Below are 72,089 nucleotides of genomic sequence, written 5' to 3' on the forward strand. Positions count from 1 at the left end.
AAAAAAAATGTTGTTGTTACTACTACCCACCCTTTACCAGGTGAATCACCCCATCCAACAGAAAAAAACTGCCACATGCAATGTAAAACCATGATTATGTTTAACAAATCACAAGTTAACCGTGAGTTGCTCTACAGATAATCAAGCCATGGCTTGTTTCTATGAAGTGTGGTTCGTTTTCATCTGCTTTTGCCCCATGCAGTTTGGTGAGCTTCTGTGGTGGGGTCAAATAAACCATGGTGATATGTAATGCCAAGCCAGCAAAACAAAACAATGTTCTAAGACAACATAACAAAATTTCAGATACTGGTTTGTAAACAAATCAGAGTTGAACTGATGGGCAGGGTTCATACTATACTAAGCTATAGTTTAATAAAACATGGTTTAGCATTATGTGCAAACCAGGCAAGTTGGAGATATCCAACATTTTGCATACTCAGAGTAGGCCCATTCAGTGAGTCTACTCTATGCCTAATTTTGGATATCATCCAAATATATACTAGCTATCCTTAGTTCAGTCACTTCTATTTGCCAGTTAAATCAATTAATCACTATTAAACAAAAAAACCTGCCTTTATCAATTATTTTTTACATTACCATATATTAGCTATGAGTTTTATGTACTTTGTCAAACTAATACAGGTTCGACCAAGTCTAAACAAATGTGCTGCTAAGCCAGGCTTCCTCAGCCTCGGCCCTCCAAATGTTTTTTGGCCTACAACTCCCATGATCCCTAGCTAGCAGAACAAGTGGTCAGGGATGATGGGAATTGTAGTCTCGAAACATCTGAAGGGCCAAGGTTGAAGAAGCCTGCACTAAGCTAAACAGAATCAGAGATAGAAAACAGCCATAATGCATGGACAATGGCACACCTTCACCTTGGTAAGAAATAAATTTTGCAAGCCTAGGTTAGATAAAAGGTAAAGGTACCCCTGCCAGTACAGGCCAGTCGTGTCCGACTCTGGGGTTGTGCGCCCATCTCACTTAAGAGGCCGGGGGCCAGCGCTGTCCGAAGACACTTCCGGGTCACGTGGCCAGCGTGACAAGCTGCATCTGGCGAGCCAGCGCAGCACACGGAAACGCCGTTTACCTTCCCGCTAGTAAGCGGTCCCTATTTATCTACTTGCACCCAGGGGTGCTTTTGAACTGCTAGGTTGGCAGGCGCTGGGACCAAACAACGGGAGCGCACCCCACCGCGGGGATTCGAACCGCCGACCTGACAATCGGCAAGTCCTAGGCACTGAGGTTTTACCCACAGCGCCACCCGCGTCCCCCTAGGTTAGATACATTACTGTATATCTGAAGTTGTTAAAAACTAGAGTACCGTCAGTAATTACTTTCAGCTTGGTATTTGAAGTAGCAGCACATGCCACTGCAAGCCTGTATCTGCAATGGAGTCATGAAATATGCCTATTGATTCTTTTCATAGTGGTGTACAGACTTTAGATTAAAAATGTTTAGTGGTAGTGGATATAGGCCAGTTGTCCCTTGTAGTCCCTTATTTTCACAGTTTCAATGCTGTGGAAAAGATAGAAGAGACAAGTAAAAAAACTACCTTTATTTTTTCTTCTTCATCTGTTACATATTTTTAAACAGGGATGTGTTTTATTATTCAGACATTCAGGCAATGTTGATTTCATTAGTTTAGACAGGGAAAAAGCATATAAATGCAAACATTGTTGGCTTAACCTGAACATAACTGCATAACTTACTACTGACCAGTTGTGTGTTGCGAGGACAAGGTCTTCCTTAGCATTAAAGTGGAGTACTTAAAAATATTGCTAAATAGCCATGACTAGATTCTGGTCTTTGCAGTAAACAAACAGGTTTTATTTTATTTTTTTAATCTTCAAGTCCATAATTGGATTATGTGTAAGGAGTTCAGATCATATAAACACTGTACAGGCCAAAGAAACCCTTGAAGATGAAATCGAACAGGTGTATGATAGGATACTGCATGTATTTACAAATATTATGAAGAAAAATTTGGTCAAATACTGCAAAGAAAGTGTTCACATTAGGATGGCTACCTTCTCAGCTCAAATAAAAATTAAAAACTCTCATTGGGAGTTTAAGACATTATCAATAATACAAACAGGTAGAGTGAAAACTTTCGACCAAATAATATAGTCTATGTTTTAATAGGCCAGGTTCAAGCTTGTATACCAAGGATTTACTAAAGTCATTAACAGCAACAGTGACAAACAATGACCAGATCTGCACAATGTGTTCTTATGTGCACCTAATTTCAAGACAATGCACTGCACTTTTGGCTGTTAAGGGAAAAAAATAAATTACAAAACAATCCCTGTAAATGCAATAATGAATCCAAAGGTGTGCATTTATCGATTTTAATACACATTTTGAATGTTACCACAAGATATTAAAAATAAATAAGTATGCCCAAAGGCATGCACTGATAGACAAAGTTATTAAAAGTTAGCTCTAGGAGGCTCTTTTTAAAAGGAAACAAACCATTGAGTTTTGGTCAACAAATCTGTCTAGCCATTTTACTTCCTTTGCTCCATTCTCCACATGATGCTGGCAGCTAAACATGACAAAAGCACACCTCTGTCATTATGGCTTTAAATGAAACAATTGGGGGGGGGCTGCCTTTTCTACTGAACAGTTCACTTGTTCATAATACAGGCACTTCAAGGAGCTATGAGGAAAGTACCTGACCAAGGCTATTAACTGTTTCTTAGTGTCGCAATATTTCACCAAAGCGTAAGAAAGTTCCAGGAACCCCCGGCTGTGATCAGGAACTAAGGGCTAGCATTCATTAAAGGCAGTATTACATCCAATCCATTTCTTTTCTTAAATCAAATAGCAAAATAATTTACAAACAGACCTAAGTTTTGTTACATGGCATATCCAGACCTTCACCTTGAAACTTGTTATTCAGCACTAGCTTTTGATTCATTTTTGTTGAATGTATTCCCCGATTCATGTTCACAGTTATTTCCTTGTAGTGTGTTTTTTCATAACTCCTAAGCATCTTTCTGTTGAAGTTTCAGCCTTTGTGTCGGACATAACTGGAAGCACAACTTGCATTATACAAACATTATTTCTGTACAAGCACTATTGCCACTTCTACTACACTGCATTTCAATTAGAGGCACAACAAAAGCTGAGTTTGAAATCCAGATTTTACCAACAGTGATTCACCTGCTCCCCTAGAAACCACAGCACAGACTTTTGGCATCAGAGGACTCCTTCTCTTGCTTCTGTCTCAGTACCACTGGGCAGTGACTGTACCATGTTTTCTGATAGGATTTAATGGTAACAATTTTGCAAATGCAGTACCTTCAAAGCAATGGGGGAGGGGAAAATCAATGCAAGTGACAAAAGAAATCTTAAAGCAAGACGTATTTCAAATGTTTGGGTAGTTATGCTTTCATGTCCATTGTTCTCTGAAAAATCACCTGCTTTCGGTATGGCATCAGAAAAACCTCAGCACATGCCAGGTTTATGAAATATCTGGTCTTCAGCTAATCACTGCTAATGTTTTCTATGACAGTTTAGTTTTGCTGGAGGAAAGAGCAGCATTTTTTCCCCATTGGTCCAGTATCTTAGTGGTCAAATATATACTCATGTGGACACAGATTTAAAGCTTCCAGAAGAGATGATCCAAACTAAATATGTTGAACCACCAAATCAAAGCAAGTATGAGGACCTTCTCATTGAAATAGGGGTGCCAGAAAAACGTGTGGTCACTAATCACGATATAGCAGATGAGCAAGTAAGTAATTCCCCATGGTCTGCCTTCTTCCAAAGTCATTTGTGACGCTGAATGGTTTTCCTTTTCCTTCGCTTGAAAAAACAGCAGCACCTGCAATTGTGAAATGAAAATGGTCTTACATGCAGAACAAGGCATCTCTGATATAAATATCATGCTAATCTAAATACAGTTAAGAAAATTAAGCCAGTTCAAAGCAGGTTAAGGACAAATCACATCGACTTATAGGGAAATAAGTGTAATAAAGCAGACTTCTAAAACATTTCATCATCTGATATCTATGCAGATGGTGCAATGAAGGTGGTATAGTTATGTGGAATCAACATCTATGAGGGGGAAAATAAGCACAACACAAGACAACAGATCCCTGTACGTTGGTTTCATTAGCTACTAACAAACAGTATATGAACCAGGCATGGCAATGTTTGAACATAAATCTGTAGTCATCAGTGGGCATATTTTGTGTGGCTTTGGGGGATGGTTTATCTGTTGTTATTCTTTAAGCATGTGATGCCATTGAATCTTTTGCTTTTGACATAAGCAACACGGGTCTGAATCAAGAGAACGGCTTGTAGGAATGGCTTTCACTTTTTAAGGTTTTGTTTATATAGTGAAGAATTACTTATATAGCCTCTTTTACCATTTGATAGTGTTAGTGCCATCAGCAAGTGATAAATGTTGACAGTTGCACTATAGCATTATGGGTAGCCAAACAGGAAAGAGAGGTGGTGGATGTTTGGACCAGTTTATTCACTGGTGTCATAACGTTCCATCCAACTGCTCTCAGGTCTTTACAGTGGTGCCTCGCAAGACGAAATTAATCCGTTCCGCGAGTCTCTTCGTCTTGCGGTTTTTTCGTCTTGCGAAGCACGGCTATTAGCGGCTTAGCGGCTATTCACGGCTTAGCGGCTTTAAGAAAAAGGAAACAAACTTGCAAGAACTCGCAAGACGTTTCGTCTTGCGAAGCAAGCTCATAGGGAAATTCGTCTTGCGGAACGACTCAAAAAACGGAAAACTCTTTCGTCCTGCGTGTTTTTCGTCTTGCGAGGTACCACTGTATACAGGACATGGAGCAGAGTCTTTTTTCCCTCCTCTAGCAAAGGAATAGAGCAAGAATGTGTTCCTGCCTTTGTGTAAGCAACCAAGCGGCTTATGAATTAAAGTGTGAAATGTCAAAAGATGAACATTACAGCAAAATCCTGAATGTCTGAGTAAAACTGACACCACTAACTTCTAAAACATTGCAAAATTGGGGATTTCTGCCCCATGTCTGTTCACTATTCTTTAACATCAACATAGAACTATAACTGCACCCTGTAGTGTGCTGCAAAATAAGTCCCAGGATGACAAGCAAAAATCCCCTTTTCCCCTTTCAACAGCCTATATGGACTATGCTACAGAACATGAGACCCAGTTCTAAGTATTAGAGAAAAGGCCACTGAAGACACAGGATGGTCTTAAAAGACACAGGTCATACAACTGATCACACTCTCCCTTACTGAGTGTGAATTCCCTCTGTTCACTTAAACTTGGCAACACCATTAATCAGGGTTCATGCTAACCCCAGTAAGGCCAGCAGAGGAAAAGTGGGAGGCAAATTCACACTCAAGAAAAGCTGCTACCAGCCAGTGTACTCAGTGATGAACAAGAAGGTTCAAAGGGTAAGACAATGTATGATTTGCATACATTACATGATTTGCATACTGCCCTTCATTCGAGGATCACTGGGTGGCTTACAATATAAAAACACAAAAAAGACATACCATCGTAACAAAGAAAAACACCACCCTTCACAGTTTAAAAGGCCATAGACTGTTTAATTAGCTAAAGGCCAGGAAGAGGAATGTTTTTGCCTGGCACCTAAAGATATGTAACAAGGGTGCCAGGAGAGCATCTTTGGGGAGAGTATCCCCTAAAAGAGGAGCCACCACAGAAAATGCCCATTCTCCTGTTGCTGCCCTCCCGATCTCTTGTGGAGAAGGCGCACAAAGAAGGGCCTTATAATATGATGGTTGCAGGATCCAGGATGGTTCATATGAGGAGAGGCAGTCCTAGAGGTATTGTGTTCCTCAGCGGTTTAAGGCTTTCTAGGTCAAAACCAGCACTTTGAATTGGGCCTGGAAACTAATTGGTAGTGCAGTAGGACCAGCAACCTGGCTGCTGAATTCTGCACCAACTAAAGTTTCTGAACTGTCTTCAGGGGCAGCTCCATGTATAACGCATTGCAGTAATCTAACAGAAGTTAAGCTATCCCTGTGTCCAGATAGGGGCGTAGCTGGGGCACTAGGCAAAGCTGATGGAAGGCACTCTGTGCCACTAAGACCACTTGAGCTTCACACGACAGCAATCGATCCAGTACTCCCAAACTGTGTACCAGCTCATTCAGAGGAAGTGTAATCCCATCCATCCAATCTAGGGAACCACTCATTAACAGTGCCTCAGTCTTGTCATGCTAAGATGACAGTCAATTTTGGAAGGCTTGCTTGAATGAAGATATTATGCAAATCCAAAAGTGATTAACTTTGGATATATTAATAGTAGCCCAATTTCTGATTATAGCCAACTGAAAATAGGCTCAACCCCAATCATATCAAAGGGGCTTAATAAAATCTGGGTGATTCTGAGAAGCATAATTCTAAGTATTGTAAATTCAAACATTGTTTAACCTCAGTGGATTTGACTAATCTCTACTTTAAGTGGTTTAGTACTGTGTATTTTTTTCCTGTTTTTTGTGTTTTGTTCTTCTATTTTATTTGTGACTTTGGGTGCATTTTTATTTTATTTGCTAGACCACCTTTGTTATTTCACTAAAAATAATCTAGTGAAATAAAAAAATATGAGGAACAAGGAGGGCACACCAGGTTTGGGATAAGAGTTGAAGAAATTGATGCTAATACATGCATAACACTATCCTTAACATCACCCTGTTTATTTGGACAAATACATATTTCGTAAAACGTTCTAACTGCTTTGTTTGCATTAAAAAGATATTCACACAACTGTAGAATACCAGTTGCAGCCAATGATATGCTCTTAACTATAAATGGTCACTAGAGGGCCTCGCTTTCCCATGTATAACACACAGTTACTATTCTGAGGCATTCTACAATCTATCCCCTTTGAGGCAGAAATTCCAAGTCTGTGAGAAAAGTAGATACATACTCATGACCTGTAACACAGAAGGCGGCATTTATAGTCTACATGAACTTATACTGCCCTAGTTCTAAAGGCTATAAAATGATTTAGGACTTAATTGCTTTGTGCAAACAGTAGTTAACTATTTTCAGGACCTTTCTCACTTAAGGCAAATGCATGCAAAACTAAGCTGCCCTGTGCAATGTCATGGGTCTATAATATAGTTGATTTAACAACTTGTCTGCTCCCCACCTACAAAGTAAAGTGTCAAATCATGCCCAGGCTGAGAGCCAAGGCATGGGAAATGAAATCTCCTTTTCCCTTAACATCTCTATATGTGACCTTTCCCATCATTTACTTTTAAGATGTGCCTGCACTTCAGGATTTTCCAGGTCTATTTTATAGGCTTTTAATTTCTCGTTGCTTACATCAACTTTGGCTTTGGTTGTCTAATTGTTTTCAGGCACTTTTCCTCCTCTCTTAGGCTTACAGTCATCAAGTTCTGCTGGGGTAACTCATCTGTTTCTTGGAAAGCATACTAACCTTTTAAACAACAACAACTACTGAATTTCTATATGCCTGGAAAACATGATTGTTCCAGCCAAATGATGGGGGTGTGGAGATGCAAATATGCATCAAAGAGCTGCAAAATAAAGCCACAAGCCAGGCTTATCTAGATGAGACAGCCTCAAAGTACTGGAAACCCTTAAGTTTGCTGGAGTACAAAAACAGCTCAGGGAGGACTGTGCAGAACACACTGCCTGTTGTAAAGAAGGTGGTCCTAAAAACATGGGGCAGGGAGAATGAAATATTCTGGAAGAGAGCATGGCTGACTGTAAACATGAATAGGAGCACTGCACACTGCAACATTTTATTGGTTTCCCATGCCCCTTTTGTCTCTGATATTCAATTTGGTATTTCCCACACCATTAAATAGCAGGCAGCAAACATTCCACTCCTATTCCTATGCCTCTAAGGGCTGGTCCAGGCCAATTCCCAACAAGGAGGCAATATTTGTAGAGAGCAACAAAAACAGACAGCATAGCTGAGGCTGAAGGGGGAAGGGGGAAGCAGACCCCAGATGCACTCTTGGTGGCAGCTACTGATGCTCTTTTACCAGGCTTGTTGTCATAGTTGCCAAGGGACCAACCTCCTGACATGAACTCTAAGAAATGCCCAACCAGGCTGAATCCCGTTGCCAGGCCTACAATTGATTTTTTAAAAACCCAAAGGGAATTTCACGAAAAACTCCAAAGTATTTAGAATTCCACCTGCAATATATGTTGTGTTTCAAGGTGACTTCCTTTGCAGGTGAACAGAAGTTTAGATACCGATTGTAAACTATGGTAGCTAAATGTTATTTAGAGCTAAGAAAGCCAGTTAACAATTATTTATATTTTCCAAAGGATTCCAAGTGTGGATATTGAAATACTACAGAGACTATGATAACAGGGATAACAGTAGGTTGTTAGTAAGCTTATTTGTCCACCTACAGCAAATGAAGGACACACACGCATACAGAATACTAGAAGGTAGTCCAAGAAATAAAACAAAGAGAGAAACAGATTTAGGAAGCAGAATTTTAAGAAAGGGCTACCCGGGGGGGGGGGGGGGGACCCTGAGAGGATGAAGTGAGAGCATTTGGTCCTATGCCATTTCCTCCTCCTCACATGCAGAGCCACACACCTACGAATCTCCTATTTCCCACGTTTCCTCCCACTTTATCTCATGTAATTACTAATGGGTGGTGGAAAGGTACGGTGACAGACAGACAGGAGCAGGTGACTCAAATCGGTTACCAATCAAACTGCCAAGAAAAGGTCGGATTGAGCTAACAAATAGATGTAAAGATTGGCCAACATCTCCATCCTAATAGAAAAAGCAGCTAACCCACCTACCCAACTCCCTCCCCGATGTAAAGATTGGCCAACATCTCCATCCTAATAGAAAAAGCAGCTAACCCACCTACCCAACTCCCTCCCCTTCCCCACTCTTCTCAGGACCGAGAAATGAAGCAAAGGATAGTAGCTGTCAGGAAGCCATGCTTCCTAGTTCTGTAATATCATTCACCACTTCAAGGAAAAGGGCTACAACGTGGGGAAGGAATGCAGAACATGTGCATTTCTCCAGCATCTCAAAAGAACTCCACCTCACTGCTCAGCCTCGGGGAGAATAAGGATGAAGGACTATAGCTCAGAGTAGCTGTTTTGCATGCAAAACATGCTGGGTTCAATGCTCTGCAAACACTAGGTAGGGCTGGGAGAGATTCCTGCCTGAAACTCTGAGAAGTCACTGGCAGTCAATGTAGACAATATTGAGTTAGATGGACCAATGGCCTGACTCCTATGCTCCTTTCTGGCCTTCAGTTAATCTCTAAACTGGATCAATGCTTCTATAAGATACAGCGAAATTGCCTGGGAGGAGGGAGCTACTTTCATTAGTGAAAAGGAAACTGGTGGCTTAGGCTGTGAGGCTTTGAATCAGGGTGTCTGAATGAAATCAAGGCAATTTAACTCATGATTTGAATCAGCAAGAAGAAGAAGAAAGTATGAAGATTAAGCTTGCTACTGATTCTGCATCAAAACAATGGTGTAAATCTGACCACTAAACCATGTTATTTTACAGTTAGTACTTTTACACTTTTCATTCTTACCACTAGACTTTGCATCCCTTTGCCACACATTGCATTGAAAAGGTTTTATTTGTTTAGCCTAGAGACGGAATGCTTCTAAAATATTCTTATATAGTCTTTCTTATAACCAGCACTTGTTTAATACATTAATGGTGCAATCCCATGCAGATCCATTCAGATCCATTCAGAAGTAAGTGCCACTGAGTTCAGTGGGCTTACTCCAATGTGGTACCCTCTAGAAGTTGTTCGACTGCAACTCCCATTATCCCTGACCACTGGTCATGCTGGTCAGTGATGATGGGACTTGTAGTCCAACATCTTGAGGGCAATATAGTAACATGCACATTCAACAGTTTCACTTCTTTCCAATGTTGCTTAAATTCTGTTTCAGTGCCTTGGCCCAGTCCTACTCTAAAAAAAATATATAGTAAATTCGAATGAAGTGTTCATGGCTGCTAGGTAGTGTTTCTTTTTTCAATCAAGCAGCATAAAAATATGAAATAAATGAAATAGGTAGTGTGGGCAGGTGAAAAAAGAGAACAGAGTTCTGCAGTTTTAACTAAGAAGAGGAATTTTAGAAAGCATAGTTTGCATGACTCCATCACAAATTGAAGTAATGTAAGATAGCTACTGGATGGACTAGAGCAGGGGTAGGCAACCTAAGGCCCGTGGGCCATACGCAGCCCAATCGCCTTCTCAATCCGGCCCATGGACGGTCCAGGAATCAGCGTGTTTTTACATGAGTAGAATGTGTCCTTTTATTTAAAATGCATCTCTGGGTTATTTGTGGGGCCTGCCTGGTGTTTTTACATGAGATGAATGTGCGCTTTTATTTAAAGTGCATCTCTGGGTTATTTGTGGGGCACAGGAATTCGTTGTTGTTTTTTCCCAAAAAATATAGTCCGGCCCACCACATGGTCTAAGGGACGGTGGACCGGCCCCCTGCTGAAAAAGGTTGCTGACCCCTGGACTAGAGCAATTTATGTTAATCAAGATTAAAATGAAATGGATATGGTGGGTAGGCAGATCATAAATAGTCATCGTTTGAGAAATCATCCAAAGGGTTTTTATTTATGTAGAAATGTCTCTTTTCCCCCTCCAAAATGGGAATTTCTCCCTATTGCACTTAGGCAGTAAATAACCTGTCACTCAAGGAACTACCCTTTGCAGTTTGGGAGGGGGTTTTTTTCTAACTCCTCAGTGTTGGTGGGGGTTTTGGAACAATGTGAGAAATTGATGTCTTCCAATCTAACTCTAGGACATAATCATAAACAATATCCAAGGTTATGGAAGGACTATACCTGCCACTGACTCTGCTGGCATTACACCACCTATTTGCACAGGCATTAAAAAAAATTGCTAGCATTAGTTGTTGTTTTAAGAAGTCCTGCTGACTCCATAATGTATTTTTTATGATTGAGCTACCATTAAGTTTGTTTTATCTGTTCTGCACAGCTCTTAGGTCATCTGTACTTTAATTGATTAGTAACCTGCTCTAAAATCTTGCTTTAGGGCTGAATAAAAGTATATTAAATAAACAAATAAGGTGAAGCAAAAGCTGTGGAATGCACATGAATAATTTCCACATGTACACAATAGTTCACAGAGACTTGACATTACACAGTTCAAGAAGAAATGTTCTGTAGTCATTTGCACTTCCCACTACTGTTGACATCAACATGAGCAAGAGCCAGCATGAAGGAACTTCCCACATTCATCCCAGGTTTGTGCAAAGATAAAGCTAGCTGAGAGATCATTTGTACTGAAAAGGGATGACTGCGATACCATACATGATGCATGTAAGGATGTCATCAGTGATAGGATCTTTTCGGTCAGTGCGGCAATGCTTCTTTTGAAATGCATCTTTGCCTGCTCGTTCTGCACTGCATGAAAATTTTTCCTAGGCAGGTGCAAAACTTTCACTTCAAATTGCAGCCAGGGCACACTATTTTTGTGACAAGATTTTGCACAAAGTCTGATTATCATTCCCAGTTCTAAATAGGATATATTATTGGTCCATCCCTCAAAGCGTTTTCTTCTCTGAATTAGATGAACAAAGCAGTATTTTCACTTTTATGATTTATTTTATTTGTCATGACTATTGTGTACCTGACATCATGCTTGTTCTGTAGCTTTACTGAGGCAGGTTTACACAGCTTTCATCAATGTATTTTGGGCTGTTGACCTCTACCAATATATTTATGTTCGCTTGTATATTATTATAGCCCATGTTTAAACAAATACACTGGATTATGTTGTTTTAACCTTAATATGCCTCTAGAAAATGCCCCTATGTCTCCCAGTTGTCTGGTACAAATACCAAACAACAGAGGTTTGACAAGCTCTTCCACCACTTTAGAAAATCTGCCATTTAGTTACAGGGTTAGTAAATCAGTATGATAAAAATTAGCTTTGTGCACAGATTGCATTCAGCAATGAAGTCAGGGAACACGCAAAAGTATGAATTTGAGAAATGCAAATGTACACAGGTTGAGCTATCAGTTAGAAAATAATTACCAATGACTAAACTTTCATAAATATCTGCTATAACTTAGTGGCAATGGTGCTTTAATTGTTTATGATGTTAGCACCTAAAAAAAATAGTCTGCCCTCTTTTAATGGCATACCAATAGGTAAACTACGGCATATAATCATTGACATTAAAACAAAAATTTAGAAGTATTAGATACAAGTACACCAAGATTTGAAAAACAAGCAGAAACAGAAGCAGGCAAAAGTGCTCCTCGATAAGGTAGTAAGTTTCTCATGTTAAAAAAGACCAATAGCAAAAGCCATTAGAATTCATTTGAAATGGTTTTCCAATTATACTTTGCTCTTGAGAGCTCTTTTGTTTTTAAAATGCTCTGGAGCCTTTTTCTGCCTGCCTGCACTTTAGAACTCACCACATGTTCAACACTTTCTGGCAGCTAATACAAAGAAAATACAAAGGGGAAAGAGAATCAGAATGCTATCCATTGTAAAAGTGCTGCATTTTGCATATATAACATAACACCGAAGTTATCAAGAACTGAAACGATATTTTACAGTACAACAAATGCACAAACTTTGCTTCTTTGCTATGCAATTTGCTTTGCAGAATTTTCAATGAGGGCATAATTATACCCTAAAAGTGTCCCATGCTCACATGCAGAGGGGTTCTTTTAGGTATCAATAAAGCCCTATTCCTTTTACCACCTCCACATCACTGGCGTATGAAGATCTTGAGTTATTTGGAGTCAAGAGAAAAGGGTACTTACATGGGTTTATGAAAAGATGCACCCACCTCCAATTTACTGTACTAATCAGGTGGAGGAGGGAAGAAATATGCTCTCCCTAGAGAATAACTGCACTCATTTGCATTCTTTCGGGTAAGTAGTTTTGAGAACTTTCTAAGTTAAAAAGTGACAAATACAAGCAGCGACTGGATCTGAAGCACCTCAGCTCAACACGCATGGTCACATGTACCTTGGGGGGCCCTGTGATTTGGAAAGCTGCATCTAAAGTGCACCATGAATGCCCCTACTGGGTAGTACTATGACACTGCCCATTTTAAGCAACAAAATCCTTCCCGTGTCAAGTATTTGTTCCCTCCAATCTGTCCTATCTTGAGAACCAGGTACTGAAAAACTAAAAGGCTCCTATGCCTTGGAGGTTTTGCATTGTGTGGAAATAACAAAACCTCAATTTTTAACAAGTTTAAATGCAAAACTATTGAAGCAGTTTGTGATTTGCTAGTTAACGTCATGAACTAAAAATAGTGGAAATTACACTTGAAACGACAGACTAACTCACATATTCAGTACCACAATATGTGGTGGTAACATAGTGATTATTTTGTATAAGACAATACGTACTTTGTTTCATCCATTACTTCCACTTCTGTAGGGGCTGTGATGGGTGCATTTGAACGTCCTGCAGTAGGATCATCTGTGTTGAGCTCTCCATTTGTTGAGCTTACAACCTGCAATTAAAAGCATTTCCAAAAATCAGACACTAGTAAATGCCCATATTTGGTGTAATATTTGTTTCACAGCATAAGGAGCTGAAATTAGTATATTAATGGGTTACTTCTAGGTTATAACTATTTTTCCATTCAAGCCTCGTGCATATTTTTACTAAACTTTCTCCAACTGCTTGTAGAAAAACCCATCTACAAAAAAAATTGACTAGTTAAAGGAGAAAAAAGTGAAGTACTACTGTATTTATTTAGCAATAAAGGATTTGCCATTAATTGCAACAGCTACTATTAAAAAGAGAACTATATTGTAATATGTAAAGACAGGTATTCACAAACAGCACATTTTCAGCTGTATAGTATAATAATGAGTAACAGAGGATTACTATGAAGTATAGCTTTAACTTCAAGCATTGGCAACATTCAGCGGCGCCTCCTGTGGCAACTTGGAAATGCCAGCTGAAAACTTTTCTATTCTGCCAGGCCTACGCAGTCAATGGTTTCCTGGTCTTTTTCCTGAACTTTATTGTTTTTTAACTTGTTTTTACTGTTGTAAACTACTCTGATATACTTTTGTGATATAGAAGTATAGAAATATTTTTATAAATGAAATAAATTCTACAAAAGGGAGAATGAAGGCTTGCCCTATGAATGTCCTGTGAAGGGCCATTTTAATGAAGGTGCATGCCCACAAAAACATAATGAATATGATACCAAACACTCTTCAAGCTTTTTCTGCTTCTGAGTATAAAGGTAAAGGTAAAGGTACCCCTGCCCGTACGGGCCAGTCTTGACAGACTCTGGGGTTGTGCGCCCATCTCACTTAAGAGGCCGGGGGCCAGCGCTGTCCGGAGACACTTCCGGGTCACGTGGCCAGCGTGACATCGCTGCTCTGGCGAGCCAGAGCCGCACACGGAAACGCCGTTTACCTTCCCGCTGGTAAGCGGTCCCTATTTATCTACTTGCACCCGGAGGTGCTTTCGAACTGCTAGGTTGGCAGGCGCTGGGACCGAGCAGCGGGAGCGCACCCTGCCGCAGGGATTCGAACCGCCGACCTTTCGATCGGCAAGTCCTAGGCGCTGAGGCTTTAACCCACAGCACCACCTGCGTCCCACGCTTCTGAGTATACTTTCGCCTAAATAAACAAGTGGTGCAATTTCTACCAAAGGCTGGAATTAAACATCACACCATACCAACTTCCTGTGTGTGCAAGAATTTCGCATGCCAGATGGAATGAACTCTTCTCTCCCTTTCTGTGTGCCATTCTCCCACCCCGCCATAGCCAATTTCTAGGGCGCAGCAATGGGCCCCACTGTGAAAGCAGAAGTCCTTTTGCACAAGGCTTCCACTGGCAGGAAACGTTGTGTTAATCCCATTCATAATATCCAAACATCTGCTTTGCTTGCTACATGCCTCATGGTACTACCAAAGATCAGGAAAAAACTTTGGGGGGGTGTATTTCAAGAAATAAAATTGATATAAACCTGACTTGTTCCTTACAAAAACCACAAAGCAACAGCCAGTTTTCAGTCTTGCTGGCTACAGGGGTCTGTTTCACCAACACATTCTGTTGAGGGAATGCTCTTCATGAAACAGTACCCAACAGGACTGAACCTCACCACCCAGATCATCATTAGACATCACCTAGTTGATGGATAGGGAAATGGCAGGTCCAAGATTGGTCTGTGGACCAGCCCTAAAGCAACAGCAAACTGGGAGCCTATAGTAAAGGTAAAGGGACCCCTGATCATTAGGTCCAGTCGCGGACGACTCTGGGGTTGCGGCGTTCATCTCGCTTTACTGGCCGAGGGAGCCGGCGTACAGCTTCTGGGTCATGACTAAGCAGCTTCTGGCGAACCAGAGCAGCGCACGGAAATGCCGTTTACCTTCCCGCCGGAGCGGTACCTATTTATCTCCTTGCACTTTGACGTGCTTTTGAACTGCTAGGTTGGCAGGAACAGGGACCGAGCAATGGGAGCTCATCCCGTTGCGGGGATTCAAACCGCCGACCTTCTGATCGGCAAGTCCTAGGCTCTGTGGTTTAACCCACAGCGCCACCCGCGTCCCACAAGGAAAGAAAATACAAGAAAAGAAAAGCCTATAGGCATGACTAAAATATTTAGAAAAAAACCCAAGTGAAATCTGCCTCTCACAATAAATAAGATGTCTGGATAATTTGCTGGGGGGGGGGAGAACCATTTTTAAAAAGACCTTTTATAAGTGTTTCAAGTTACTGCAACACAAGAACTGTGAAAGAGACAATTCATCAGAGCTATTCAGCTGACATTTTCAGGAACTAAGGCAAACTTTTGTAAAACAGGAATGTAGGAGGCTAGCTAGTGAAACACTAACAATGAACGGTATGTTTCTTCCAGAAATCAAAGCAAGTGAGAAAAATGGACAGTCAGAAGAATTTTCTTTTTTATGTCTCACATTGACAAGTCAAATAGTGTTAGACAACCAACAAATTTCTCTCCACAACTTGAATCATTCATTCTCTTTAATGGAAGCTAAATAGACAGAATAAAACTGAAGACAGATTTCCCAAAGCACCATAACCACACGTTTGAGACTTTCAAAAAACCCTAATCACTACCAACAGATGCTTTGCTATTCTGTACTTACTAAAATGATAGGTAAATGAGATCAGTGAACTATTTTGAATGCATAAGGTCAAGGCTAAAGCTTTCCATTTTAAGATGCTTTCAGGTGCTTTTATAACCGCCGAAGTTAATAATGTATTTTTGAGGCAACAGTACATACGGTCCACCCATTTACAAGAGTGAACACAAAGAACATTTTGCCACACAAGGCTGACCTGCTAGTGATGACGGCAGGTCCTCAGGGCGTAGGAGAAGGGATGTGTTTTGTTTAGAAGTGTACACTTCCATGAAAGCAGCACTAGGTTCCCATTCATAGTTCAAAGAGACAACCTATCTCATTGCTCTAGTACTGGGACCTGACCCTCTCATGCCAACTCTTGTGTATTTGTTTAGCACTAGTAGCAATCAGTACTGCTGATTTAGCACTAGCAGCAATCAGAATGCTCTCTGCCCGATTCATCTGTGCTGCAAAGGAGATTATAAAGAATGGATTTGCTAACAGCCTCTTATGTAGGATCCTAAAAGTTAGCATGTTGAACAAGCAAAAACACAGCACTATAAAAAGGTTACTGAAATCAAGTGGGATAGAACTGCATAGCTATACTCTATTTGCTGGAATATGCTATTTTTTTAGCTGCAAATGGCACAAGCTTCTCCTGTGCTGAAGTTAAACCAGAAGCACATAGGCTGCATGCTATTGGAAAGTAGTCAAGATTAAAGTTTCAGGTGTCACTACTGAATTAGTTTACTTAAAAGTTTTTCTTCCTTTACAGAAAACTTGTATTTGAGATCTCCCACAGGTTACACATTTTTATTTCAATATTATGATTCATAATAGCTATTCACAACCTTAAACTCCAATTTTGGCTATGAACATTTTATTTGGAAACTCAACCCAACCACTCATTTCAGATGTTACATAACGAAAGATAAATACTCCAAGCTCAAACCTAAAATGGTTCAGTTTGTGTGAAGGTAAATTTATTTATTATCCAGGAACCCAAGAATACCAAAGAAGTTCACAAGGTGAGCTTTTGCAAACATAAGCAGCAAGCCCAACAAGATGTTAAATTTATGGGCTTAATTCTTTGTATGCTTTGTAGAAGGATCCTGTAGCAGTTTCTGGTAGTTGTAGTCAGGAATTGGAAACATCTAAGCCATTCAGGAACCTTCTTCAAAGCTCACAGCAACAGAACAGGACTTAAAATATTTCAATAAGTCATATCCAAGGACATCTCCTTTTGTAATTTACTACCTAATTTGAGATGCTCCGAAAAATACAAACCATCATGATTCAACACGGAATAAGGAGTGAATGGGATATGTTTTTAATTATTTGCTAGATTTATATTCCAGCTTGCCATAAAAAAATGTCCATGGCAGCTAGAACTGAAAACTAAACAAGAACTTAAACCTAGACTTATTGCATTGCACCTACATATTTCAATGATTCTGATGTAGTCACATATCAGTCATGGCACCATGACTGGACTAATTTCTATAGACAACCGCTATAAAACTCCAAGCATGTATGGGAAAACTCACCAATTCACTGCACAAGCACACAAAATCCTGACCAAACGAATATCTTGAAGAATAGTGCTTATAACACATTTATATTACCAAATCACTTATAGGAAGATCTGCCACAAAATATTGCAGAAACTTCAAGATTAGCAACTTGCAATTTGTTCCTTTTCCATTAAAGCAGGTCATGGAGGTGTCAGACGACAGTGACAGTCATCTCATTCCCTATAATCACCATTACAACACTAGCTTAGTTCCCACCTTTGTCACTATGACTATAGCAGAGAACCACTTAACAGACTCTACCGAACAAAAGCAATGAGATCTCTATATAAATGCTAAGTCAAAATGATTCATTTGTACTACTGTGAGGAGTGACAATGCTCTCACCAAAATTAACAGCATAAATAAATGGTGGCATTTGGTGTTTTACAATGTCCTTCATGAAGATCAGCAGTGCCTGACAGTTTACCAGTATCAGAAAAATACTCGTGAGTGCACTTGTAAATTACAACAGGCATCCCTTTTCTTTACACGGATGTTCAACTGAGGTTTTTTTTTTTAAAAAAAACCCAATCCTTCCTCTCAACAAGCCAGCTTTGGGATATTATTATTATAGTATTGGATATGATAGTAGGTATTTTGGATTGATAACTGCAATTCCCTCCTGGCAAGGGAAGTGGATCCATTTGGATGGGCAACCCTTAGGGACTGATGGAAACTATTCCTTCTGAGCTTCTTCTCTGGCGTTGTGCAGCCCTAGTGGCTCCTTGGTATTCTGAAGAGCTATGGGATTTGAAGTAAGCTGGATGACTAGAGTGCAAGAGGTGCAAGTCTCACCATGAAGCCAACCAAACGCCCATAATCATGCATACCATGTGGCAGTGCAAACAGCAAAGAAGTCACACTTCACAGCCTGCATTGCATCATCTAGTGGGCAGCAAGTTGAACTATCTTCCATGGTCTGGAGGTTACAGACACACTGGCTGCTGTTAACAGACTGGTGATCATTTCAGTGACCAGAACTGACACTTTTACAAGCACCAAATAATGTTCACTTTGCACTTGCAAATAATAATTCACTTTGGAGCTCCCTGCCCATTGGTATTAGGCAGGTACCCACACTTTAATGTTTTCAGCAACTGCTGAAACCATTTTTGTTTAACTACCATATTTTTCGCTCTATAAGATGCACCAGACCACAAGACACTCCTAGTTTTTGGAGGAGGAAAACAAGAAAAAAAATATTCTGAATCTCAGAAGCCAGAACAGCAAGAGGGATCGCTGCGCAGCGAAAGCAGCGATCCCTCTTGCTGATTTGGCTTCTGGGATAGCTGCACAGCCTGCATTCCCTCCATAAGACGCACACACGTTTCCCCTTACTTTTTAGGAGGGAAAAAGTGAGTCTTATAGAGCAAAAAATACGGTAAGTCGACCAAACATGTAAATGTAACAAATATTTTAATCTGTTGTTTTGTTTTATAATGTGTATTTTAAAAACTGCTCATTTTATACTGGGGGGAAAAATCAGGCTCTCTAATTTTTAACATCTGCTTTTATCATTCATTTTAATGCATATTTTATATTTTATGCAAACTGCTTGGAGGTTTTGATGATTAGATGACAAATATTTTTTCTTAAATAGTCTCTGCCTGCTCACTGTGAACTATTGAATCCCAGTTCTGTCTCAACACCCATAAAAATCGCTCAGTATGGGAAAAGCATTTCGCTTCTATTGTTGTCTCGTACTTGAGACAACAGCATGCTTTAGCTAATCGTGACTATGGCTGGACAAAAATATGTCAGAAAAGTACCTTCTTTCTGTATCAGTGATTTGTAATTATCACAGTGTCATTGAATAATAAAAAGGAAGACCCTCAATTATCCTTGTATAAGCATTAGTGAAACAAAGTACAAGTGTTGGTAGGATTATGGGAACAGAAGATTAACCAGTGGACCAATATGATTGCAATTAAAGAAGCAAGAGCTACTCAGGTCCTTATTTTAGATGGAAGAAAGGGAGAGCAGAATCTTAGAGAGCTTCCCATCTGCCACTCAATTTTCATGAGGAATTGGAAGCCCATTGAAAAGGGTCAGCGGATTTCAATGATTAGCTTTTATGCATACTCATTCTGTATTTACAGTGGTGCCTCGCTAGACGAAAAGAATTCGTTCCGCGATTCTCTTCGTCTAGCGGTTTTGTCGTCTTGCGAAGCAAGCCCATTGACAGCTTAGCGGATTAGCGCTACAGCTGTCAAGCGGCTTCCAGCGATCAGCTGTTAAGCGGCTTATCAGCGGAACAGCTGATAAGCGGCTTAGCGGCTTAAGAAAAGGGCGAAAAAAGCGAAAAAAAACCCGCGGGGGGATGCAAGATTTTTTTCGTCTTGCGAAGCAACCCCATAGGGAAATTCGTTTTGCGAAGCGCCTCCAAAACAGAAAACCCTTTCGTCTAGCGGGTTTTTCGTCTTGCGAGGCGTTCGTCTTGCGGGGCACCACTGTACTGTGAGAAGATTGCTCAATTTTGTCATCAATACCACTAATACGAATTCAATCCCTCTGATATGATGGAGCGATAGATACACTTGCAATGAGAAAAAGCAAGCAGAGTATGGAATCACAAGCTACTTTTGAACATGCACTCCAATTCAGTGAGAGCCTTCCAAGTGGAAGATGTGAAGGAGATGCATGTGTTCAAACCTCAGCACTGAAATACCTTACATCCAGACCCTGAGATAACAAAGGTCACTCCTGCAGCACCCATGTACCACTTAAGAGTTCATTTGTTCTTGTGGCACTAACATATCAGTTACATGAGGAAATGGAAAATGCAGCAGCCAGGCATCCCATTTCCTGGCTGTTTAACAAGAATCACCACTAAAAGAACCAACAGCACTAATAATCTGTTTGTGGTAGAAGGACATCTGCACAAGCATATTAGATATATAATAGCTTACTATACCAAAACCTATTCTTGGTGGCATAAAGCTTCTTTACATACATTGCAGTAGCACAATATTTTGCAGATATTCTACAGTCCAAATTCATTTGGCCCCAATGTTATTTCTATCACTACCACTGAGTGTCATTCCATCTGTCAACTCAGTCAACTATACCAAACACTCCCCCCCCAAAAAAAAAAATTCCAGATGAGTATTTTTCTACAAGCATTTGTAGAAACGAAGTCAATTTTTGTGTGATCTTTTTCAGTATGGATATTATCACAAAAGGAGCGTGGTTACAAACTTGGTTATGAAGTAGAATTTTCAGCAGAAATCTACACACATGGCATGTGTGTGTCCAAAGATATAAGGATGTGGAAATATTCATGCAAATAACAGAAAATACCTGTACCGAGCCACCATGTCTGTCAGCTGCTAGGTGAGCTCTCAAGTGATGGGGATTGGCCTGATGGGGGTCCCAAGCTGCCCTGTGGTCTGTCGACTGCCAGTTATACAATGCATTAAGCATGCATGGAAGAGGAGGAATAAGAACCCAGAACATATTAAACACATCATGCGGCTAATCAGCTGTATTCTACATTAAAATAAAAAAATCACAGGAACACAAGGGCATCTATGCACATGTAGCATTATGCATACATATGTATTTGAATACAGAAAGACACATGTTTAAAGTTTTTTAATATATACAAGAAGTAAGTAATTGAAAATGTTCAACAAAAACTTCAAACATGAAACCCCATGCAGAACAGGAATACTTGGGGACATCTGGGGCAGGATAAACTGTGCTTTCTAAAAAGCTCACTTGAATGAGGCATTCTTAAAAACTGAGATCTACAGTTCTTCCATAGCATGCACACTCAATACAATTCAGATTGTCATAGATACATTGAATATTTGAAAGCTAAAATTTAAACCTGCCAAAACTGTTTAATCGAAAGTTTAAAGCAGAAGTTAACATGAGAAACTTAATCTGGTGGTGTTTACACTAATGTACTATTTATTTTTTCTATACAAAATGTAAGAATAAAATACAATTATTTTGACATATCCACATTTTTACTTGTGTGCCAAGTCTATTAAGTACACTGAGTCTTGAGTCAGGCTGCACAAACCTACTCATTTTATAGGCACAAATTACTCTCAGTTTACTTTTGAGGAAAAAACTATCTGACCTGCTGAAGGAAATAATAGAATAGATGTAACCAGGCCGAGCTGCTACCACTACCTCTGGTTCAAAAAATACTGACAGCTTTGAGCTACAGTTAATATTTGATAGCATATGTATTCTTAATCAGCCGTTGTTGTAAAGATAATCATATAATTCAAATAAAAATGACAGAACCACTTCAAGAAGTACAAAATATGTGGGACAACCTCAGCGTAAGGTTAAGCAGATTGTTCCGTCAGGCAATCAGAAGTGCTTGCTCTGGTGGAGCAATCTGCCCTCTCTTCCCCACATGCAGTGTTCCAAGATTTCTTTAGGGGGAGGTGGATGCCCCATTGAGTTAGCTAGCATGGGCTTCCCCTAGCACAGTTTGTTAGCTGAATCCCACCCACGAACTCTAGAGAACTCCATGAACTATGGGCAAACACTGAACCAATTGTTTCAGGAACAGCTATAAAATTATACTATACACCTCAACTCTTGGATGCTTTTGGTCACGGCAGCAACTCCAATCTCAATTAGAATTTTTACCAACAAGCAGCAAGTATTATTCCTGAGCTAGAACCATTCCCCATTTGTATGTTTGACTTCTATAGAGCTATTGCTAAGAAAAGATAGCTAGCAATGAGAGCACAGGGAAATCTAGACATTCCAAAACCTTTGCTCACACCTGAAGTTCAAGCTGTGTCTAAACACTTAATATCATTCTTAACAAGAAGCTACATTCTGGAGACTGGCAAGAAAGCAACCTTCAACAACAAAAATGGATCAGGGACAGGTGAAAGGCAATGTGTGCCCTCCTTCCAGGCCCTCTAGACAAAATTCTCCGAGCCCCTGGATTTAAAACATGGTTATCATTACACAGGTAAATAACAGTAAGCACAGAGGACTAACCAGAGTTCCCTCTAAATCAAATTTTAAAACTGAGTTTGATGCTGGCTTCAAATCCTATTTTAATAGGAAGCCTTGTTAACCACAGCAATAGTTTAAGTCAGTGCTGATGTAATGATTAACCATGGTGAAAGCAGGTAAGAAAACTCAGTCTGAAAAGAGGCTGGTGTGGCTGGAGGGATAACGATCCGATATGCACTATCTTTGAAGCAGCTCTTCAATATGCCTCCACTGATCCAGGAAGTCTCTCTCATACTTCCTTTTTCTCTCCCTCCCTCATGCTGACACATAAACCTAACTACATAATAAAGCACTGAACAGTACATACAGAATTACATACAGAGAGTATATTTATTTAAAGAATCAAAAGCCTTGTATGAATAAATACTGTACTAAGAAAACAACATCTGTTTTACTGGAAACATGAACTAAAGCAAAACTATGACAGTACAAATGGCACACGTTGACAGACAGCATACCTGATTTTTCGACTGTTGCATCTTATCTCTGTGAGGATGTGCTTCTCTGTTGGAAGATATTGCAGGATCCGAATGGATTGAACCCACTGGAGTAGGCTACAAACAATACATTATGTTGAATGCTGGCAATATAACATAGTAGGTTTCAAAGTTACCAGCATATATTTTGGAAAACTGATTGAAAGGGCATCTTAAGTTTCCATGATATTAAGTCAGTCACAAGCCTTGAAGCCTTTGGTAAGAAAGAATTACTATCACACAGAGGTCTTGTACGCTAATGACATTAATATATTTGAGTAAGAAGGCTAGTTACTTTGTGGACCCACCTGCAAGACTAACGTGAGGTTAAAGTATCCTTTTTTACCCTTTCAGGACACATATCCTTCCAAGCCAACTTACACAAGCAGCAGAAATGCACACTTGGAGAAGAGGGGACACAACAAGCAACCTCAGCATATCTCAAGGTTCTACCCCATGGGGCAGCTGAGAAGTGGGGGGAAACGGACAGTCCAGCTGGAACAGAAAAAGCTCCTGATGTCTTTTTCTCTTCTCTGGAATCGTTCCCACAGGGCAATTAATGGAAGATGGCAAGGAGCGGGAGAAGGGAGGGCAGTTCAACTAGAGCAAGTTTTCAAAACGTCAGAAGTACACTTCCATTACACAGTTTAAACTTATTACCAGAAAGTAAAACAGATCATTTTACTGGAAGGCTAAATGCAGGCTATCTTGATAGTTGCTTCAGTTAATGTCCTACATCAGAAAATGCAGCAAGTGTAGCAAGAGGCATCTAACAACTAGCAAGTTACATTTGCCATTTAACCCTATCTGAATTTTGTGGATTTAACGTATTGTGAACACTGTGGCTTATGAAAACAAACAAGTTGCCCTGATATGATTAAACATACGTGTTTTATAGGCTACCATACTGTCAAACTTAAAGAACATGGATTTCAGAGCTAGTTTCTGTAAACAAGACCTCATTAGGCTCCTTTGATTAGACCAACCAAACATAACAGAGCGGTAGATATATACAAAGGAATGTGAAACAGGATATAGCTTTTGCAGTTCCTACTGCTAAAGTCCTGCTTACATAGTAAATAGTGTCCTCTACACACTCAAAATGCAAGACAAATATAACCCAAGTATTCTTTTCAAAGAGAGAAAGGTCCTATGAAATATCTGCCTACGGCTTCAGAAAAAAAATTAAGGTAATAGAGGATACAATGGAGTCTCTTCTATGTATTTGCTATATTGCAGAAAAGTAGCTTATATGCTAGCAGATATTCTGTCATGAGTTTCAGGGACATTAGAAGAGTACTTGTTAAACTGTACACTTACCAACTGTTTACCAATCCAGTCATATTCATAATCAAACATATAGCCCTTCCGATCAAACAAGTCTGTAAAGAGCTTTCTTAAGTAGTCATAGTCTGGTTTTTCAAAAAAATCTAGTCTTCTCACGTAACGAAGATATGTAGCCATTTCCTCTACATGAAGAAACAAATAATTTTAAATATCAGTAAAAACAGAGACCTGCTACTCTAATTCTTAATTTACTTTTCAAATACAGAAAAGTATTTTTACAAACTGGAATTTAGTGCACAAAAGGGGACTAAGTTTTGGCAACTGACTGAACAAAACACAATGCACTATATGTGGGAGCTGCCTTTGAAAATGGCCCAGAAACCTCAGCTTGTCCCAAGTAAGTCAGCAAGACTGTTGACCAAGACAGGAATATGTGATCATATTGTTCCAGTGGTTTGTCATTTTCACTACCTTTCAGTCTGTTTCCAGGCACAGTTCAAAGGGCTGGTATTAACTTTTCAGGGAGGTACATTCCCGAAATACCCTATCAAATGCTTATTAAGGTTATCAGCTTTGGAGACACCACAGGTTTTGTAAGATGTTTCATAGCCAAATATTTTGCCAATTGTGAGATCGTTCTCAATATGGGATATTGGACTCTTAGCGATGAAAGCCCTTTTGGCAGCTGCATAGTTGGTTTCTGAGATCTGCCTCATGAATTCACTACATGTCTACCAGCCACCAATTGCATGGTCAGCTTCATAAAATCTATTAGAAACAACAGTTCCTCTTACATAATAGGCAAATGAAAAATGTGGGGAAGCACAAGAAACAATGAAACCTAATTCCTCACCAATATGTTAAACATTAATTAAAGCAAAATGATGAAGGTAAGAGTCAAGAGAAAATATGCACGACTGACATCACAAATATGACCATGGTGTGGCAACTTAATTTAGTGAGCAACTTAAATTTGGCAATGTCAACTCTATACAGACAGTTCTTTTACAGAAGAAATGATTACCTGGAAAGTTCTCACACAGTACTTCTATGGGGGTTGCTCGCTTTGTGTCTCCAATTTTTTGATACCGTTCTTTCAGTGTATCTGCCTAAATTTGAAAAGATATTGAGTTGCTTCAGAAATATTTTATGAAACTATGACAATACTTGAGCAAACAAAATTCAAATAATTGGCACACTACCTTTAAGCCTTGCCATGGAAGACTGCCTCTTAAAAAATACATGAACATATGACCTAAAGCTTCCAAATCATCTCTTCTACTTTGCTCTGGAAAAGTAAAGTTAAAATGTTAAGACTCCAAGTTCTGAACTTGTTGATACGAAAGGAATGATACAAGATGCACAGCTACAAAAATATATTTGCTATGTTCTACAGCTTTTTCTCAAGTATAATTTTTGGTAAAAAAAAATCTTGGTAAGAAAACAAATTATTCTTTACTTAACAAGCCTTTAAAAGTGTGGGAATATGGAGTCTAAATTTAACTGCTACTGCTCTAATTAAATTATATATTTAAGTAAAAAAGAGTTGCTTTGAAAATGGACTGTGTTGTTGCCATGTTATAGCAACAAACAAGATAATGAAGGCTTAAACCTGCAAGAGTTGTGTTCTAGAAAGCCAAGACACACTATTCCAGCTCTCCATATTCCTGAATGCAAAAAAATGAGCTCTGCCTATTGATTTCAGAAACATGTGCTTCTCTTCCCCTGCACCCGCCACCTTTTTTTCTTTTAGGGAAGTGTGGAGAGTTTCCAAAGGCTGCATGCAAAACTGCTCACAGCACCCTTTCAGGACCAGGGAGTGGGAGGAGAATAATAGCTATGAACACCGCTTTTAAGTTCCTCCCAGTTTTATGGCTGTATTATGAAAGGTGCCCACAACACACTGTTCTCCCTTCTGAAAAAGCAGAGAGCTACATACATTGGCTTTTGAAAGCACTTGTGAAACTGCCATGATTCCAGTCTTACACAAATTCTAGATCAAGTCAAAGAGAAAGCCCATCTGCAGTTCTTAAAACACTTTTGAGTTGTTGGGATCCAGGAGGTTTATTCTCTTTCTACAAAAGAATAAAAAGCAAGCCATATCCTCCAGAGCACAACCTTTAAAACAGTGGTACACATTTAACCATATGAGAGGCTGCCTGTTCACTTGAAATCTTCCAAGGTCCTGCTATACGTGTCCCTGCCCTCAGTTTAGGCAATTGACAAGTGGGGATAAGACACTTTTCTGTGGTAGCCCTTCATTTTTGGAACTCATTCCACAGAGCTCTATGAGGTACACTAATTATCCAGGGCTTTTACTTAACTGGATATTTACTGCTGCTTCTTTTTATGTAGCACTGATAGTGGTTTGTTTATTTTGATTGTTTCATTTCTATTGTTATATTTACCGTATCTGTTTTGAATTTTGTAGCGTGAGCTATCTTGGACACAAAGTTACAAAACAGTTGCTATTAGCATTGAGTTGTATGATGAATCACAGCCATCATGGTTGGAATAGGAAAGAAAAAAAGAGATAACTCAAAATGAAAAGGTACAGATGGTATGGTCCAAAGGCCCATGTAGTACAGTATCTGTTCTCACAGTGGCCAACCAGAAGCCAATGGAGAGCCCACAAGCAAGAAACGAGCACAATGCACTCGCTATGCACCCCAGCAACTAGTATTTAGAGACATACTGGACTAGCAGCCATCTATAGCCCATCTATGTGCTCCATCAATCCCCTTTAAAAGCCATCCAAATAGGTGGCTACCACTGCGTCTTATGTCAGTGAATTCCATAGTTTAACAATATGCACTGTGTGAAGAATTACTTTTTTTGCCTCTTCTGAATCTTCCACCATTCAGGTTGATTGCCTGACTCTGGTTTTTAATATGATGCAAGAAAGAAAAATAATATCTCTACTTCTCCACTCAATTTTACACATTTCTATAGGTAAAGGTAAAAAGGTAAAGGACCCCCTGGACAGTTAAGTCCACCTTACTTGTATTTTATTTAAAACGAAAAGCCCCATACATTGTAACATTTCCTCATACGAATGCTGCTCAAGTCCACTACCTAAACACAAAAGCAAGTATTTTTATGCTCAACATGCACTCAAGTACCCTTCGATAAAACAAATAAAGCCTATCTGAACTACAAAAACAAGTCGTTTGCAAAAGTGATTAATATGCACAGAGCTGGTCAGAATTCTAGTGAATTGGTTAAGTTTGTGTTCTAAAAATAAATACATACCTTTTCCTAAATGTGTATTTATACTCATGTATCTAGCAGTTCCTGTAAGGCTTTTGTGTTCTCGGTATGGTATGTGCTTCTTTGTCTCTGGATCTATATATTCTTTTGCCAAACCAAAATCTATAATATGAATAATTTGTTGAGTTTTGTTTCCTGGTCGTCCTATTAAGAAGTTTTCAGGTTTTACATCTCTGTATATTAAGTTCTTTGAATGAACATATTCCATTCGAGAAATCTATTAAACAGAATGAAAGAAAGTTTGTTTGTTTTTTACCACAACTATAGTAGCAGAACAAATAAAAACAAAAAATTGCTATATCTTTTCTGTCTTGAAAGAACCTGTTTCTTCATGTGTCAAAATAAAAATGGAAGCTCTTTTTTCATTGAAACTTCTAGCTTTGGTTGAGGCTCCAACAGCAGGCACTCTTTTATGACTAGTGAGCAGCTAAGTGGCCTAGCACGAACAACAAAACACATGGACTCCCAAGCCGCTTTGCTGCTTCCCAGTCATTTTGCTGCTGCTCTATGCTGAACTTAAGCCATGGTTTGGTTTAATACATCATCTACATCCAGGCTGTCTCCAGACAAGCTACAAACTGTAACAAAACTTTCCCTCATGATCTATGATTGATGGTTTGCCTCGGGAGACCTGAACCATGAGTCAATGTTCTGATAACACATTAAGCCAAACTACAACACAGCAGCAAAACATCTGAGAAGCAAAGCAGCAATGTTCACTTCTTCGGGAGTACACACGTTTGCTTTTTAGTGCTGAGTCACTGTGTGTGTTTCAATTACTCTTTGTTAAACTAAGTAGTGCTTGCATTCTGTCCATTAAGATTATTAGGCAACCACTTTTAAACTTTAATGCACCTAAGGAAAAAATGGCCAAGATGAGTGTGTAACACTTCTCAGAAAAAGGAAACTTGATTTTTAGAAAAAGGCTGCAAAATTTATTGTGCAGAAAATGGATTTTTGATAAGAATTCAAACCTGCTTAATAGAACCCCAGCACTGCCTTGTAAATTAAATGGGTGCTGAATGAACAGACCTCAAAATATTATGAAAATCTGCACCTGAATTACATAATGCAGAAACTGGTACTGAACGTAGCATGCTGAAAATCAGTTTCTAGGTAGTACAACAATTAAAATGAGCCTGAAATATGAAGACAGCCCCAAGTGAAATCTCAGAAACCCAGACAGGATAAGGTCCAAGGAGGACTCCTGTGGAAGAATAGTTTGTAACGGGGGAGGGGGGCAGCGGTTGCATTGCTATTTGGTCCTTTCCATGAATAACAGAGACAGTTCAATATAATTCACAAAGTTCAGATTTTCTACGTTCAAATGTTTTTCATCAGTGAGCATACAGCATCCTCAATTATATTTCATGCTAGGTCTAAAGGTAATGGTTTGTTTATTAATGTGTTTAGTTAAGTATAAAGATGTGGCTTGGATCCAGAGTAGCTCCTCTACAAACAAAAGGGCAGTTTGTGAAAAGCAGAGGTTGTCTCTAGTAAAAGGGGGATGGGAGGCAATATTTGCTGATTCCCCCTCCCGCCTCCAGCTATCTTCCACAATATTTCAGAGGTTCTTCCAACACTTTGAAGCAGGTTTTTAGTGGAATCTCTGCCCTCCTTTCAATGACTAGAACTCTGCTCATAGGACCTCCATAGCCAACCCTTTGTCTTCATGACATCTAACAGTACCATTCACAGAGAAATACAGTGGAAAACAGCCCTAAAAAGTTTTAAGCAACCAGGTGACACATTCTTTCTGCATTTGCTGAAAGAATATCCAGCTAATACTGAATGGACCATTATTTAAAAAAGAAAATAGAAGTATACTCACCAACTGTATGGCTATCATAAGAACAGTTTTTAGAGAAAAAGTCCTATCACACAAGTCAAATAAATCTTCCAAACTAGGTCCCAGTAGTTCCAGCACCATAGCATTATACTTGCCACAAGGGCCAAAATAGTAAACCTGAGGTATTCCATCTGGGAAAATGAAATGAAACAGTCATTTCAACACACTTTTGTTCTAAGAACCATCTCACATTTCAACTGGAGAATAATTAAGACTATCTTACACAAAGATTTCCACAGACTTTAAGCTACTTATCACTATTAAGTTTCTTGTTGCAGGAAATATTTGATTCACTAAATAATTCTTAAGTTCTCCCTTTTCATTGTAGTTTGGGCTGTACCTGAAATATTATACTGAAATACTAGGTTTTGTAATCCTAGGAATGTGCAGACTTAAATGTTGGTATTTAATTATTTGCTATGACAGGTTGCCAGCAATTGTGCACAATAACTTAATTACAAGATAAACATCCACACACAAGGTACACAATGAACTTTATGAAGCCCAATCTTATGGTATCTTGCAAAGTCTAGCACATTGTCTACTTAACGGTTGTCATGCACCACTGCCATCAAGATAAAATATAAAGTTACAACCAATGATTTTTAGTATTTTTACCAGAAGATGCTAGAATTTCTAGCATTTTGCCCATGTCTATACTGAACATTGTCCATCATCTTTTGTTTGCTACAACAGAACCAAGGTTCTGCAAATTTCTAAATCCCACAAACTGTATCTATGGAGCTCAAGAATAAGCACTTCACAGTGCATGAGATCAATCAAGCTAACCTGAATCTAATAATACATTGCTCTTTCAGAACATGTGTAGTTCAGACCTAAAACATTTATCTGGTTTGAGCCAGCGGCTCTGAAAAGTAAACAATCCCAGTGCAATTTTATGAAACATTATCTAGAAGAGCATGCAATGGTGTATGGGCGATAGGCCCGCACTGTTATGCAGCTAACCGTGTCTACTCAGAAATAAGTTCAACTGAATTCAATGGCACTTGCATGGAAGTAAATGGTGTTGCAATTACAGCTTTAGATAATGCTCAGAGCAGACCCACTGAAATAAATGAATCTAAGTTGGCTATCACCATATGGATATAGGCAGATTATTCTATTGTTCATTCTCAGGGATACATCAACAAGATATGCCTGTGCATCTCTTACTATCATCATCATCTATCTGTTATTACTATCAATAGTGGTTCAAAATCTGGACTAAAAGCTGTATGCCTGTGTTTATGTTAAAAAATGCTCTAAGACCCCATATAAACTGTATTTTCCAACAGCAGATATGTAAAGTTATAGTGCTTCCTAATGCTCCTTAACTTAGTGTACCAGTTTTCCTTGGCCAAAGAAAAAGCTACAAATTATTTGTGGTGTATTTTATTCAAAGCATGTTTCAGAGAACATGTTTTCTGTGAAGAGCCTGTGGCCCATGGAAAACAATCAAGTGCCATAATCAAACGTAGGCAGTGCCTTGGGTGGGGGGGGGGGAATCAGTGGGAGTGGTATACTTTACTTGTGACCTCTATTTTCAGCTACCCCTCCCCTTCCTTTCTCTCTGATCCCTGTCAGTGTTGAAAGAAAATATCGAAGCTCAGCAATGGAAACAGCTTGTGCAGAGATACCAGAGATTGCCTGCTTTTCTCCCATTCAACCTTTACCCAGCTAGCTACAGAACATATACAAACTTCTACATCAAGTGGAGCTGAAAAATCAAGAATAAGCCTAAACCTATTGTCATATGGGGCATTTTCATCTATCTTGCTTTAGGTGGAAAGTGTGTGCTGGCTTAACAATGCTCCATTAGTCAGCAAGCAGCAGCAATGTCTTCTGCAGACACAGGACACTTCACAGAAAGGCAGGCCCTGTTGGCAGCAAATCCCTTCCAAATCAGGTGAGCTTCCCCATGCATTAAGGCGGCAGCTGGGAGCCAAGTCACATTTGCTCATGAGAATCCAACACTGCACTTGTTACTGGTGCTGGCCAAAACCTAATGACATCAAGAAATGGATCCTGACAAGATCAGGTACCAGGTACATCAAACAAACAAAAAGGCTTCTGGCCAGTTGGGATGCTGTCTGGGATGCTGTAGTTGTATGCTGCATTGCAGACCTTGCATTGAACAGGGTACTATACTAGATAACCTCCGAGAAGCCTTTCAAATCTAATTCTATAGTTCTAGTAGCTGAAGATAGAGTTTCAGTCACATGCCCTACATTGGATATTTTTGATGCTTTGGGGGGGGGGATCCTCAAAGGTAGCTTACCCATATTGCACCAGTATGACTATGCTGCTTTCATCCCAACACAACAAAGTTGGGGAACTAGCAGGCTGGATGGAGCCTATGGATCCTCCCCTTCCAGCCCACAACACCCACTCTTTGTGCCACCCCCACCAGCAGGTTTTAGGCTGAAAAGAACTTCTTATTGAAACCAATAGCTGGCTTTATTTTAAAGCCCTATTATGGTATGGGGGCTAGACTTGTAGAACAGACCCCCTCAGTAACTCCAAGTAGTTTAGGAAAGTGTCTGAAATCTATCTACATGATACATACAGATAGAGGATGCTGCTAATGACCAACATGCAAAACATTTCTACTGAATAATATATACAAAGTACTTTATCATATTAAGCTGTTTTGTTGTCAAAGTTAACATCCAGTTTCTTGTTCACAGAACTATGAACTAAACATCATCAAAATATAGTAGAAAATACAACAAACAATGCCCTCTGATGCTTCACTACTGTGGTTCAAATTTAGGCGGCCAACAATTCTCCTAACAATGTCAACTAAAAGTCTGACATGAATGCAATCAGTTATAATAGACATCTTCTTTTGTAACAGCAGTATAGAAGATATAATCATAAATAGTTTTGTCATGTACATACGCTAAGCTCTTGTTCTAGATGAAAAATATTAGCAACCTAAGTTGCATTAGTCTGGTTCTCATATCTCATTTAATCAGTTAAAATGAAATGTGGTTTTATGTGAACAAGGACTATGCTGGTGCACGCTGCTAGATCACAGGCATTTTGTTTTTCCCCAGTTCCTGCTGCTGCCACACTGGCAAGGAAAACAGCAAAACAAACCATGAGTAAAGAGCAAGTGAATAAACCATGAAACCAGGTTCTGCCAAAACAACAAGTCAGGCTATGACTTTGTTTCTTATCCAGCACAGCAGGAGTGGAGAGAGAAGTGCCTGCAATTTCAGGATTGTATACCAGCATTCTGCTTGCTCTTGTTAAACCACATTTTATTTTAACTCCAGTTTAATATGATTTGCAAGCCAGGCATTCATCTACTGCAATTTGAGCAACAAAGAAAAACTAGAAACTTTATTTTCAAACACGCTGTGATATATGTTGGTCATCTTGGGTTTTGGAGAACATGCAACATTAGCAAGCAGAACAGGGAATTGATGCAAAACCTGTAAGAAAGCTCTTTGGAAATCATAGCAGCGTCTTGGATTTGCAATATAATTTCAATCTATTCAAACCTACTACCTCAGGGGTTACCGCTATAATTAAGGACAATGAAGACTAAACAGTACTGAAAGAAGTGGCAAGAGATTTGGTGAGGCATAACTAAATAGAAATGAGTGAACAACCAATTCCTACTGCTCCCAGAACACTAGTTTTGACATCTTTATTTCAGTGGATTCCAGGTGGATTTTTAAGAACTTCAGACTCGACAAATGTATGAGGCAAACACTTTCTATTCCCTGCATTTCTGGCTTCTTGGTTCCTGTCATTCCTGGGGGGGGGGGGGTGCATTTTCTTATGATACGCAGGGTAGAAGTTATCCAAAGTGGAGTACTGTCTAAATTTATTATAAGCTACTGTGTAACACCTTATCCTATGACCGATTTCCATAATGATAGGCATAAAATACACACATGGAAGACAGCCAGTAAGGTCTGCACCCAGTTCTGGTCATGGAGAACAGCAGAAACATATTTTCTGAACACAGCTGCCTCACCAAAGTATTTCAGTTTGGTCTCTGAGCTACATTTTCTACTACTCACGTAAGGTCAAACTGAATGTTATATACTATATTGCAATATGGAATTAAAGTTTCTCCAAACTAGCCTTACAAGGATCGAGGTACCTAACTTTCACTGGCAGATGTTTTTCCTCTGAAAAATGTATTTCAATAGGGCAAACACATATGCTGAACACTGGCCAGAGTAAAAGAAATCTGAGCGATTTCAACGGAAAATTGTCATCAGACTAATTCTAGATGTAGCTTCAATGAACTGTGTAGCAAGTACCTGTGACTATTAATATAAACCAATGACATTAAATATACTTGTGTGTGATAAAATGCACAAATATTTACATATCAAATTGTGGGACTTTTATTAACCAATCTATAACCTCATTATTGTAGTAATTCACATTATGCTACAACTTGATAATTATACTTACCACCAGATCCTAACTGCTTGTAGAATCTGTATTCCAAGTGCAGCTGTGGTGCTCTTGACTTCATTGGCTCCTGAAGAGACCAAGATTTTAGATTTTAAAAGTCAAGTTCTCAACGCAACAATGTTAATACGACTGCTATCTGAAGAAGTATCTTTCCAATTTTCTTTCAACCAAAAGAGACTTTGACAATATTTACTTTCTTAAACCCGTTTATCACAGTGCAATACGGATAATACAATATTTACACCTCATTTAATTTGTACTCCATGCTGCATATAGAACTGTCATTTCAACAATGTTTCTTTGGGATTAGGAAGAAACACTGGATGCCAAAGGCAGAATTAAAATATATGCAATGTCTGGAGGTGCTGTTAATTTAGCAATTACAGGAGTAGAAATCTCAGTTTCAAAGGAACACAAACCACTAGCAGCCAGGAAAAGCATATGGGCACAAACATGCACCTACTGCAATAGTAACTTCCCTAAGTGATCCCTCTTCCAAGGCAAGCAACTGTTTTGAGTGCCCCCTAACATAAAAATCTCACGTTAGGTCAATGTACACAGTATTTATTTTCTCTTCCTTGATCCTCTGAAACAGGGAGGACCACTCCACTCCCCTTTTCTAAATATCTTTTAGTCCACCTTTTCACCAGACACCACTTCAGTAAAAGGGTGGAGGAAGAGGGAGACAGAGATGATTTCCTTTCACAGACAAACTCCCCAGATTTTAATCACACAGCTAATGCCAAGGGCGATTGGGACAAATCAAAGCGTCTGTGCTTTCCCTTTGGTTATTAACAATGGCGGGGGGGTGCACAAATACGTGCATGTCCAAATCTCAAGGCATTAGATACAATGTCATGTAGAATAACACTGCTGAAATATAAAGATCAGTAACACTAAATAAAGTATTTAACAGGAGCAAATCATAGGCAACCTAAAAGCTTAGAAAATATGGAACAATACTACAAGGAGCAGAACACAGATCTTCAGTGAAATGCTGGCACTCTTGACCCAATGACAAGATTGACTAGAAAGGGTCAGCAGAAGCATAGGCCAGATTGTCCATTATTATTATTATTATTATTATTATTATTATTATTATTATTATACCCTGCCCATCTGACTGAGTTGCCCCAGCCACTGTGGGTGGCTTCCAGCACATCTAAAAACATAATACTGTAAAACATTACACATTTTAAAAGGTTGCACATGTTTTTCAAAGCACAGAGAGAAACTACCCAGATAATCTGTTTAGGTATGAGCTTTGTAATAGCAAGAAGTTTCTTTTTTTAGTATTTATCACCAGGACATTAAATTAATTGCCATTTTCTGTAGGGCTGTGGCAGAGGGAATGAGCATGTGCTGGTGTTCTATGTTGCCAAAAATTGCTTGGAAAAAATGCTGGGCCCATTGGAGTGCTAAGCCAGTGCTGAGCCAGTCATCTGAGTAGTAACAAGTAGCTTGAAAATATTAAACTATACATATTAGCAAAAAGGTTTGATGAAAAGTATTTTAACCATTGGTATACTGAATAATAAATGACTTGCTGTATCATGGAAAAGTGGAAGTAGCTGGCAACTGTGCGATCTCTGAATAAGGCTTGTAACTCTTTCATTTTGGATACAACTTGTTGAAAGCAAGCATTATTTAGTTAATGAAAATCTAAGAGCTTGTAATTATTAATGAATGTCAACTTACCAGCTTAATTGCCACATATTCATTTGTATACAAATTTTTTCCTTGAAAGATAAGAAACAAGAATGTCAGATTTCATACCTCTGTAATATGTATATATAGATATAGATGGCAAAACATCTACATTGAAATAAAAAGTTGGTGGAACTTGCCCATTTGCTTCAATATGTAAAGTCAGTCAAACTCTTATTGACCATGAAAAATCAACATTTTATTAGTATACTATCTATCTGCACTGGTTATTAAATACAATAAAGCTAGTTAAAGAAAACCAATGTGCAGCAGCTTACAGCTTCAGACACACACTTCTTCCTTGAGCTATTTGTTTATCTCTCAGCACTGAAAATTGTTACTTTAAGAAGTAAAGCCTCTTTTAGTTTGTACAGATGGGAACTAACAATTACACACACATAAAATCACACCACACAGAAAATCACAATGCTTACCTAAACACAGGGTTAGACTCTAGCTTTCATTCAGTGAATGAAACTAAGATCACAGAACGGGGGATCTTTCGCTCCCCACTTGCAGACACTGTGCTGCTATAAAATCTATTTTGGAAATTGGATGAGAATTGGGAATGGTTTACGGGGCTGCACAGGAATCTGTTGCAAGTTGCCCTCCCCCCGCCTTACATAAATGAAGGGGCAATTTAGGATCCAAGGCATAGTAACTGTATAATCGTATCTGCATTTTATTAACACACAATGATGAACTATGCAACCAATGAAATACAATACAGTTTAAAGAACCTTAACTGATTATTCTGAGCATGCAATGTTTATTAATTGTTTAGTCAACCATAAACAATTTCTGAAAATTATTCCAGTACGAACAATAAGCAAACCTAAACAAGTTAATGACCTTATAACCCTTTTAAACTGTAAAGCCTTGATTAAAGTGTTTAATTACAACTCATATCAACACAATTTTCCCTAATAAGTTAGCTGCCCTTTAATTAAAATTATATAGAGATATCACAAAAGGTAGTTAAAGGACTGCAGAGTTCTACCTAAAAAACAGGGGAGGGATTACTTTTTTCCAATGAAGAATGTAAAGTAAAAATATCAGAACATTGCACTTTACTTATTAACATAAAGTTACAAATTCCAACAGAAAGACAGACTTTGCCTGCTTTTCCCAATAATGTTTATGCCACTTAGCTGTTCCATGAGTAGCTTAACTTGAAAGGACAAGACCGTCAATGATCATAAATAGTATTTTTGCTGGATTTACTTTTATATTTCTAGAACTGAAACAAATGTGGATATTTCTAAGTCAATGAGGAGCACTTTTTTATCCCAATAATTTGTATTGTTTCAGTACAGTATAAGGACAACAACAAAACAACTCAAACAGGAAACATTAGTCCAGTTACACAGAGTAGACTCCACAACTTTACAATCACAAGTCCATCCCCACTGTGCAATCTATGAGTACAAAAACAAAAATCCCAGGGACACTACTTATTGACATATCCACAGGAGCATTTAACTTTGATGGGCAATTATTTTAAATAAGTGACCAGTTCAGCATATATTTTAATATTAGATAGAACTTACTGAAGTTCATCCCTTCCAAAATTTAGTTTATTAACTATATGTTCCATTAATCAATGTTTCAGCATATAGTCAAAACCTAAAGCTATTTTGAGGTTTATAGAAAGGCAAGACAACAACAACAAAAATAATAATCAAGCCTTTCACTACCAACAACACTTTGCTATTTTATCTATAAATAACAATTAGTTAGAATAACTATGAAGCTTTTAGCATGAAGCAAGAGGCTAGATGAATGCCGACATCATCAAAAAAGAGTTACTCATTTTTCCTCCTGCCCCATAAACCATAATCTCAGATGATAGTCATATTGGGTTCAGGTAATACAATTTTGTTGCACCATAGTAGCTGCCAAAAAGTACTGCTTGGACTTATTCTTGTGTCAGTAACAGGTGAATATTTTGCTCATAGTTATATCCACCATCAAGAGTCTTTCATCCTTGAGGGCCACTGGCACGGCTGTGGGAGAAATCATGTAACCCTGACTACTGATATGATTGGGACATCCATATGTTATTGATGTGATGTCACGAATCTGCTTTTCTTTTTTGCTAACTGGTGTGTCAACAAAGTATTTTTCAGTTAAAGTGGGAGAAATTTTGTGAACCAGAAAAGAATATTTTATTCTTTAAGAAATGGTAGAAAGTAGCATAGGTGAGCCAGCTGTTTCCTGGCTTCATGAGCAGCTGCTCAATCATAGCCTCAAAGGTTATGAGAAATGTGGAGCTGGAGCTCCTTAAGGAGTTGGAGCAGAGCCCTTTTATTAGCTTTATCATTAATCATACTCTGAAGGAAAAAAATATACTAAAGCTTTTAGTTTCTAAATCTAAACACATTTACTAGGGAGCAAGTCCTACTGAACACAGTGGAATTTGCTTCTTAGTAATATTAATATGCATAGGTTTGTGCTGTACGTCTTACATGAGGAACAAAATTATTTACTAAAATAAAACATATCATAGGCAACATGCAAGTGAATGAATGAGTTGTGGTCTAAAGGAGGAGAAATGAAGCTCTCTGTCCTTTCCTCCCTCCAGCAGCCTCTTCTGTTTCAATTCTAGGCCTAGAGGAGAGTACTTTGCTGCCTCTACATCAAGTGTAGAGTTCAAATGGACTTCCAGACAGAAAAATGGAATGCTCTATCCCAATCACTAGTAGCCCCCTGCATGTGTTCGCATGTGACATGGAATATAAAAAATACCCTTCTCCAAATCCAGTACAGAAACCAAGGGATGTGCTATTCGTCTGATCCTGTAGGATGCACTTCTATGCTGGACGTGGAGGAGGGAACCCCACTGTTCTCTACACCTGGCATGAAAAATAAACCTGTAGTTTTATTTGTATTGTGCTGGCCTATTTCTTATGCATAAAGTGTGACCCTCTGATGTCAGCCCCTTTTATAAGTAGCATGCTAGTAATTTGTGGACTTGCTGGGAAGCCTGCATTTTATATTTGCTGAAATGAGAATCAGTTTGGGAGTATGATGAGGACAGCTTCCGAGATAGATGTTCTTTTAGGCACTATTGCAATGCAGATGGAACTGGCACATGTGCTTAGATAGTATGCCTTGCTCTTATTCATTTCATTACAGAAGACCACTTTATAAAAAGTACTCCTTTTTCCAATCATAAGACATAAATTTAAAGATATATGTGAAACAAATTTGGCAGCCATCTAAAAAAAATAAAAGTGGGATAAGCCTGCTAGCCTGGCGTTAAAATGAAATTTGTTTCAATAAAATGTTTCAGAGCAATAGTGAAGTATATACACTCAACACTTGATGTGCCTAAATTTAAAATCCATACTGAGGAATGGAAGCCACAAAGTGGTCTTTGGCCTGTGACTGTTTCAGCATCACTTCTTTCACAGTTATTGAGAAGAAACAGAAGGGTACAAATATGATCAGTATTCTCTCCTCATACCTCCAGTTTGATAACTGATCACAGCTTATATAAATGAAATTAGTACACAATACTTGTTGGTCTTTTTTTTTTCCTTCTTCTTTTTTGCATAGACTGTATTTGTTGATTGTATATGCTTGTATTTATAATAAAAGCTCGAACAACCAATGTGATGATTATTCTGCTTCTAAAATTTTGAGTTAGTAACTTAGAAATATAGCAATTAACATATATTTAGCACCATGTTATTTGACTAGTCCAGACATAACAATACTGACATAATAAACCACAAGTTAATTAAGGGCACTGGATTACATGCCCCTTCTTCTCCTGTGCTGCTTCTGCCATTTCTTTAAAACAGTTTCTCCATTATGTGAGAAACAGGGAACTGTAATAATGTCACTTTACTAACTAGAATTGAAGGGTGTCCCCAAAGGAAAGTAATCTAGGTCCCAACCTTATAGGTACGAGGACCTGTATGCTAATTGTTCTGGCCTTGCCCCACAGGTCCACCATCTTGGAGATTGCCACATCATGGACACTGAACTGTACCTCTCCGTAGCAGCAGGGTAAAGCAGGAAGTGGGTGAACACTGCCATATGCACTACGGGTAGGGGTGTGATGTGCCTGGCAGGCACAAAGGCCCACATGGTGGACTGCCCCAAGGAGCTTGGGCATAGGGCCTCCCAAAAGGACACAGGTTGCACCACTGCGGGAGGGGGCAGTGATGTCATGTGCAGGGAACTATTAAAAGGAGTTTCTTTCCTTCTTTCAGCAGGCACTGCTAAAATGGTTAAAATACCCTCTTCAGCAGGAGATTCTGAGACACAGCCCTACTTGAATCGTGGAGGGGAGAGTGTCTCAAAACCACCTGCAAAATGGGAGGAATTTTCACCAGTGGAAGATGGAGACTAGCACATGGTGGCACCTGCAAGACTTTCCAGTGCTGAGTTCCAAAAGTTGGGTCAGGGCAAGCAAGTTCAAGACCATCTTGTCACTGGTCTTAAAGACAAAAGTGGTTCCAATGTGTGGTAAGCCAGCACACTCAGGCAAAATTCTTGGAAGTAAGGTTCACATAGGTGTCCATGAACCACCTCATGTGATGCTTTTCTGTTATGCATTCTCACACTCCAGAGGGGCCTGCTGGGAAGGCTCCAGGGGCAGTCTGTTTCAATGAAGAATGCTGGCGGGAGGGGGACGCTGTGGCTGCAATGGTGGCAAGGAGGGATAGAAAGATAATGGGAGGGAAGAAATAGGAGAGACAGAATGAGAAGGGAGGGGAGAAGGAAGGAGTGAGTGAGTGACTAAATAAATAAATAAATAGAGAGGTGTGAACAATGCCCAGTCCCTTACCCAGCACTGCACAGCCACCACTGCAAGGGACCCAGGACTCTAGGTGTTAAAAGTTGCCATGGCTGCAGCAGCAGGGCAGGTGCCAGTACAGCCACCCTCTCTTTCCTCCCCATTTTTGGATGAGAGCCTGATGCTCAGTTTATGCCCAGTCTTCACAGGCTTTTGCAGAGCACTTGTGATTAATTCCATGGCCCACTAGGGGTCCGCAGCCCACAGATTGGAAACCTCAGAGCTACAGTTCCCCTTTTCAAACATAATGGGGAAAGTGATTTAAAGAAACCATAATAGAAATACTAGGGTCAGGCCAGGAAAGCAGTGGGAAGCATACTGCGTCAATGCTCACTCAAGGCTTAAAAAACTTATTATTTAAAATAATGAATGAATGAATGAATGGTTTATTAATCCAATACTGTTAAGTCCAAACCTACCCATTCTTTAAATAAAATGCATAGCAATGAAAATAAGGGCCTACGTGTAAAAAGATAGAATGCCACTTCCACTCCTGGAATTCAACACAAATCAAGACCAACGATGACGGAAGATCCAATGATCCAAAGTTCAATATTCGATAATCTATTGTACCCAAAGAGCCAACCTTCAATCTATGTACTCAAATGAATATTCCTACCACAGCATATGGCATGGATTCATTCAAGGGTCCAAAAATTACATTCCCAAGATATCAGAAATGTACTGCCTTTACACTATGCTGACAAATCTATAGTAACTACCAGCAGTCATAATTTTGTATTATAGTCTAAATAAACAGACCTCATTATTTTGAAATGAAACAAAGTTAACATACAACACAGATTTGAATGTTTCAAAGGCATGTGCATCTAAAATTAAATGAGCAGAATCTTACCTAATCGTAGCTCTCCAAAATTGCCACATCCAATTTTTTTTCCAACTCTAAAGTTAGGTCCAACCATTAACACTCCAGAGTTTGAAGAGCTGCTGCCTCGTGGATTGTGACTTGATCGTCCACTAGGCCTTGCCATTCTATCATCCAGTTTGTCCTTGTCTTTCTTTTTGCTATCCATATCAAGTTTACGGTACTCCACTTTGAACTTCTTTCCCCTTTCAAGACAGGCAAGCTCAAATGGGGTAAAGTAGAAATGGACACATCACTAGTTAAGTGCTCCAGCTAGTTACTGTGAGTCAGCAAGCTGCTGCTGGCAGTCACTGCTTGTGTATTCATCCCATTCGCAAAGTATTTTTCCTTCGTAGTTGTTACAGGAAAATATAATCTCAGTAGATCTTCTATCAGCACCATTTACTGGTTTTTAAAGTGCTTCTGTAACAACAACAACAACAACATTTATTAATCAAGCATGTAAGGACAAAGGTATACAGGTAAATGTATAAATTACATACAGCATATGATTAGAAGTTTACTGTTTATTGGTTCAACAATAAACTCACAAAATATCAGAGTTGTGTACATGTTGTTAAATGTATCACCTACATGTTACAACACAGTATCTACAAACAAAAATATACGGGTGCGAACAACCAATTAATAAATCTTTGTAAAGTCTAAAACACCCAAGTCACGAAATTCAAACTGATCTCTAGAAATGTGCTGAGCTCCAACATTAGTGCACATCAAAATAACACATTAAATAAGTAGACATACCACACACCATAACACATCCCAAGAAAAGCTAAATCTCCCCAAGACTAAGTTGCAAAAATCTGCTAAAATTGTTTAATGATTGAGCCATCAGACTGATGGAGTCATTATATAAAAATGCCTACAGGTGAACTATTATTTCACTTTAAGTTGCAATAATACATTTTCAAGAACTAGCAAGAATAGGCTTTAAATAATAGCATCAATAGCATGCAACAAACTACAGTGGTACCTCTGGATACGCACACCTTCAATTGCGTATCCTTCAGGTTGCGAGCGCACATGTGGATAAGTGCTCTACCGCCCCACGCACATGCACTGAAGTGGTCCCTCCAGTTGCAGAAACCTCAGGATCAGACTGGAGCTCCGAAACGGATCCCATCTGCCACCAGAGGTACCACTGTAATATATTATTTCAATGCCCTCCTCTACCCCACTTCGTGCAAAGCTTTCTATTGTGGACTATTTTTTTCCCCTTTCCTAAAAGGTGTCTGGGATGTTGTAAAATATAATTTTAGAAGGATTCTTTATGTTCACATTACAAAATCTGTTGGGCATACATAAATTCTGCAGTACCAAGTGTGAAAGAAAATTATTACAAAAACACTCTTGGATCAAGTGACTTTTTGAGTCAAAAACTGCCAAAAAGCTGAATATTTAAAACACTAACTTTAAAACACTAATTCCCCTACATGCAAAGAAATGCTGAGAGGATGAGACCAATAGTGGGTCCAACAGTCAAGAAGGCAGTTTCTGCATGTGCTATAGAGGGAAGTGAGGGGCAGATGGGGCTCTTCGACCTGGGAAGGGAGCCCATCTAGGAGAAGGAAAACTGATCCTAAACCTCTGCTGCCTTGCAGGATAGACCCTACACATATCCAGAATGGAGTCCTTAAGGTTGGTTGGTGCTTTATACTTCTCCTTCCAGCAACTTCTGCAACCAAGCTGGTGCCAAACGGACTGCTCTGCTTTGGACCACATCAGCAAGGCTGCTGGGCAGCCCAGGACCTCCATACACACTCCCCAGGTTTGAGCTCTGGAAAGGTCACTTTGATGCTGCTAACACAATGATTTGACTCCTTCACCCACTGGGCGCACTCCACTGTCAAGACAGGCAGGTGCCAACAACAATTTAAATCAAGACAAAACAAAATACTAATTACAGAACATCTATCTTCTAGATGAGTCCTCCAGAATGGGAATGAGGAACCTCCAGCCCCTGAACAATACTCTTTGTCATCTCTTTAAATCAATCTCCAGGCCAAACTCAGTGTCCCAAATCCCTCTGGAGAAAGGGAGGTGAATTTAGAGAAGTATCTTGACAGCAAGCTGGATAAATCCTTAATGCCTAACAATGTAGAGCACAACTTACATTTTTTTTCACAGCCCTAATTCTATCCTGTTGTCACTGCAAAGTGTGCTGTTTATAAAGTGCCATATCCCACTGGAATGAAACCCACAAGCTGAATAACTAAGCAGCAGGCATTTGATGAAAGGAAAGTGAATTCTGATATGTGAAGTAATGAGTCATCAAAATGTAACGAGCAGAGACCAATAATTCCAAAAGAAAGGAAATGATTTTCCAAGTTTTAAATGTTAAATAACCTATTTCTCATCAACAACTGACATCAACACTTGTTTAAAAAGAATAAATATGAAAAAGAGGAAGAAAAACATCACCACCATAGAAGTACTATGATGCTCTGATGCTATTTTCAGATGCTTATCATTACTTTAATTTCATTGCCAATATAAGTAAAAAAAAACGGTTTAGAGTTGGAACTAGATTTGAAATTTCTAGGCAACACCAGATTTTTTTTAAAGGAACCTAGGATTTCTCCTAGTATTACTATAGTATCATGCAGCTTTTTCCATAGTAAATTTGTCTCTGAACTTTTCATCATTTCAAAGCATTGCTTGTTAAAGTTCCACCTTTCCAGCACACCACTTCCTGAAAGTTATGAGAACCAACATAAAATTACATAGATCCAAAAGCTAGTGATTTTTCTTACTATCATACTGAAACTATTACACAATAACGTGCCTCTTCTTTCTAAACAATTCACTTTGCTTGGCTGTTTCTCTGTATACAATTTTTACAATGAAAGCAACCCATCTGTTGGCTGCTCATTTTAATTCCCCTCCCCTAAACTCCTAATACATATTCTCCAGACCCTAGACCAGACTTTCTCAACCTTGGATCCCCAAATAATGTTGGACGACAACTCCGATCACCCTTGCAGGAACAGTTGTGAGGGATGATGGAAGCTGTAGTCCAACAACAACAAGGAGACCCAAGGCTAAGAAAGGATGGGCTAGACATGATTCAGATCTTCCAAATTTAACAAGAAAAAGGGGAAATGTGGTGGAGAAATGGAATAAGATTTTAAAAGAAATTTAAAAAGAGGAAAGTAAAAATATACAAAGAAAATAATAACAGATCTATAAAAAGGGAGGTAAACTTTTTTGCTCCTAAAGGCAGCTGGAGGCATCATTCCAGTGGAGCCAGATTATCTGGAGCTAGATTGTGATGGGGAGGAAGACAAGTGAAATTCCCAAGTGTCTTCTCTTTGGCACACTCCCCCTTAAAATTCAGTTTGGGGGGCAGCTTGGTCACCCACAGTGGATCACACTTAAGGCCTGCACACAGGTGATTTAAAGCAATCACTAATTTTTACACCTGACCATAATTCCTTATAAAGAGACAGAATTTACAAGTCACACTTACCCAATATAATGTTCCAATATTGATACATTTCCCCCCATCACAATCCACACATTGTTTCATTCATAGATGAATTCTGAAAAAAATAATGAATTTAACATAAGCAATCAATCCAAAGCAATTTTGATGCTGTGACTACTCAAATCCATGTGGTCAGATACTGAAAAACACACAAACAATAAATTTATTTTCCACAGGAAGTATGGATTATTAAACAGTCATACTTTGGACTCCCTATATACCGTATTTTTCGCCCTATAGGACGCACTTTTCCCCCTCCAAAAATGAAGGGGAAATGTGTGTGCATCCTATGGGGCGAATGCAGGCTTTCGCTGAAGCCCCACCGCCAGCCCCGCAAGCTCGGGGGACAGCGGGGAGGCGCAGCGTGCCATCCCGCTGTCTCCCGACGTCCTTTGGAGGCTGGCAGCGGGGAAAAGCCCGCTTCTCCCTGCCACCAGCCCCGCAAGCTCGGGGACAGCGGGGAGGTGCAACGTGCCCAGGCTTAGCTTCCGCCGTGGGAGCCCAGCGCTGAGCTCCCACGGCTTGCGGAGAGCTGCATGTTCTGTGGGCTGGGGTCGGGGGAAGCTCGGGCTTCCCCCGTCCCAGCCCCGCGCCTGGGGGGGGGGGAATAGTTTTTTTCCCTTTCTTTCCCCCCCCCAAAAAAAATTAGGTGCGTCCTATGGGCCGGTGCGTCCTATACGGCAAAAAATACGGTACCTTGACTTCCTTCTATTTGCCAATGTCTCCACAAAAATTGAGTATTATGAACAAATACATAGTACATTTAGCCACTTGCCTAGTTGCATTTGGAAATGCGTATTTTCACCAGTGCCCTTCTATGAGTGGAAGGCTCTTGGAACTATCAGAGGCCCCTGCTAATGGAAAAGGGGAGGCAAATTTTGCCAATTCCCACTTTCTCATGAAACCTTCTGCAACATATTCTTCGTTGTTATGAAAGGGTGCCCCAAGGGGATGGAGGGGACTCTAGGAGGAAGAAGGAATTGACAAAAATTGACTTAGCCCCACCCTGTTACCAGAGGTCTCCAATGAATCAAAAGCTCTTCTGCAAAGTGAAGGGCACAAGTGAATTCCACCCACTGTCACTAAAAATCGGCTTCCATTTCAGAGGTCTAGAAGGGAGTCAATACAACTATAATATTTAAAGAGAGAGCCAGGAAATTACAGGCTAGTCAGATTAGCACCAGTTTCAGATAAACTGATGGAAAACATTTAAAATGATCAAGCATATAAACGAACAAGTCCTGTTGAAAAACAATCACCATGGTTTCTACTAAGTACTGTCTCTCTAATATGTTATGGTTCTTTGGAGAGCGTCCAAAAGCTTGTTGATAAGTATGATCCAGTATACATTGCATACTTAAATTTTTAGAAAGCTTCTGACCAGGTTTCTCACCAATGGCTCCTGACTAAATTCACCAGTATGGACTAGGAATTGGCTGAAGAACAGAAACCAAAGAGTAGTAATAAATGTACAGTATTCACAGTGAAAGGATGCAATTAGTGGAGTGACTCAATGACCTGTACTAGGAATAGTGATTTTAAATATGTTCATAAACAAACTGGATTACAAATGAGTAGTGATTTAGCTTTTGTTTCCCCAAATAATGTAGTATCACCCACAAATCTGGCTAACTAAGAGCTCAGAAAAGGATCTCTCTGAACTATATGAAATGAACAACCAAAACAAGTTAAATACAGTTCAAAGAAAGAGCAAAGTGATACAGATGGCAGAGATCCTAACTTCACATATAGGGTCTGAATTTGCAGTGGTTTATCATAGAAGAGCTCTTTGGGTTATGATAGATAGCTCAATGAAAATGTTGCCTCTGTTTGTATGTGTGCGTGTGTGGCAACTGTGAAAAATGCAAACTCTATGTAAGCTATTAGGAAGCGATTAAAAACAAAACTGCTAGTAACAAAAACCCTTTATACAAAGTTATAGTGTGGCCATGCAGTCCTTGGAACATAATGTACAGTTTGGGTCACAACGTCTCAGAAAATATATTGTAGAAGTAGAAAAAGTATAGAAAAAGCCAACCAAAAGTATCTGAGGGCTGAATCAATAGCCCTCTAAGGCTACATGGGGGAAATGAAAATGGGATGGTTATGAGAGAAATTCATAAAATCATGTATGGAGAAAGTGGATAAAAAGGATGTTTCTCCCTCATAATACTAGAGCTCAGGGGCCATACAATGAAACTGACTAAACAGAGAATGTGAACAGACAAAATGAAGTATATCGTCACACAGCGCATAATTTATGCAATTCACTGCCACAGTACATGGTGTTAGCCATTAGTAAATTGCTGTAAAAGGTAGTCATAAAATTCATGAGGGATAATCCTATCAACCGCTTCTAGTCATGACTGCTATCCAGGTTCACAGAAAATGGTGATTCAGAACTATTAAGCTTCATTCAGGTGGTCTGTGGTGTGCCTATAGATTTGTGTTTGAAGACTAGTACATACAGTACATTCAATACAGTGGTACCTCGGTTTAAGAACAGTCCAGTTTAAGAAAGATTCGGTTTACAAACTCCACAAAACCGGAAATAGTGTCCCAGTTTGAGAACTTTACCTCAGTCTAAGAACGGAATCCGAACGGTGGAAGGGCAGCAGCGGCAGGAGACCTCATTAGGGAAAGCGCGGCTCAGTTTAAGAATGGACATCCGGAATGGATTACGTTGATAAACAAGGTACCACTGTACTCACATTGATTTTAAATGTACTTTAATTGCTTATATTGTTTTTTATTATATTACAATTTTAATTCTATGAAATACAATACAGGTAACTCACAACTTTCACAGAGGTTAGGTTCTGGGGTGCCAAAATCGTATATAGTCAAAAAGAACTCCTTGGAACTGCTCACACACAAGCATCTTACCTTCCACAGCCAGCACACCCAGCAGGTCTTACCCCACCCCAAGCATCACAGAGCACTTTTATGCTCTCTGCTTTGCTCACCAAGCTCTGAAATATCTCACAGAAGCCTCTCAGAGCCCAGTAAGCAAGTATGAGACCTTCAAAGATCTTTCCACTCCAGGAAAACCCTGCACAAAAAGAGCATTTTAAGCACTCCGCCTTCCATGCATTTAATTTGTGTGATTTCAGCCAGTTGGTCTTCAACCGTGTAAAGTTGAAATTGCACAAGTTAAATGCATATAAGTTGTGGGTTATCTGTACAATGTATAACTAATAAAAGCAATAAAAATAAAATCAGAAATCATACAGCATCTAGCACAGTGCATTGCAATTGCTACAACAGCCAGAAATCATTAAGTGGTCCACCAAGACCCTCAGCAAGTTTCAAATGGCCTATGGGGGAAAGGTTTGGGAACCACGAGCCTCACACCACCGACAGACAGAGGTACTGAAAACACAAACACACACACACACACTTGCACCTTTCCCTATTTTAGAACCTTTCCCCTTGAATTTATCCAGCACTGGAGTTCCAGTGGGAAGGAAAACTCTAAACCTGAGAGTGGTATGTTGCAAGCTATAGAAATAAAGAGTTGTATGTGGCAGAATGGTTCAGCAGCACACATGCCCTAACATTGCATTACATTCCATTACACACACTTTAAATGTAGTTAGGGAACAGATCATATATTTGGAAGACATGGGCCTTCTGCCATCACTTAGCGTCATGCCACTTTAAGCAAGCCAGTGTGACACACTCTTCTGGGTGAAACACTTATCAATCATTGAACATTCCATTAGGCCAGGCATGCCTTTGTAATGGTAAGTAGCCTACTTTTTCAACTGTATCATGGTGTATGTGGTGTATTCCGTACATTTAGGGAATGTAAATATTGTCCTTTTACATAAGGAGCGCAGTGGCAATTCTGCCTTACAACAGCGTTCTGATTTGGTTTAGGCTCAAAGTTGTCAAGTGATTTCAGTTAATTTGCCACATTTAATCCCAGCACTCTGTCCACCATTGGTCTGCCTATGCAGCGATCAAACAATGGGCAAATATTAAAACATTATTTAGAATAGTAACAGAAAAGCTTTTCTAAAAATAAGTAAATCACAAGTTAACTCTTATAGAAAATTGTGATTCAGAACTATCATTATAGCAATATGTTGATATAAATGCATGCAGAGAAAATATAAAGTATTTAATAATATGCATTGGCACCTTAGCATTTCTGGCACTCTACAGAGTCCATATTTACAATAGCATACAATACAATGGTTCAAGTGAGTTTTTATGATGTATATGTCTGCATGTGTCGAATGAGATCTCTGTAGATCTGAAGCTCTCATTCATTTCTCCATACAAATAAGATTAGCATGCCTACCAAAAGTCAGCAGTATGCAGAGGTAGTTTCTGGAAATGTTAATAAGGTAACAATCTTATGCATGTCTACTGAGAAGTCCTAATGAGTTCAATCGTACTTACTGCAAGGTTAATGTCGTGAACAGAATTCTATAACTACATCATAACTTGGGGGTGGGTGAGACAAAGAGATAAATAATCACTACCGATGAGAGCTGGACAAAAAAACCTGACTATGACATTTCACTTACACACACTGAATGACAGGCAACAGCAAAGTTTTGCTTGAACCCTTTTGTAGAAAAATTATGTTATGCAGCAAGTATTCTTCTAAGCAATTACTGTGAGATGAGCCTACCTGACAATGTTTTTAGCCAATGAGAAGTCAGAGTTGTGATGATAAGCAAGTTATTTGACTCCAAGGCAACAAGAATTGCTGATGGGGGGGTCCTAAAGAGATGCTGTTTTCACTTCCCATTGGGTGCACTTTAGAGGCTTCTGTCTTATTTCCTAGTCCTCAGAATCACCATATTTTACCCTTCCTTTTCCCCTAGCAACCAAGATGAATCTTTCCCATGGGTGGATTCATCTGAGATCAGGTAGTCCCTAGAAGTTGTTTCCTTAAAATACTACTAGTTTATTATGTAATTGTTGCATGGTCAAGCCTCTTCTTGTATGGAAATATAATTCTGGGAAAAGCTTCACCAAGACTGTACTGTCCAACTGTCTAGTTTCTACAAAGTTCAGATTGTTTTCCAGTTGCTCTTGCTTCATGCCTTTGTAGTTTGGTGAGCATTTGAGGTGAGGTGATGAAACAAGCCAAAGTTAGAGAGTGATGGGTTCAGATGTAACACCCAGCCATAGTTAAATCAAACCAAAGTTCACAAGCCAACCATAGATTCTGACTGTGGTTTGTTGGCAGCAAACAAACCATAATTAAGCTGTTGGGCAGGATTAACACATAATGGCCACACTATAGTTTAATAAACCATGGTTTTATGTGAGAGCCACAGGCCAAAGTTTCATTATTCCAAGACTCTAGTGGTAGTATCTGTTCTGTAGAAGTTGACTGAACCATTACTTTTCAAGATTACTTCATGCTACACTTTCACCAGAATACTCTCAATTTTTTTAAAGCCTCAGTTTCAGAAAATATGCAAGGCAGCTCCATAACGTGTAAGAGCAAAAAAATGATATGTACAAATGATATGTATAATTGTTTGATAAAGTATTATTTTGATTTCTTATTTCTCTGGTATTTCTTGAGATCCCACACACAGCAAGTAAATTACTGAGGACTGAGGCTTTTTCAAAAGACAAAGAAGTAGTCTTTAAGCCAGCTTGACATTTCACACAAAGGAAGTTTTTATGCACTGAGGCATATGACATGCAAAAATGACAGGTAGAATTTTTTAATAGGATAGGCCTTCAGCTGAACACATGCTGCATTTAAAGCGTATAAACTTTTGAGGGAAAAATAAAATATTCACCTTAAGTACCCTATAGTGCTTGCCATTCGCTCTTACTGGCTATCCAGTAGCCAGTACAGTAGCTTAATTAACCAATCTTCGAAGCAGAGGCATAGGAGCAGGCCTACAGAAAAGAGACCTCTTAAGTATTGTTTACAAGGCTGCAATCAATTATTTGCAGCTACGGAAAATGCCCAGCAGTCGAGAAAGCGTAAATATGGGCCTTACAGGAAATGGGCATTGCATTCAAGTACAAGGCTCGGCCATCCAAATGGACCATCCTACTTTTGTATCCTGGGGAGGTGGGGAAAGGAAAGGCAACAACCACCACCACACAGCAACACAAACCGCACACATGCGGCATCATTGTAATAAATCCCGTCTGTTAAGGGCTCGTCCCTCCTAGGGAAGAGATTAGGTTGCTAATTCCCTTCTGCTTTCTGGTTGGAGGAGCAGGAAACCCCGCTAGCCTTCGCCCCTGCCTCCCACCCCCATTTAACACTCCTCCGCAAGGCGACGGGCAGATGCGCCAGCCTGTGTGCCTATGTGTGTGTGTAAGTACCACTGCTACCCTCATGTATTATGCACATACAGACAATTCCACCCCCACATGCACACACACACACACACACAAAAAATACGCACACTGATGGGGGGGGGTGGAAATCACACAACACTCCCATACACAGCACAACAACAGACTGACTCACGGCGATGAAACCCACGTATATAGATAGCGCTCGTTGTCCCCACCCTTATAAGCTCCAGTTGGGACGCGGGTTTCGGAGCGAACCTCCCTTGTGGAAACACAAAACAGGCTCCGGGAGTCCCAGCCACCCGCAAGGTACGAGATTCCCCCTTCCCCTCCCCCCCAATAAAAAACACACACACAAAAAAACACTCCACCCTTCTCCTCACAAAAGCAACATGCCTCACAATCCACAGGCGAGGCAGGGCCCCAATCCCGCCACGGCCATATTTCTACCACCACCTTCTCCACCTCCCATTGTGTACCGTTCAAGGAGGAACCCCCACCCCAAAAAAACCTCCACAGGAACCCCGCGCCGCCAACCGCCAACCCGGCCCCATCACACACACACACCCGCGCGCGCCTGGCTCTCGTGAGGCGGCCGTACCTTGAGGGAAGGAGGGAGGTCTCGCGCGCAGGGAGAGGTCGCGGCCGACTCCGGCCTTGTCCTTCTCTCTCGCTGTGGCGGCGGCGGCTGAGGAGGAGGGAGAGGGGCGCAGGTGCCTCGCGGGGGCAGCAGGAACCGGGAGGGAAGAGAAGGAGGAGGAGGAAGGAAGGTGGCGCTGCTGCTGGCGCTGCTGCTGAGGCGGCGAGCGGGCGAAGGGAGGCGAGAAAGGCAGAGAGAGAAAAGAGGGAAGGGGAGGAGTCTCCGCGGCTCCTGGCCGGCGCAGGGAAATAAAAAGAGGGCGGACGGCGCTTTCGCGGGGTCGACAACAGGCGCCACGGAGCCGTCGCCTCTCCTGAGGGAAAGATGGGAGAGAGAGGGCGATAGACCGCCGGGAGGTGAGGGACCAGCGGCGGAAGTCTCCCCTGTGGCGGCGGCGGCGGCAAGCGGAGGCGGCCTCCCGCCTCGCTCCCGTCGCCCCGCCTCGCAGGCAACGGCCGCAGTTAGCTGCGCCGGCCGGCGGCCTAGGAGGGGCGGGGCTACGCCGAAGTGGGCGGAGACGCGCCCACGAGCCAGCCGGCCATGAGGAGGGCTTTTTTTTTTGTTGTTCTCTCTTCAACCCCCACCCTTCCCCCTCAAACAAAAAACCTCCCCTCCCCTGCCAACCTCGAATTCGTAGGCAAAGTGGGCGGTACCCGAGGGCGGGGGAGTCTGAGTGACGCAAAAGGGGGAGGAGCTTCTGGGGCGGGCAGGGCCGTGAGAGAATCCGCGTCGGGGGCAGGGAAAGGGCACACGAGCTGGTTGTGTAGAGGCTCTTCTCCGGGAGCCGCCTCTCTCTCCTGGCCTTGAAGGATGGGCGTCGCGGCCAATCAGCAAGCGCGCAAGGAGGACGTAGGCAGGGTACTACGTTACGAGGGAAGCGGTGGGAAAGTGGGGGTTCGGTGGGAGGCGTGCAGTGGCTGCGCTGACTTTTACCCGCCAGTGCAGAAGCATCTGGCTCCGTTTGCGCTGCTTGTTTGGAAGTGTCCCAAGTAACCAGCCTTCCTATGGTTGGTGGTCACCCAGTTCCTACTCAAGAGTAGACCCACTGAAGTTCTGAAGAGAGGGAGGGAAGTTCTCTATCAACTCTTTATCATGTTCTTCGTTACCTAAAAAGCTCCATATTTTTTAAGGTTTCCTCACTGGAGAGTTGCTCCAATCCCTCGATCATTTTGGGAGCCCTTTTCTGAACCTTTTCCTGTACTGTGATCACCGAAGAATTGATGCTTTTGAATTATGGTGTTGGAGGAGACTTGAGAGTCCCATGGACTGCAAGAAGATCAAACCTATCCATTCTTAAGGAAATCAGCCCTGAGTGCTCACTGGAAGGACAGATCCTGATGCTAAGGCTCCAATACTTTGGCCACCTCATGAGAAGAGAAGACTCCCTGGAAAAGATGGAGGGCACAAGGAGAAGGGGACAACAGAGGACGAGATGGTTGACAGTGTTCTCGAAGCTACCAGCATGAGTTTGACCAAACTGCGGGAGGCAGTGGAAAACAGGAGTGTCTGGCGTGTTCTGGTCCATGGGGTCACGAAGAGATGGACACGACTAAACAACAACAAAATCCTTTTTTGAGATGAACAGAACTGAGAACAGTATTCCAAGTGTAGTTGTGCCATAGTATTATGATATTGGCAGTTTCATTTCATTCCCTTTCCGAACGATTCCTAACACTGAATTCAACTTTTTCGCTACAGCCTTGGTGTTTCATTCCTAAACAGTCACCATCAGTTGAGACCACATTAGCATACACATGAAATTAGGAATTTTTTGTCCCAATGTGCACCACTTTACATCAGGGACGCGGGTGGCGCTGTGGGTTAAAGCCTCAGTGCCTAGGACTTGCCGATCGAAAGGTCGGCGGTTCGAATCCTTGCAGCAGGGTGCGCTCCTGTCACTCGGTCCCAGCACCTGCCAACCTAGCAGTTTGAAAGCACCCTCAGGTGCAAGTAGATAAATAGGGACCGCTTACTAGCGGGAAGGTAAACGGCGTTCTGTGTGCTGCGCTGGCTCGCCAGATGCAGCTTGTCACGCTGGCCACGTGACCCAGAAGGGTCTGCGGACAGCGCTGGCTCCCGGCCTCTAGAGTGAGATGAGCGCACAACCCTAGAGTCTGTCAAGACTGGCCCGTATGGGCAGGGGTACCTTTACCTTTTTTTACACCACTTTACACTTGCTTACATTGAATTGCATTCGCCTTTTACTTCACATTCACCCAGTTTAAAGATCTCTTTTTGGAGTGCCTGACAATCCCTTTATTTAACCATCCTGAACAATTCAGACATCCTATTGCTCACCCCTAACTCTAGGTGATTTATAAACAAGTCAAAAGCCACAGCTCCCAGCACCAGTCCTTTAGGGACTCCACTTTCTACACCCTTCTGTTGGGATAATTCTCTGCTCCTACTCGGCTTCCTGTTCTGTAACCAATTGTAATAGAGTTTAATCAAAGCTTGAGTTGTTAAGTTGGGTGCCAGACTTCTAACTCCTGGATCCAGCAAGTGTTAAAAGCTCAAGCCAGGTTAGCATCCTGGGTGATGGGCCAGTAAGAGAACCAAGGATGAAGGACTTTTGCAAGATGGCAAATGAGTAAGGACCCCTTCCCTCAACAGATAAAGCCAGAATTTTAGGGTGTGACCCTAGATGCAAAAGCTGCAGGCTGGGAAGGAGGAGAAGTAGAGCAATGACTGATTTCTGTTTGAATCCAGTCATTGTGGTTATAAGAGAAATAATACCCTGTAGGGTTATATTGGCTCGGGTAATATTTATGTGTAAATAAACCATTTAATGCTATGGGAGCTCTGTTGCAAATGGTAGTGGACACCAGTAATAATTGAGCATGGTGACTGACAGTGTTGTTAGGTCTTTTTTTGCTGCTGGAAGTATATATACCATGTTAAACTTAACTATTAGCACCTAGAAGACAGGTGATCTTCTAGTACTATTGGATAAAAGTTTCTGTACAAAACAGCATAATATTTTATCTGAGAAGTTTTTATTGGTTGTTTTCAGCCTGTTCAATTTACAAGTATTACCTAAAAGAACATCCTTTAGGACCCAAAATGCATCTTCTTCTTTTTAATGCAAGACTACAAACCATTCAGTTCTTTGGTTTCACAGCAAGGACATTGTGTTTATTGATTTTGAAAAAACAAATAGGCTGCTTTTCTGTTCCCCAAAGCGTGTAAAATACTGCTAAATACCCAACAGTAAAATAACAAGAATAAAAATAATAGAAATTTCCATATTTATACAGCAATTTTGCTGGTTGTTTTATGATGTTTTGGCAGCATTGCCTACATACCAACTGCAAAATAAATTAAGCTCTTTTTGTCTAGAAAATAATTTTAGTAGAAATCTCTTTAATACTCCATCTGGGGGTTTTCTTAAATTAATTATTTCCTTGTAGACTAGTTGAATACAGTCTAAAAATGAATATAACGTGCAAATTACATTTATCACAAGCTCCACATATATTTCAGGGTGTTCAACTATTTGTCTTCATAACAGTCAATATTCAGCAGGCAGTTTTGCTCCTGCCTACTTCTGCTTACTCATCGCATTTTGGCCTTGCAGTGTATCAAGAGAAGAAAAAGTCAGTATCGGAAGGATATAATTCAGCTCAACTCAAAAGTTCTTTCAGGACCACCCTTTAAATTTTGACTAAAGACTGCCACATTTTTATGCTGAGCACAAACTATTACAATGTTAACTGTGGAGTTTTTCTTTTTAAACCATTCTCTCAAATGCCCTTTTTTTTCTGATGGTGCTCCATAGTTTGAGTTATTTACGCATAGCACAAATCTGTCTAAATTTCACCTTTCCGCTTACTCCTTCTCCACTCCATAGTCTGGCATCTGTGATCAATTACACACATACATTTAAAGCACACTTAACACATGTTTAAAGCTCATGGCTTCCTCCAAAGTATCGAGGGAACTGTAGTTTGTTAATGGTGCTTGGTATTCTTAATCTGTGAGAGACAGATTGGGAGTTCCTGGGATTCTACAGGAAAGCCATGTGCATACAGCATCCTTCTTAAAGGACTGTCTTACACTTTCCCCTCCATAAATCCATACTGCCCAGCAGTCCCCAGCCACCTTCCATTAGTTTTTCCAATGAGGGCATTTTCACTCCATCTCTTTCCAGTTTATCATGCTTCTGTTAGTTCCTTCAATCACATTTGTGTTTTTGGCAGTCATCTCAATCACTTCCACCTTATTAATGAGCTAGTTTGGTGTTTTAAAAAAATTGATATAAATGGAAACCAGTCTTGGGTTCATAAACAAAAATGTCCAAATATTGGTTCCTTCAAAACAACTTCTTTATTTTGCAGTGATTTCTAACTAGTTTCCATGATTTCCTGTGGGGTCTTTTGCTATCTCTGTTGTCAATTCCCATCTCACTTTGTCATTCCTGAAAACTTCACATACCCTTATATGCATCATCACTTGTTTTAAAAATCTTCTGCCTCATTCTTGCTGGGGGATTCCCTTTTAAAACGTTATATACCTTTATATAAAGAAATATTGCATTTAAACTAAAGCATGTGGATTATGAACATGATAGCCTTTTCTGCAACAGTTCACCAAAACGAAGAGCTCATCCATACTTGCTTAGAAAATCCAGATTTTCAATCATCGCTTTGTCCTCACACTGCCCAGAACCAAGTGGTTTGTGTACGGGCTATTTTTAAAACTCGGATCTTCTTGTCCATCTCCCCCTTATTTATCATTAATATCTTCACCTCTAACCCTGTCTTCATGGAAACTGCTCTTACCTATTGAAGTGAGCATGCTCGACGGAACCTTTTTTCTCCGCCTCCGGGACATGCACAAATTAATCTGCAGATCTGTTTATTGGAAAATAAAATTTATTCCCTAACAACTATATGTGCACAAAGTGGATGATGTGCAGTTTAACACTTTATTGATGCCAGAGGACTTAAGGGATAGGATCGATATTAGTGCATGTTTTAAAAAAAGTTTGTTGGATTTTTTTTTTTAAAAGAGCGTTTCATTAATGTTATAGTAAGGCAACATGGGACGCAGGTGGCACTGTGGGTTAAACCACAGAGCCTAGGACTTGCCGATCAGAAGGTTGGCGGTTCGAATCCCTGCGATGGGGTGAGCTTCCGTTGCTCGGTCCCTGCTCCTGCCAACCTAGCTGTTCGAAAGCACGTCAAAGTGCAAGTAGATAGATAGGTACCACTCCGGCAGGAAGGCAAATGGCGTTTCCATGCGCTGCTCTGGTTTGCCAGAAGTGGCTACGTCATGCTGGCCACATGACCCGGAAGCTGTACGCCGGCTCCCTTGGCCAATAAAGTGAGACAAGTGCTGCAACCCCAGAGTCGGTCACGACTGGACCTAACGGTCAGGAGTCCCTTTACCTTTACCTAAGGCAACATCAATCAATTGCAACAAAACTCACAGTGTGTTACATGCTTATATTGGTCACATAAAAGTTAGAAAAGGAGCAAGGAAATTGTCAAATAACTAAATCATTGAACACATTGCCAAGGCCTCAACTATCCATGACATAGCATCTCCATAAGTAAGCATTGATAGCTGGAGGTCTCACATTAACATCACGTCTATTTGCATAGCTGATATATGATTGTGTTTAGTTTGGCTTCTAACAACCCCTTTTTTTGTTGTTATTAAATGCTTGGCAAGAGACAGATCCCAAACTTTTATAATGCTCTTGGGTTGGATCCAGAGCTGTGTTTAATAGAACTCTACTAGCTAGATGCTCCATTAGGAGGAAGAGGTGGTTTTCAACCAATGCTTCTTCCCCTATTCCTCTGCCCAAAATCCATTCTGGTGGTGATAGAGAGAACTGCCAGAAGAAGGGGGCGCCAAAATCACTGCTGACCCATCCTCCTGCAGGTAAAGGGTAAAAGTAAAGGGACCCCTGACCATTAGGTCCAGTCGTGACTGACTCTGGGGTTGCAGCACTCGTCTCACTTTACTGGCCGAGGGAGCCGGCGTACAGCTTCCGGGTCATGTGGCCAGTATGACTAAGCCACTTCTGATGAACCAGAGCAGCGCACGGAAACGCCCTTTACCTTCCCGCCGGAGCGGTACCTATTTACCTACTTGCACTTTGATGTGCTTTTGTGTGTTTTTTCTTTTTGTTTTTTTTATAAGATATTTATTAAATTTTCACAGATTATATAATAACAAAACAAAAAATAACAAACAATACACAAACAAAAAAAAAGGATAATTTCAATCCCTTATTTTCTTAAACTTACTTCCCTGACCTCCTCATACCTCCCCTTTCTGTATCCCAATTTCTAATTATTAGTTCAGCAAATCCTCTCCCTTAATTTTCAGTTAATTTCTAACCTTTCTTTTCTTTTTACATAACCCTTTCAGCTGAAAACCACTTAATTTCTAAACCATCGTCATGCTAACATTCATTAATTTTGCAATGTTTCCTAAGATAGTCTTTAAATTTCTTCCAATCTTCTTCCGCCGTCTCTCTTCCCTGGTCTCGGATTCTGCCAGTCATTTCTGCCAATCCCATGTAGTCTATCACCTTCATCTGCCATTCTTCCAAGGTGGGTAGATCTTGTGTCTTCCAGTGCTTTGCGATGAGAATTCTTGCTGCTGTTGTAGCATACATAAAGAATGTTCTATCCTTCTTTAACACCAATTGGCCGACCATGCCCAGGAGAAAGGCCTCTGGTTTCTTCAGAAAGGTATATTTAAATACCTTTTTCATTTCATTATATATCATTTCCCAGAAAGCCTTAATCCTTGGGCATGTCCACCAAAGGTGAAAGAATGTACCTTCATTTTCTTTACATTTCCAACATTTATTATGAGACAAGTGGTAAATGTTTGCAAGCTTGACTGGGGTCATGTACCACCTATAAATCATTTTCATAATATTCTCTCTTAGGGCATTACATGCCGTAAATTTCCTACCGGTGGTCCACAACTGTTCCCAGTCAGCAAACATAATGTTATGACCAATATATTGAGCCCACTTGATCATAGCTGATTTAACCGTTTCATCCTGCGTATTCCACTTCAACAGCAAGTTATACATTCTTGATAATATTTTAGCATTGGTACTTTGATGTGCTTTTGAACTGCTAGGTTGGCAGGAGCAGGGACCGAGCAACGGGAGCTCACCCCATCGCGGGGATTCGAACCACCGACCTTCTGATCGGCAAGTCCAAGGCTCTGTGGTTTAACTCACAGCGTCACCTGCGTCCTGAAGGTGGGGACATCTAATTAGCTGACAGGGCGCATGAATGTAGCCAGAGTTTTTGTTGGGATGGCAGGACATTGTTAGGGGGGACAGGACTTTCGGTAGTGGGGGGAAGAACCGATGTGATTGGTCAGTTAAGTATTTTTATTGTTTTACTTGATCGGGGGGGCTGCCCCTCTGCACCCCCCCTTGGCTACACCCATGACAGGGATCCTTTGCGCAGTCTCCAAATGGAAGGAGACCTTCCTTCATGGAGACAGGTGTCCAGTCTTTGGCTATTTGAAATTCTCCCAAGAGAGGCAGAAAGTAGACAGGGAGCAGATAAACATGGTTTATTTTTAAGCAAGACTTAACTTGCTAGCTTTGGAGCGGTGGTACAGCCTATAGTTAGAGTACTAAACTGGGGTTCCTGACAATAGCAATACACACACATCCTGAGCCTAAGATGGAGGTGTTCACAGCATTAACACCCCAAGAAGGTCGTGTTTCCAGTATTCGTGCAGCCTTGGATTCAAACAGAACTCAACCATCACCCTGTCTCTCAGTCTCCCCAGCTTGCTGCTTTTCTTCTAGCTCACACCACTCTCAAATATCTGTTCTTAACTCTGGCTTTGTCCTGCTAATGATCCATGAGTTGATCCATTTGCCGCCCTCACACAGATCTCCTTCCTTTGTTCCCCTCAATGGCCCATCACCTAGGCAATCACTTCCCCAGGAGGCTAACCTGGCTATTCTGATAATTAGAAGGAGGCCCAGACATTAGAAGGGTCTCAGCACACAGCCTACTCCCCACCGCCAAAGCATAACAATAAAATAATTGAGATAATACTTTGAACTTACCATGAAGCATCCACTGCATTCATTTGTACAACTTCAGAGAGAAATCACTTTTTATTCTGAAGTGTAGCTTGCTTTTCTTCTGGCGTACAAGCAGCTGCAATGCAAGCTTCAAAGCAGCCGCCAGCTGTAGAAATGGCTTTCTACTGCTCATGCGTATCTTTTTCTTGGACTGTGGCCAATATCAGGGCAGCGCAAGTACGTGAAACCTTGATACATAAAGCTCAAAAGTGCATAATAGGCAGGAGCAGCAACAAATACATGTAAATAATCAGAAAGTTCAAAAGTATAGGCAGGAGATAAAAGGTAAAGGTAAAGGAGCCGGGACAGTTAAGTCCAGTCACGAACGACTGGGGTTGCGGCGCTCATCTCGCTTTACTGGCTGAGCAAGCCGGCGTTTGTACACAGACAGTTTTTCCAGGTCATGTGGCCAGCATGACTAAGCCGCTTCTAGCGAAACTAGAGCAGCGCACAGAAGCACCCTTTACCTTCCCGCCATACCTATTTATCTACTTGCACTTTGTGCTTTCGAACTGCTAGGTTGGCAGGAGCTGGGACCAATCAATGGGAGCTCACCCTGTCATGGGGATTCACACCGCCAACCTTCCGATCGGCAAGCCCTAGGCTCAGTGATTTAGACCACAGTGCCACCCACGTCCCATGTACAACGGAAGCTTACCCCGTTGCGGAGGCAGGAGATAATATGCTGCATTTGAAAGAGCAGCTACAATACATTCCATACTCATGTACGTGCTGATTAAATCAGTGGACTTTTCAGTGGAGTGCCTCATTGTCAGATGTGTGCGGCTGCTTTTGAAATAAATTCAGAAACACAGAAGTACCCAGGCTGGAAGAGCAAATACAACTGGGTAAATATTAATCAACTCTCCTTTTTAAAAATAAATAATAAATATGGAAGATGGTAACTTTCTGCCTCTTATGCTCATATTATTTCTGTGGGTCTCTGGTCTTGGTTTGGCATCCCAAATGTATTGGGCATTTTTCAGTTCCATTGATTTCAGTGGAAGAGTTCAACACATCCTTATGTCAATTTCACTGGAATCAATGGAACCCAAAACTACTTAATTTAATTTAATTTTTAGGCACCAGTTTGGTACCTCTGGATATACTTATCAGGTCTTCCCTACATTCTGGTTGATTTCAGCAAAAGCTCCTGAGAAAAAAACAGCAGTAAGCTGGTGAATTCTGTGGAAATGAAGGTCGCTTCCAGGCCTGTTTACTGAGCATTCATCCTGATTTCTTTGCACAAAGGCTATATGATGCTCACCTGCACATCCATTCAGATTTGTTTGTGCAGAGGATGTGTGACATTGCATCAAGAAAATGTTAAGCCACACCTTCCGGTCCATTTTCTGGTCACTTAAAGTAAAGGTAAAGGGACCCCTGACCATTAGGTCCAGTCGTGACCGACTCTGGGTTGCGGCACTTATCTCGCTTTATTGGCTGAGGGAGCCGGCGTACAGCTTCCGGGTCATGTGGCCAGCATGACTAAGCCGCTTCTGGTGAACCAGAGCAGCGCACGGAAACGCCGTTTTCCTTCATGCTGGAGCGGTACCTATTTATCTACTTGCACTTTGACATGCTTTCGAACTGCTAGGTTGGCAGGAGCTGGGACCAAACAATGGGAGCTCACCCCGTCGTGGGGATTCGAACCGCCGACCTTCTGATCAGCAAGTCGTAGGCTCTGTGGTTTAACACTTACCTTATTGCAAAAATTCGGATTTCTCTTTTTCTTTTGGGGGTAACTGGATGTGTTCTACAAGAGTGCCAGGATGTGCAATCTATTTTAACTGTACAACCAAAGCCTTTTGAATATAGCAGGTCACCTTTTTCCAAAACATGGAGCTTAACGTGCAGATATCAAGCAGCACTGAGGTAAAGCCCTGCTATTATTTCCAGTAATCCTTTGATAGAAATTATATATTTTTTAAAAGATAAGAATTAAAAGATTAGGACTGCTGTGGAGAACCACCCACATACGCCAACCCTGTCCCATCCAGCTACAACAGGAGAAGACCAAAGCAACAACTGGTTGAAAAGGGGGGAATGAGGCCTCTAGGAAGCCTTGGGCAATTTTAAATGCCTTGGGGAGACCAGAGAGAGGAAGTTTGGAAGGGATGGCATAGATGCAAGGCGAAGGGGGGCAGATAATCAGCAAAGCAGTGGCACTGACAGGTTTGTGGCAGAAACCACGTACTGGTTCTCTGAACCGGTAAGCCTAAATAGCCACGTCCTTGTGCACATTACTAACTTAAAACACAGCAAGGCCATTTCCCCCATTGCATTGCAAGTTGCATTTTTAGATTGCTGTACGGAAAAGGAAGGGGACAGGGATATCTTCACTCAAGGCACATTGCCTTATTTGTTTCCCCCTGCTCGCAAACTCCTATCCAACAATGTTGTCATCTGCGCATACACAACACGTCTGAATGTAGACCACTCCAGCTGAACCGCAACCTATGTTTTCATATTGGCTAGAAGCTAGTTTGAGGGGAAATGCATCAAACCAGGGTGTTTCTCAAGAAACTACAGGATAGGTATGGATTGTGGCTGATGTCATGTGTACTTGGCTTGACATACCAGTGATGGGAGTGCAGCGAAGCCGGAGTAAATGGTAATGTGTACACAACCAAAGTTGCTACTCCAAGAATAGGAGAGGGGAGTCAAATGAAGTCTGGAGGAGGAATCTATAGCTATTCCAGTGAGGTGGGAGGCACTTATAAGCAGCCAGACCCTCTCTGGTTTAAGCAAACCTGTCTCTGTCCCCCAAACTCAACGTCTTGGGATCCCATTGGCTTTATGGAGATGAGAGCCTTAACGCCTTATGACTACGATCATTGCTCTTCCATGGTACAAGCAACAGGAGGGCCTGAGGTGACAACCTCCCTTCCCACTTACCAGGAAAACCCCAAACAGGAATCGGAAGAGAAGAAAATTAAAACTGAATCCTTAAGGAATTACCCTTGGGGAGGGATAGGAATCAGCCTCTGATTAGATGCCTCAGTTGCCAGGATTGGGCCTGAGGAGGGATGTTGGAGACAGTACCCACTGCTGCAACTTGGATAGAATAATAATAATAATAATAATAATAACAAGAACAACAACAATAAATATATTATTTATACCCCGCCCATCTGGCTGAGTTTCCCCCGCCACTCTGGGCGGCTTCCAACAAAATATTAAAATACAACCGTGCGAGCTGCTGTCTTCTGGAGTGAGTGATGGAAGAATGGTTGACATCCTCTTACCAGGGGATAGTTGTCGAAACATAGCAATCCAATTGGACATTCCTTATGCCACTGCTTGTACAGCTAACTATTAAAAACTGTTCTAGTTAAGCGAACTCTTTCTGACAGGTGCATGGCCATAATTTGCTTTTTAAAGACAACATTGCCACGTTGGTACCACTAATCACTTTACATGCTCAGGAACGCCAGAACCTACTTTGTCCTAGGATGAATGGGAAATGGCTGCAATCCAGTGCACAGTTAAGCATGCTTAACTCCCATTGTGCCCCTTTTCTTTCCATGGGACTTAAGCATGCTTAATTGTGCACTGGATTGCTGCCAATGCCTCATCCTGGATCCTATTCAAGAAAACACAATAACCAACTCTGCTCCGATTATAAAACAGAGCACAAACAATGAGAGATATCTTTACTTCATATATACCTCGAACAGCAACGTGCCTTTTGATCACCCTGGCTTCTGAGATCTAAATTGGTCATGGAAAACTAGTGATTTGTGAAGTGCAGCATCATTTATTGTCACAGAAATTAGGTTCATATGCATCTTCATTCTCTACAAGGAAGAACAAGACATTTTAATGTAATACTGACTGTGGGGATTATAAACACTATAGCACAGCCAAGGACATTTATTGTGAAACATTTATCTGAAGGGAGGGCAGGAATAAATTCTTGCAGATTAAACAGATAAATAGGGTTTTAAACAAGATGCTAGGAGAATGTCCATGTTAGTTGTCTCTGATGAAGAAAAATCAATGCAGATTTTGCTAATATATCCAGTTATTTGAGGAAAGACCTAATTCAAGGTAAAAAGGTAAAGGGACCCCTGAACATTAGGTCCAGTCCTGAACTACTCTGGGGTTGCGGCGCTCATCTCGCTTTACTGGCTGAGGGAGCCGACGTACAGCTTCCAGGTCATGTGGCCAGCATGACTAAGCCACTTCTGGCAAACCAGAGCAGCACATGGAAACGCCGTTTACCTTCCTGCCAGAGCAGTACCTATCTATCTGCTTGCACTTTGACGTGCTTTGGAATTGCTAGGTTGGCAGGAGCAGGGACTGAGCAACGGGAGCTCACCCCGTCGCTGGGATTCGAACCGCCAACCTTCTGATCGGCAAGTCCTAGGCTCTGTGGTTTAACCCACAGCACCAGCCGCATCCCTAATTCAAGGTAGCTTTCAATTTTAAAACACTATCAAACTGCAGAAAGTAACAGTAAAAGCAACAGAATAAACCAGGGGTGCTGACTTGCCCCCCACATTGAGGGGGCTCTGTGTCACATGATCCGTCCCATCTTCACCCGGCGGGCCAGTGCTGGCCCAGCAGCAACAGGGACCGTGGAGGGCGAAAACTGCCCACCTCTTGCCCCCCACCCAATGGGCCACTGCTGGCCTGGGGGCGGTGGGGGATTGTGACCCCCTCAATATTGGGGAGGGCTCGCCCCCTTGCCAAGAAATATTGAGGGGGCTGAAGCCCCTTCTGCCCCCATATTTGGCACATAAACAAAGGCCTTAGCTAAAAAACATTTTTTTTAAGAAGAAAATTCACCAAAATTGTCGATGTCTACTTAAAAAGCCAAGGGACACGGGTGGTGCTGTGGGTTAAACCACAGAGCCTAGGACTTGCTGATCAGAAGGTCGGAGGTTCGAATCCCCACGACGGGGTGAGCTCCCGTTGCTCAGTCCCTGCTGCTGCCAACCTAGAAGTTTGAAAGCACATCACTGTGCAAGTAGATAAATAGGTACCGCTCCAGCGGGAAGGTAAACAGCGTTTCCGTGCGCTGCTCTGGTTTGCCAGAAGCAGCTTTGTCATGCTGGCCACATGACCTGGAAGCTATACACCGGCTCCCTCGGCCAATAAAGCGAAATGAGCGCCGCAACCCCAGAGTCGGTCACGACTGGACCTAATGGTCAGGGGTCCCTTTACCTTTATCTTACTTAAAAAGCCAGTGAACAGGGCTGCATTACCCAGGTGTTTTGAACTATAATGCCCATCACTTCCAGCCAGCTTGAGGCTGGTGAGGTTGTAGTCCAATATACCTGTAGGATATCAGACTGTGAAAGGCTGGTTTGGGGGCCACATAGATGCCCACATACATGCCCTGGTTTGGGGGCCACAGACACGGCCCTCTTCAGTGCACTGCCACTGCTCAGAATGTGGCTTTTTGTCTTGTGCAAGCTGCAGCACGGTGATCGAGATTTTTTGAGCAACGTCGTTCTCGATGGATAGGATAGCAAGTGATGGGAGCCTCTCATCCGTCATGCTAGATTGCAAGTGTGTTTTGACGCGATCCCGTTATGAGAAGCTACGCTGGCAACTGTAAACTGGAAGCATCGGGAGAAGGCATGGAGCTATCCAGGGATTCGGGAAGACGTTAGTCATTTTGCGAATGCACGCAGCGCATTTTGTGGTGAGCCATTTCCAGAAGGTAGAATGTGGCAGAGGGGGCCAAGCTCAACACAAAGATCTGCACTATTGATGAGGTTGCCATCAGTGAGGGCTCTGTGTAGATCCAGGCAGTGTACATCCATAGTTTTTCAAGGTTGTACAAGAATCCTTCTATATTCCTGCGAGCATCAAGCTGCTCAAATCGTTCTTCATTTGTAATGTGAACAGTGTTGACAAGACTGTTAGAGGACTCCTGTTTGATGATTTCTACTGCATTCCTCATTGTGAGTCTGATCCAATATGTATTGCTGCTTGAAAGATTTGGGGTATAAATCCTATTTTCATCTGTGTCCATGTTCCAGAATTTCCACACACACAAAAAGAGCTCCCCTTTTAGTAAGAAATGTAATTTGGTAAGATTTATTATAGCTATCTGGTAGTCACCGGAGTGTTACTCCAGGGAGCCTAATCAGATTGGTCTCGTTTACATGTGATACAGCAGTAATCTTTCCAAGTCTTATTTATTCATCCAGTGGAGTAACAGATACTCTTCATTTTGAGTGTGTAAAAATGTTCCATTTTTAGATGTTTTGTGATTTAAATTTTAAATCCATACTGTTTTCACATAGTGCTACAAATAGACTGACTCAGTTTATAGGTTATTTTGCTTTAAAAAAATATATCCAGGCTACACACCCCAAATTAGTGACACACCAAGGAGTCATTGCCATCCTTATACTGCAGTGGAGTCTGTGTGGGGCGTCCTCTGAAGGCAGAATCCTGCAGCCTGCCTTCTGCTGACATTAGGTATGGATAGCATATTATGTCCAGTAGTGATGTATGGAAGTGAGAGCTGGACCATAAAGAAGGCTAATCGCCAAAGAATTGATGCTTTTGAATTATGGTGCTGGAGGAGACTCTTGAGAGTCCCATGGACTGCAAGAAGATCAAACCTATCCATCCTTAAGGAAATCAGCCCTGAGTGCTCACTGGAAGGACAGATCGTGAAGCTGAGGCTCCAATACTATGGCCACCTCATGAGAAAAAAAGACTCCCTGGAAAAGACCCTGATGTTGGGAAAGACTGAGGGCACAAGGAGAAGGGGACGACAGAGGACGAGATGGCAGGACAGTGTTCTTGAAGCTACCAGCATGAGTTTGACCACACTGCGGGAGGCAGTGGAAGACAGGAGTGCCTGGCGTGCTCTGGTCCATGGGGTCACAAAGAGTCGGACACAACTAAACAACAACAACAACAACAACAACAACAAAGCATATTATGTCAATTTTATCTCATCTTGACTAGTTGCTGATAAATCTCTGAAAGCAGTTAAGACTGTTAGTGCTTACCTCTGTATAAAGTAGGTCCATCACACCTAATGGAATACAGGCCCTGTGTGCCATTAATAATAATAATAATAATAATAATAATAATAATAATAATAATACCCCACCCATCTGGCTGGGCCTCCCCAGCCACTCTGGGCGGCTTCCAACAGGATATTAAAAACACAATAAAACATCAAACATTAAAAACTTCCCTAAACAGGGCTGCCGTCAGATGTCTTCTAAAAGTCACATAGTTGTTTATTTCCTTGACATCTGATGGGAGGGCGTTCCACAGGGCAGGCGCCAATACTGAGAAGGCCCTCTGCCTGGTTCCCTGTAACCTCACTTTTCGCATTGAGAGACCAGAAGGTCCTCTGCACTAGACCTCAGTCAGTTATTTCGAAAAGTAAATACCAGGACACCCCGAAAGTTGTTGAGCTTTCATTTAGGAAGACCCCCACAATTGTTGCACTTGCCTAGAATCCAGGACAAGCCTGGATATGCTCCCAGCAATGATCCACCTGGCTGAAATTGAGGGTGCTTGAATTGGAGCTTTCCAAACTTTTCATGTCGGTGACCAATTTTGGGCATGCATCATTTTCACATCACATTAATTCCATTTTACTAGCAAATCAGAGGTTAGACTAAAACCTTTCCAGTCCTAGGAGGAGTGTGAGGAATGTTCATGCGACACACCTACACACTGCAGCCGACACACGAACGTGTTGCGACACAAAGTTTGGAAAGCTCCGGCTTAAATGCATTACCATGTGTTTAATTCTGGAATGTTTCCCAGTAACTCTCGTGTAACTTTAGTCACATTAGAGGTATCCTATTTCATTCTTCATTTTGTTTTGTGTGTGAGTGACTTGCCTGTAATAGCTGCATCTCCATGAACACTGAAGAAGAGAAGGGTTTGGATTTGGATTTGATATCCCGCTTTATCACTACCCAAAGGAGTCTCAAAGCGGCTAACATTCTCCTTTCCCTTCCTCCCCCACAACAAACACTCTGTGAGGTGAGTGGGGCTGAGAGACTTCAAAGAAGTGTGACTAGCCCAAGGTCACCCAGCAGCTGCATGTGGAGGAGCGGGGAAGCGAACCCGGTTCACCAGATTACGAGTCTACCGCTCTTAACCACTACACCACACTGGCTCTCCGTTTTAGATAACTCTCTCCCTTAAGCGCAATAGAGGAGAGGAGTGCTAATGCATCTTTGTGAATGTATGTGACAGAAAGAAGTACAGAAGTTGATGTTCTCCCAAAGAAGCAATAAGGAGAAGTCTGCTGAAATGAGGAAGTGGAATTCCTCAGAAGGAACCGCATGGCCTAGGTGGGTCACATACAGAAGCCTGAGTGGAAGTACTAGAAAGAGAGAAAGAGACTGTTCATTTGAATGTTAAAGGAAGAAGCTGTAATCTTCAACTAGAAAAAAACAAAGCCCATGCTTGGATAAGCATGTGAATGTAAATACTTTGCACCCTTCGTTAGTTCTGCAAGTAAAGGCTTTTTGCTTTATCAAGTGTTTGGACATTTTCATTTCAAAAAAGAAAAAGAAAATGCATGTGATTTGGCTTCCTAGCTGCAGTTTAGTTACTCTGTCAACATTGAGCACCTCCCTGTTTAATTGTGATCTCTAAATGGTAGTCTTCCTTTGCAGGCAGAACTACACACCGTAGTTTTATCTCCAGAAATGTTCCGCTGTTTTCACTGACAGTTCATTTAGGACTGAGTTGTTTCGCAATTGCTTTGCATTGCTCAACTCGGGTACTGTGAGCATATACAATGTGCACAAGGGTCTACAACTCCCAGAGCCAAGGGTTGAAGTTTCCTGTGCTGGAAACCTCTGGTCCTCTGGTGTCTGGCCCTAGCTTCTTCTCCTGCTCCACAGGATAAGGTATAATCAATCTCACTATCTTTATTCTTGCCTGTGCCTACTGTTTCCAACCATGGCTCAAATTCATCAGTAACAGCTTACTTGCTTTGCCTGTGGTGGGAACCAACAAACATGTTCAAGCGATCACTGCAGGTTTCATGGTTATATGGTTGACAGTCAGTCAAGGTTTATATATGTTCATTCTTGCTGCAGGGCTTTCTCCTGTAGAAAAGAGCCCAGTCATGTCTATGCACTACTACCATTGCTGACGTGGAACTCTTGTTTGCAGTCTGTGTCATTAAATGCTGGTATTTTCCTCTATTTTTTTATCCTTCTGGATTTCTCTCCTCTGTGCTAAGTAGCATGGATCAATAGTCCTGCTATTCAGAGCAGAGTAGGAGAACTTGAAAATGGGAGGGATGGTTGGTGATTTGACGCATTGCCCTGCTGCTGGTAGCTCCAACTACAATGCTAAGACCACAAATATCTGTGGCTATTATGTGAAATCTCTTTGTCTTTTTCCACTATATGGTATCCAAAAACTCATTGTATGGTTAATATGTTTATGTGTTGTGAATTTTGGAATTGTTCTTAATGGGTTATCCTTTGCTATAATAATAATAATCGTAATAACAATATGGACATTAAGCATCAGCAGTGAGATGGCTAGAAAAACAGCCAAGAGCAGAAGTCGCCTCTTTATGTCATATCAAATCTAATTGAGGAGGAATCCTATTACACAGTCTTGTTTCATGCTGATGCCTCAAACAAAATGGGCATGCATTTCAAACTTCTGATTAGCTTTGTGTCACTGAAGGAGAAAACAGACTCACAGTCACTGATATAGCTACACATCTCAAAGCTACCTCTATGGAACCAGAGTCTGACCTAGATCACAATAGTCATATTAATCCTAGGAGGCCTATGCAGACAGCTGTCACTTCCCTTTGTTCTGCTGCTTAAGGCCCCATTTAATTATTTCTTGGTGATGTGTGCCTTAACATCTGCTCTGGTATTGTGTTGCAAACGTACGGTATATTCAAAGTGATGAATTTACACAAATGAACAATATCTTTGTTCCAAAAGTGCAGAGTTTAAAGCAGCTCACAATAACAGCAAGGCATTAAATATTAGCAAACAGCATTTCCATCAGTGCAATCATCTTCAAAAACACACAATAGCATATACATAAATCAAAAACAAACAGTGTAATCAAATGTAGTTCAATACAAATTCATCATACTTCTAAAAAAAAAACCACCACGAGTTTATCAGAAATGGCACTGGACCAGGTGCTTAACAGCCAACTGACATAACCCCTCTAGGAAGGTATGATAGATGATAGATGATAGATTAGATAGATAGATGATAGATAGATAGATGATAGATAGATAGATAGATAGATAGATAGATGATAGATGATAGATAGATAGATAGATAGATAGATAGATAGATAGATAGATGATAGATAGATAGATAGATAGATAGATAGATAGATAGATGATAGATAGATAGATAGATAGATAGATAGATAGATAGATAGATGATAGATAGATAGATAGATAGATAGATAGATAGATATAGATAGATGATAGATAGATAGATTAGATAGATAGATAGATGATATAGATAGATAGATAGATAGATAGATAGATAGATAGATAGATAGATAGAGATAGATAGATAGATAGATAGATAGATAGATAGACAGATAGATGATAGATGATAGATAGATAGATAGATAGATGATAGATAGATAGATATAGATAGATAGATAGATAGATGATAGATAGATGATAGATAGATAGATAGATAGATAGATAGATAGATAGATAGATATAGATGATAGATGATAGATAGATCAAAAAGTACACACACAAATACAGAGAGAGAGAGACTTGCTTTAATAAAATTGGTATTCCTTTCATATTTTATTACTGAAGCCACAAAGAAGACACCTGAATCTGTGGTGTGTTCTCTGTCTCTACTTGCCAAAGAAGATGTAAAGAGAAGCTCTTCCTGTTGTAGCTTTCTCAGGGCCAGGCAAGAAGAAAACCAGAAAGTTGCAGCCTAGACCTTAAAAGAATAATTCCCAGGGGTCCACCAAAGAGGGGCAGGTTCCATGTCTCTCTGCTTCTGTGCTCTATCATTTCCCACTCAACAGAATGTCGGTTGGGAAAGCTACTACAAAGTCAAGCTAAAATGACTGAAAACAGATGTTGGTGCACATGTTGTAAATTAGGTGTCCAAGGAGATGTCCAGACTGGGGGCGGGAGAAGCAAGAAGCGTTGCACACAGCCATCACAGGGAAATTCCTCCTTAAGTTTACTCTGCAGATAAAGAATGAGCACATTAAAACATGCCTTATAGCTAAGTAAAACCTAACATCGTGGGGCCTTTTATTTGTTTTATTGCAAACTGGCTAACATGGTAGTGATGCGTCTTCTGAGCTTTCCAATTCAGCTGGCTACAGCTGCAGCTAAAAAGAATCTGATGCTTAGTTGACAGATGTGAACCACTGACAGGCATGCTAGGTTCCACCCAACATTGTGGGTGCCCAGCGCATGCATAGCTGTCAACTGTCCCTTATTTGGCGGGAAACTCCCTTATCCCAGCACCGTGTCCCGCTGCTGTCCTGGATTGATGATATCCCGTAAATTTCCCGGGTTTCAAAGGAAGCAGCTCCTCTCCCTCCCTCCCTGCCGGCCAGCGAAGAGGGAGGCTCCAACTGTGTTGCTTGGCTGCGTTGCTCACCCAATAGGGAGTCTAAGAACGACTGGGGGGGTGGAGCTTGCATGCCTTGTACTGATCAAATCGGCCGCATTGCCTGGGGACTCGCCTTTGCTCAGCGCTTCCCAGCGGAGAGGTGATGGTGGTTTTTCTTGCTGCATCCCCTTTGCCGGGTTGCTGCGCTGTGGGAACCACCGCTTGAGGCTTCGTTTGGCTGCTGGCTGGGCTTTCTGCCTTTGGCTCGGAGGGGCTCAGAAGTTGAACATACCTGTGCTCGGAATCGGATGGATACATCATCGACGGCCCACTCATCCTTGCCGGGGAAAAGTTCTGTCTGGAGCAGGGGCACACGGTGGGGGAAAAGGAAATTCCTTATTTTGGCTGCTGATCCCTTATTTTCGAGGCTGCTGGTCCCTTATTTTCAAATCTGTAAGTTGACAGCTATGGGCACATGTGTGTGACATCATGCATGCGTGTAACATTACACGTTGTTGCAGCAGCGGGAAGGCCTGATGAAGTGCCTTCAACATGGCAGAAGGGCCCAACGGGGTGCCCCACCGCAGCATGCAACGTGTTGGTCACCCAACCGGGCATCTGTTATGTATTCAATGGTCTGTGTTTGCCTGAGCTTGAGTCTGAACTAAGGATTCTGAGGCCATGTG

The 72,089-nt window shown here is 41.0% G+C and overlaps 1 protein-coding gene across 9 annotated transcripts; it reads right to left on the reverse strand.

Annotated features, from left to right (window-relative positions):
• Positions 1 to 1,543: 1,543 nt before the first annotated feature.
• On the reverse strand, positions 1,544 to 52,950 carry CSNK1G3 (casein kinase 1 gamma 3). Of its 9 annotated transcripts, none has more exons than XM_083702400.1 (15): positions 51,739 to 52,948; positions 44,829 to 44,901; positions 41,330 to 41,761; positions 35,655 to 35,695; positions 33,954 to 34,023; positions 29,496 to 29,644; positions 27,647 to 27,881; positions 25,597 to 25,682; positions 25,419 to 25,503; positions 24,428 to 24,576; positions 23,090 to 23,185; positions 20,937 to 21,032; positions 13,361 to 13,467; positions 12,410 to 12,433; positions 1,544 to 3,832 (listed from the first exon to the last, which is right to left on the reverse strand). In XM_083702400.1, the coding sequence occupies exons 3-15, from the start codon at positions 41,505 to 41,507 to the stop codon at positions 3,778 to 3,780; spliced, it is 1,371 nt and encodes a 456-aa protein (XP_083558526.1). In that variant the 5' UTR covers positions 41,508 to 41,761; positions 44,829 to 44,901; positions 51,739 to 52,948; the 3' UTR covers positions 1,544 to 3,777. The 9 variants fall into 9 exon arrangements, with proteins under 9 accessions (XP_083558526.1, XP_083558528.1, XP_083558527.1 ...); XM_083702402.1 differs by having other exon boundaries at positions 20,943 to 21,032; positions 51,739 to 52,339; XM_083702401.1 differs by lacking the exon at positions 51,739 to 52,948 and adding an exon at positions 50,624 to 50,728.
• Positions 52,951 to 72,089: the final 19,139 nt, after the last annotated feature.

This window comes from Podarcis gaigeae (assembly GCF_964106915.1).
Source record: "Podarcis gaigeae genome assembly, chromosome: 11".
Classification (NCBI taxonomy): domain Eukaryota; kingdom Metazoa; phylum Chordata; class Lepidosauria; order Squamata; family Lacertidae; genus Podarcis; species Podarcis gaigeae.

What these genes read in the sequence shown, in the direction of transcription:
- CSNK1G3 (XM_083702400.1), bottom strand. Translation starts at nt 41,507, where the DNA reads ATGGATAGCAAAAAGAAAGACAAGGACAAACTGGATGATAGAATGGCA. An exon ending in TGCAACAGTCGAAAAATCAG is followed by an intron (nt 21,033 to 23,089) that starts GTATGCTGTCTG and finishes TATAACTGGCAG; the next exon opens with TCGACAGACCACAGGGCAGC. An exon ending in GAAGTAATGGATGAAACAAA is followed by an intron (nt 12,434 to 13,360) that starts GTACGTATTGTC and finishes TCTTTGTATTAG; the next exon opens with CTGCCAGAAAGTGTTGAACA.